The sequence below is a fragment of the Arachis hypogaea genome, chromosome 16, assembly GCF_003086295.3.
Source record: "Arachis hypogaea cultivar Tifrunner chromosome 16, arahy.Tifrunner.gnm2.J5K5, whole genome shotgun sequence".
In the NCBI taxonomy this organism is placed as follows: Eukaryota; Viridiplantae; Streptophyta; class Magnoliopsida; order Fabales; family Fabaceae; genus Arachis; species Arachis hypogaea.
Window position 1 is genome coordinate 104,057,126 of NC_092051.1, and position 56,661 is coordinate 104,113,786.

Here is a 56,661-nt window from a genome sequence, read left to right on the forward strand (position 1 = left end):
TTAAATCAGTTATTATTATATATTTCGGAATAAATATATATGTTATTTAATTTATTTTAATATATATTTTATATTTTAATATGTATTTCATTGTGTTTTTTAATTTTTTTTATGCATAGTATTGATGTTTCTAATAACAATGAGGAAGAATTAATTAATCCCACTTCAAGAATTATGAAGAGCAATTGTACATTAATACGGTCATCATTTTCACTTGCTGTAAGAATTTGATCACATATTGCTAGACAATTAAACAAAGTGAGGTTAATAGAAAGAGTGGAGAATGTTTACCAACTCAGGAAATTCTATTTTCACAAAAGAAACAAATTTTACAGAGTCCGCATCACTCGTCAGAAGAGCTATTTAGTTCTTCATTCTGATCTCTCCCATCACAATTCACAAACATCAAACATTTCTTCTATGAAAATAACACTTCCCTAGTAAAATGAGTAATAACTACTATCTAGCTACTAATTAAAAGATTGTGATTCTCTATACAAGGTGGAATGGCTTATTATTATTATTACGGTTGAAGTGAAACCTGGCTGAAGAACTTGACCTTACAGAGAAGACCCCATTCCAGATCTCAGTGAAAGCTCTAACTATAACACCATGGTGATAGGGTGAATTCAGCTGAAGAAAACAGTTGAGAAGCTCCCTCAGGTCTTCCTTCGAGTATATCTCGTTCTCAAGAATCATCTGAAGCATGGAGTGCCGGAAATCCAAGTAAGGGTCATCGGAGTCTTTCTCCACCGCCACGCCTTCTCCGCCCGCTCGTCCGAGACCTCCGACTCTCCGAGCTTCCTTTACGTTCTCTGATGAGTCAGAGAAGTGAGAGGAATCAATGTAGCAAGGGGAGAAGGTGGTGTTGGTTGGGGTGGTGGTGCTTGTGGCGGTGTCGTTCTCGTTATGATTCCAAGAAGAGAGGTTGAAAAGTTTGTGTTTTTGGAGAGTGGGGTTCTTGGGTTTTGGTTTAGGGTGGAATATTCGAGAGAGTTTTGGCCTTCTGCAACTGCTGCCACACCCTAGTTTCACTGAAACTGTGTTCAGGTGAAGCTTTTTTCTGGCGGAGGTGGACATTGCTCTGTGTTTTCTTCTGTGACTGATACACAGAAACAGAGGAACAAAGAAGGAGAAGAAGAGTCAAAGAGTGTATGTGTTTTCTTGATGGTTGCTTTGGAAAGAGGCTTTGTATTTATGGGGATGAGAAAGGAGTAAAGTACCATTACTAAGCTCTAATGAGGAAGGATCTTAATTAATTTTGCATGTGACCATTTGAGGCCCACATCAGTGTACATGATGTTTCTAAGCTTGTAACTATTCTATAAGCATCTATTTGGAACAACGGATAGAGTTGGATAACAATGTTAAAAAAATAAAATTATTTTATTTTTATATTTTTAGTTATTCTTACACTATTTTGTATTTTAAATTTAAATTATTTTAAATAAAATAATTTTAGATTTTGTATTTCTAACTTTACTATTGGAGTTGCTTATAACAATATATTGAATATGGAAACTAGTAGTGTTTATTTTTTCAGAACACGTATTAAGATTATGTTTTATTTAGTTTGGTTAAAACATAAGTTTCATACATTATTTTCAGACATATTTAATTATTCAAGTATAAGTATCAATTATGTTGTTTAAATTAAAAAAATGGGCCATTAATTAATTATTATAAAAGGATATATATATATATATATATATAAAAGAATATTTTCTTATATTATTGTTAAATTTTTTTATTGTTTTACTATAATAAATTTGATTATTATTCTTATAGTACAATATTTAATGATTCTAATAATTTATTGTTTTATTCAAAATATATGAAATAATATGTATAAATATATAATTAATGTGTGATTAATTTTTAGTATTTATGTCACATTCTCTTAAGTATTTGTTGAATGTGTGAATAATTATTTTATATCTTTAAGGAAAAGTATAGGTGAACAATAATTCTAGTGAACAATATGAACAATAGGGTTACAAATGTAAATTACTCATAAATTTAATTAATGATGTAATTAATTTAATTATAATAATAACTATTTTTTAAAATTTAAAATATTAGATTTTTAGTAGGAAATAGTTACATGTTTCTTATCCTTTCACACATTATCTCTTCCTTCTCTCCGTGGACCTTTTTCTCTTCTGCACTCTCAACTCAGCCTCAACCTTCCGTCCGACACCACCGCCATCACCACCGGCGACCACCGTCGCCTACCTGCTCTCTCTTCCCTCTCTTCTCTTTTTCTTCCCTCTTTCTCCATTTCTCCTCAATCCCCTTTACATTACCTCTGGTCTCTGTGCAAAGTCCAACCCCGCGCGATAAATTCCAGTGCAACCCAACAGCGGTTGAGCTCTGTGCCGCTGCAACACCGCCTCTACTACCCCTCTCTTTCCATTCTTCCCCTTTCTCCAACACAAGTTCCATGCTTCCTCCTACTCGTGTTCTTTCGTTTATTTATTTTAACTAATTTTTAATTCTGCTTTTAGTGTTTAGATTAGGCTTAGATTAATGGATTGATACTTTTTGGATTCCAAAATGTTTGATGGCTGATTTTTCTGGATTGATTGCTGCTTGAATTGAGTTTAAAATCCATGTTTACATATTGTGCACACCATATGCTCGATGAAATGCCTGAGTGAAATTTTTTGTTTAATTCTTATGTTTGTCCAGCATTTGTCTTAAATTTTGTTATTTTCAGGCATTATAATTTAAAATTGTGTAATGTTATGCTATTTTTAATGATGTTTAGATTGAGTTTTGACATGGCACTTGATTATTAGTTTTGTTTAAACACAAAATTGGTTTAAAATTTTAAATTTAGTCATTTGATTAGTGTAATTTAAGAAATGCATATCATGTTTAGTTAAGTGAATTGAATGAAACTACCAATTTAGGTATGTTTTAAACATTCCACATGGTTGCCATTAGATTATTTTAAATTCTCATCCTTATGCTTCCATGCCATGCATGCACAAACAAATTTGGTCACAACTCACTTTACATATAGAAATATATGCTCTAAGTGGAGATGCTGTTCATTTTGAATGCTCACTAAATGTGTTTTTTTTTTTGTTTTTGCATTCTTTTTTATTTTTTCACGCTATATAATATTGCTAGAAAATATATGTACAGTTATGCATAAGATACAATATAGTACTCAAAGGTCCCAAACTTCTAATTAGCAAGTCTATAATACATACAACAGTGATTACTATTATAAGAAAAATAAATTAATTAATAAACAAATAAGGAGAAGAAGAAACAAGAGGGGATTGACAAGGAAGGAATTGAAGAAACGAAAATGGAGAATGGGAATGTATCATTCACATCCAAGAAGAAATAACGAGTTTTTTGACTTTTCAAAGCATACAAATAGACTTGGTTTTAGATTGTGTAAGTGTGATTCAGATGTAGCAAATCCATGCATGCTCTATATAAATACTTAATATAAGCCTGACTAATTAGGTGAGATTTTTTATGAGTACACTTTTCATTGTTATTATTTCTTGTAAGTTATGTATAGTAATAAATTTTTAATGATATTTTTGGAAAAAGTATTAATAAAATCTTTTTAGTTGAAACTTGTTTAATAGTACGGTATCTAATTAGTTTGTATATGTTTGATTGTAGGTCAAAGAATGTACGGACATTACTGGAAGTGATGACACGGATCTTGTTGATGAGGTTTGGTCTCTAGTATATTGCTGTTTTTTCGTGAACTGCATATTTAAATCGACCATTAATCCTCATGTTCATTGAATGATGTATGTTTTGAACTGATTCGCAGTTACCGGATCATAGTTGCCTTGCTGAAGACGAAATAGCAAGAGTTGAGATGCGATTTGAGCATTTGAAGCTGGCTTAGGATTTTTATGCAACATATGCAAAGAAAGTCGGTTTCGATTGAATAGCGTAGCGGATGGTTATTTGGTACCCAGATGGTTATTTTGTAATAGTCTTGGTGTGGTGTGTATAATTAGTTACAAATATGTTAAACTGAATATTCGATTTAATAGGATAGCGGATGGTTATTTCTTTTATTACCCAGATGGTTATTTTGAATAATCTGGGTGTAGTGTGTGTGATCAGTTGCAAATATTTTAATATGGATGTTCGATTCAATAGAATAGCGAATGGTTATTTTTACTGATACCCAGATGGTTATTCGTAATAGTCTTGGTGTAGAGTATGTGGTCAGTTACAAGTAATAAAGGTTGGATATTCGATTCTATAGGCTAACAGATGGTTATCTCTATTGTCACCCAAATGGTTATTTAGAAGAGTCTTGGTGTAGTGTGTAAATACTAACAAATAGTAGAGGTTGGATGTTCGATTCCAGATGATAGCGGATGGTTATTTTTGTTGGTAACAGATGGTTATTCTTAACTAATAACTTTTACGCTTCGCTAATATCTTGAAACAAAATCAAAGTAGTTAGAGAACTAAAAATGTTATTCACCATGGAAATTTATCCTTTCTGTTGTAACAAAATTCCACCACGTAAACAATGTGAAAAAGGTATTTGTGGTCTTAAGACTAAGGTCCAATTTGGGTTAACAACTTAAATAAGCTCTTTTGAAAAAAGAGCTTAAAGTAGAAGGACTTTTATTAATAGCAATTTATAAATAAGTTATTTTGTGTTGATTTTTAGTTATAAAAGTACTTATTTTAAAGTTGTAGTGTTTGGATAAATAACTGAAAAAATACAATTTTTTTACACAAGAGAATGGATATTAAAATTCTAATTCATAATAATCTTGATGGCAATGCAAAAGAAATTATTGTATAATTAGTACTTGTTTTATTGTGCATAATATGGTAGGTGAAAATAAAAAATGAATATGAAATGTGTGTCAATGTATATTTTGTTGCTATTTTTTAGTTTTTTATTGTGACTTTTCATAATTTAAAAGTAAAAAAAAAAAAGTAGCTTCTTCTACTTCCCAAATGAGCTCTAGGTACATCTATTGCTTTCTCTGATTCTGGTTCTTCCTCACAGGTTCATCAATAGTCCGCTCGCATTATTTAGAAAAGAAAATTTCACACGCATAAAAAATATTATTTTTATATAACTATGTATTATTCTTAAAATTTTAATACGAGTCTGTCTTTACAACATCCATGATCGAAAATAATAAAGTCATAAATATGTAGACATCAAATATTATGCAACTATAGTATTTACAACAAATTTAACTTATATCTAGTTAAGCCACCACTAAAAGCCATCTCTTTTTTGCATCCATCGTTTCTTACAAAATTAAACATCCGTAATTTATAGAAATTAAAAGTCAATCACATGAACCAGAAACATATAAAGAAAAGAACTCTAAGATATGAAGCCCAAACTCCATCAAATTTCATTACGTTCGCTTTAATCCAAGCATCCATGAACCATGTGATATTACTATGTTTGCTGTAATTTCAAAAAAAATGAAAATCAAACGCAGAACACCCACAGTTGTGCGCAACATGAGTAACATGCAGATAATAAAAAATCAAGTAAAATAAGGTTCTTGAAAGTGTAGCAATCAAAATTGAACTCTGATTACGAACGTCACCAACACAAGTCATAATATAATCAGCTTGATTGACTCCAGATATTAGTAACAATAGAAATTGCTTCCTAAATGCTTTATATCATGTCACAAGTCTAAATTTCTAGTATAATTTTTTCCGCTGCAAATATTAATAAAATCAAAAGGACCAATTAACTTGCAAAGTCAAGGCAACGCACTATTTATTTCGATCTGCTGTGCCAGAAGAACTATTCATATTCTATATAACTATGAATTATTTTAAAATTTTTAGCACGAGTCTTTACAACATCCATGATCGAAAATAAAAAAATTCATAAATATGTAGACGTCAAACATTATGCAAGTATAGCATTGACAACCAATTTAACTTATTCTAGTTAAGCCACCACTAAAAGCCACCTCTTTTTTTTATCAATTATTTCTTACAGAATTGAACATCCCTAATTCTTTGAATTTAAAACTCAATCACATGAACCAGAAACATATAAAGAAAAGACTTCTAAAATATCAAGCCCAAACTCCATCAAATTTCATACAGTTTGCTTTAGTCCAACCATCCATTAACCATGTGATTTTACTATCTTTGCTATAATATCAAAAAAATATGAATATCACCGGCAGAACACCAACAGTGGTGCGCATTATGAGAACACAGGCAGATAACAAAAGAACAAGTAACACAAGGTCCCTGGAAGCGTGGCAGTCAAAATTGAACTTCTGATAACGAAAGTCACCAACACAAGTCATAATATAATCAGCTTTATAGGCTCTAGATATTAGTATCAATAGAAATTGCTTCCTAAATGCTTTATGTCATGTCACAATGCGCAACTTTAAACATTCATCTAGTATAATTTTTTGCGGCTCAAGTATTAATTAAATCAAAAGGACCAATTAACTTGCAAATTCAAGGCAATGCACTATTTATATTGACTTAGTGACTGTTTTTAAAGTCTAAAGCTGGTATATTTAAAATGTTCCGAAATATTGATTGCGATGGTAGTCAAATATCCTAATTAAGATGTAAATAGAGTCTTCACATGGTCAAACTCAATGCCAAAACTATTTTCATTTAGATCCTATCCAATCAAATGCATCAAATACAAGTAGACATGTGAGGAAAAAGTAAAATATACTTTCAACTAAAACTAGAAAAGTGTAAATTTATTCCAAATTATAATTACAACTTTTTTCTTAAATAAACAAACAGGATACCAATTCAAACCTATCTCTTCAAAATCAAACATACATAATCAGACAATTGAATAGTTATTCAAACGTGCCACCCTTTTAGGTTAGGTATTCGGAAGAAAAAATGTCTACATCCTAAACCAAATTTCAAATAGCTGTGCCAAAAAAAAACCATCCATTTATGTATAGAAATGACTTGACTTAGATTGACTAAACAACTCATAAAGCAACAAATTTTAAGCATGTGCTTCACACCAATTGCTGACTAACTAATACCCGGAGGCAAAACAAACCCAAATATAGTCAACCATTAAAAAACAAGTCACGAAAAACAGGGTCCTGAGCAATATGCACGGGTCAGTATTTTTTCCAGTTTTCTTATCTTAACAAACACTTGAAAAACTCAAACAGGCCCACCAAGTCCTACAAGCAGCAAAATCCTTCTATACAACTCATAACATGAAAATTACTGTGAACATCTATGCAACCCATAACATAAAAGAACGACTATTGGGAACTGACCTTCAATAGCGGCATGCAAACACACCCCACGGTTGCTTTGGTGTTGCCCGAGGAAGACTCCAAGCGGCGCGAACATGCAGTGACTTCAACCTCCGGAGATGGCCGTTAACAGACAACGTGGGTGGCGGCTGGCCGACTTCCACACGACGCCGATTCGGGAATTCGCCTGCTGCTGCTCTTCTTCACAATGGAGGTGGTCGATTCGGCGATGGGCAGAATGGACGACGGAAAGGAGCAGAGAAGAAGCACTGGATATGAGTTGGTCCGAATTTCTCAATGCCGTTTCAAATGGGGTAGGAGAAGGGTACTAGTTCCTGAATGGAATTTGAATTGAGGGGAAAGGGATAAGTTTTTACGGGCTGGTCAAAAGGGGAGGGGAAGAGTGGGTGGGAATGTGGGATGATTACGATGTTAATAATTAAGAGGATTAAAATTAGGATTTTGGGAAGAGGGTGTATAAGATAAACTGTGTTAATAAGTTAATTGGACTAGTTTTTAGGGTCGGTTGTTCATATTGTTCAATAAAATCATTGTCTCCCTAGCATTTCTCTATCTTTAAATATGATATATTAAATTTGTCTCTAGCTATAATAAGAAACCCCTTACCCCTGTTCTTTTTTTAAGTTACTTGCTTGAACTTTATTGAATATATTGATGGTGATCTGAAGTGATCTGAACGCAGGTTTTCTATTTTCGTGAATAAAGAAATGCTGATGGAGGCATCTGGAAATTGGCCACAGGATCACATGTGGATTGAGAATCAGAGCCATTTGATAAGGGTATTGCCAACGCCATGGATATTTAAGTTAGCCAGTTCGGTCGTTATTTGAGAGATTGGGATCAATTAATTAGAGAGAGAAAATGCGTACTTAAACACTATATTGTGTATGAGATTTGGGAGATCCATTTCAAAGGACCAAGGGAGAAGCTGACATGACATGACAGCAGGCAAGCAAGAATATACGAATTAAAATTTTATAACGCCGAGTTTTATATGAATCCCTTAAATTAATCGCTTCTTGGTTTAATGATTCCAAGGTGTGTATTATTTTAATTGATACTACTTAGCATTGCAAGATTGAAAAATGAATAGTCAATTGTGTATTCAACTTATTAGCCACTCGATTTTCGTTCACCGTGTAGGAATTAGGATTCTGAACTATATAGTATAGTATAATGATCACATACTTACAAGAGCATCGAATGGCATCTGACACGAATTTCCCAATTTCGTCTAAGATTAAAATATTAAACAGCTAAGAGTTAGAGACTCGTCATAATTATACAGACTACCTAAAATCGTAGACCACGGGTTCGGTCTATGCCATGAACTTGAACGATTTTTGCGACATGTTGTTGCCATTGTAATCCTGTCCAACTAGAAACAATAAAATCCAACAAATAATTAATACTAACCAATTCACCTTTTCTTTTTAAAATGAGAAGAAGATATATTTGTACATATGATCTAAATAAATTTATTATCTAAATAAATTTATCAAGTTTTAGAATTTAACTTATGTTTCGGGGTTGAAATATTTTTGTGATGGTCATTGAAAATAAATGGGTTCGTGGTCTGAAATTTTTTTTAACGTATGTAGTAGATAACACGTCATCCTAAGTAATTTTTAAGTATTTTATTTAATTTTTTTAATTTTTAATTAAATGTTTTATAATTTCTAATAGAATTTAACAAATAATCAAATATTTGAAGTTGAGACAGTGCTTTTATGTTTTTAGAAATTTTGGATTTAAAAAGTAGTAAAAATCAACGATTTTTCACAAAGAAAACACAAAGGAAATAGAAGCGTGGTCCAAAAGGCGTGGCTCAAGAAACAAAAGTGTGTCTAAAGGGAAGGAAACTGGAGCCCAAAACACATACAGTCATACTTGAGTTATAGAAGTCCAAATGAGGTGGTTTTAGTTACGTTAGAAATATAACGTCCAGAGCTTCAGAATGATATGCATACGTCTATAGTGAGCAATTAGTTTCAGCCACGTACTATGTAAGACTCAGAGCTTTTGAAAAAGGGCTATCATGAGCTAATTTCAAATTCAGTATTTCTGTAGCTTTAATTTCAGAAATTATCTTATTCAAGAAAATTAAAGCAAGTTTCGATTTATTGAATTTGAAATAAATTGAGATTATTATCCATTTTTACAATTATTGGATTATTTTCTATATTTAAGGTATAAAGTTGGTAGTTGTGAAATAATAAGGATTTCTATATGTTTTGGATTAAATAATTAATATTTTAAATATTAATACTGGTATTTTGGAAAATGAAGAAATTAAGTATATTATTTCTAATTATCTGATTTGAACATTTTATTGAAAATAATTTGTGAAAGTGATGAACAAATAGTATTTTCTATATATAATTAGTGTTGGATTTAATTGAGTTTCAATTACTATATTGCCCCTAACCCTAAGTTTCAAAAAGGAAACCCTAATCCTATGCCCAGCAGCCGCCACCCTTATTCTCCCCTTAGCAAACCTGCAACACGCATGCTTTCCCCCTTCTTTTCCAAATTCATACTCAGTAACAATAGAGAAAAAGAGAGGCAGAGAGCTACGGTAGGAGAGGAAATAAGCCATGCTGCGCTGCCGCCGCCATCGTCCTCACTGCGCCTCACCGTGAGCCGCGCTACTGTCGCCGGTCACCTCGCCGCCGTGTCCAGATCGCGTCCAGTCCTCGTCACCGCCGCTCATCCTCACCACCGCCGGCTGCGTTGTCCCCGCCAAGCCGCCGAACCTGCCTCGCTGCCGTGCCACCACGCCTCGCCATCGAATCAACCTGCTGCTACCACTGTCACGGAGAAGAGGCGTCGAAGAGGGGCAGAACTCGAGTCTCGTCGCCGCCGTCCATGGGGCCTCAAGCTGCGTCGCTGTCACCGACAAGAGGGGGAAGACGCGAGCTGGAGGAGCAAGATGAGTCCTTCTGCCTCCGTTATTCTGGTCTGCTGAGAAAGGAAAGATGCTACCTTTGTGCTTCACGGTCGCCGACGAGCACGGAGAAGAGGAGCTGTAACTGCGTCACTGCCGTTTGGAGGGCTATGCTTGGCCGCCGTTGTACCGTCCTGCTTCACCGTGGCTGAGCTCTACCACTCCCAGCCCTTTTTGGCCTGTGATGTTGTTGCGGGAATCGCTACAGGAAGAGGAGCAGGCTGAGTCACCGTGATTTGGGCCGCTGTGACTTTCGGGATCACCGAAGGAGCTCCGGGCTGAGTTTCTCCCACCAGAGACCCTGCTGCCGTTGCCAGAAAAGTTTGCCGGTAAGGGTTTTAATTTGTGGTTTCGGTCATTTTGGATTTTGAGAAGGTTTTGATGCTGCGCGATTTTTATAGTTGATCCATCGGAGATTTTGGCTGCCGCCGGAGCTGTTGCCGGGGCCGGTTCGAAGTCGCAGCTGCTTCGTGTTGTTATTCCGGTAAGAAATTATGTTTCGAGAAGCCTCGGGTTAGTTTTCTGTTGTGTTTGGTTAATAAACGAGTTTTGGTAACGTGGGGTCGAGTCCTGATTATTATATGTTGCGATTAGTGTTGCTTTGGTTATTGCGAAAGTGGCTGGGAGCTGAGGTTTTGGTTGCCGTCAGTTCGGGTTGAGGCAGAAAGGACTCTGAGACGTTTGGATTTTGGAATTTGCGTTTTGAGGTAGGGGCGCTTTCCGAAAATTATATTTTAAATTGGAATTATTATATATGGATACTGATGTGAGAAAATGTGTATTTGGTGATTGTATCGGCCTTATGTATTATTCGATTGTGTCGAAAGATTATGAATGTTTGTTTGGCTGAATTTGTTGTGCGGCTTTGTGAAATGGAATGTTTGAAGTTGATTCTTTAAAGAGTTGTAATTTGAGTTTAATCCGTTGGAAATTGATTTGAGTTGAGTTGACTCTCTTGATAATGTGAAAGATAGAATACTCTTTGAAATTCAGCCTGGTTTGCTTTAATTAGTTTGGTTTTGATAAATGATTGGTTGCTGAACCGTTTCTTTAAAGCTTTGGAAATGTGTTAAATCGGTTGATATTTATTCGATTTTGAAACGGTTTCCTTGAGATATGAAAATGAGATGATTGTTGGATTTAGCTTGCTTTTGAATTGATTTCTGGTTTTGAGCTGTTGAAAAGGAATGAGGAACGGTTTAGTTGGGACCCGAACCAGGTGGCAAAAGTCCAAGTTTTAGGGGAGGTGCTGTCAAAATTTCTACAAAATCCTAGTCTTGTTTGAAAAGTTATTTAAAAGGGGTTGGATTCGAGAAATTCTATTATTTGATTTATTAAGAGAATATTTATGTTTTCAAGCTTAACTTATTTAATGAACCTTATGCCTTGAGTTCGGCTTATTTAGAAACTGAATTATTTTTACCATTTGAATCACTGAAGGAAAGAATGATGCTCTAATATTGATTTCAATATAAAAAGGAGCTTTTAGTGATTTTAAAGGAAGCTAGACTTTTGATTGAGTAATAAAGTTTGAGGCATTTTGGAAGAGGTTAGAAAAATGGGTTCCAAAAAGAAATCTGAAAGTGGTTTGATTCAAATGAACCGGTTCCGTTTCAAATATGTTGATTTTTGGACCAGATGGGAACTTGTGATTTTGTATGGTTCGGTTTCATAATAAATTCAGTTTTATTTACTTGAGCCGAGAATCTATGATTTTAAGAGTTTCAATGAATTTTAAGGAATTGATATAGATTGACCTTCCCTAAAGACTTGAGACTCTACCGAGAAACTTTTGTTATAAAATTCCATTGTTGGATGGATGATTTTGAATACTTTGAAATAAATCCTTAACTTGCCATGGTTATGGAAGTTTTAGAAAGAGAAAGCCGAGAGTGGCTTTGTTTTAAAAAGGAAACTTACTTTGAGTAAAAGGGGCTTATGAGCCTGAGATGATTTGAGAAATGAGATCCTTAAAGCCAAGGCTGAAAAGAGTTGAAACTTGATTTCAAGGTGAATGGATTGAGAAAAGTGATTTATGGCTTAAATGCCGATGTATGAATTTGATGATGTTAAATGGTGGAAGTGCTATTTTGTTATGAGCCGGAATGGCTGTGTATGCTATTGAACTATGGCTGATTGCCGAATGAGTTGTGGGTCGTATGGCTGATTATGAATTATGAGTTTAAGCCGAAGGGCTGTATTTATTGATAAATTGGCTGGTTCTGGATTGAACCGTGAGCCGGATGGCTGAGATGAATGTTGTATGTGAATATGCTTGTGTTTTCTCTCTGGTTGTAAGGGTGACAGGGCACCGATACCCTCTAATGGTGACAGGGCGCAGATACCCTCTAATGGCGACAGGGCGCATATACCCTCTAATGGTGACAGGGCACATATTCCCTCTAATGATGTTAATACGCAACACAGAGACTGTGCCCGGGTTAGCTACCGGACACGTCGGGTTGGCTTGATAACCGACAGATGATATCATCAGCCACTAGGGACAGACATGCATCATATGCATCTATGTGACATTGTTTGGGTGTGCATATTGTACTTGATTTGCCTATGTGATTAACTGCTAATTGTTCTACTTGCTGTAACTGTTTGTTTGTGTTTGAACTTCCTATTTGTGTTTGCAACTGGGACTCTGTTGGATTGTGATGATTGGTTGTTGGTTGGATTTGTTTGGGCCTAGGGTCGTGGTTGAAATGAGATGGACCGATGGTTGGTTTCGGTTTTGTGTGTTTCCGGTTTGGAAATATATAAAAGGCTATTTTGGTTCAGTATAGATAAACCTTTTTGAAAGGCTTTTGATGTTTTTGAGAATTGAATGGTTCCTCTTTCAGAAAAGATTTTCGACTTCACTTTTATTGAAAACTGTTGTTTTTGAAAAGAGGTATAAGACGGTTATTAATCACTGGTACGGTTTATCTTCACGTATCCTATTACAGTAATTCCCAAAAACCCTCTACTGAGAACCCTTTCGAGGATGATGTTCTCACCCCCTACATTTTTCCCCTTTCAGGATATGGGCGCTGAAGTCTCGAAGAGTTTATTTAGTTGTTGTTGTGATGCTCTGTATTGCTTTAGATTATTTATTGTACCCTCGCCTTTATCTTGATATATTCTGTAAGAGGGTTAGGAATTGTATTGGGTAATGCTTGTAATATTATTTATATATATGTATATATATATATGGATGTACTCTTTATGAGTTTTGTAAGTTGCATGGTATCTATGGATGTATGTTATCGGATGAAAGTATTTTTTTGGGAGCGGTTTCGCGGTTTAAAGTTTTAAACAGGCTCATATTTTAGTACTAAATAGTATAAGTGTCGTCGTAATGTCCGAGCTATCAGAGTCGCGCAGCCGAAAGCGTGAGCTTTGGTAGTTAGGGTGTTACATTATGGTATCAGAGCAGTCCTTCCTGTAGAGCCTGAGGAATGGACCGACTATGCTTTAGTTGCATACTCTGAGTGTTTGTCATGTAATAGGTCTTGTCGAATGACGAGAATTAGAGCTTTATGCACATGACGGTCTACTGATTAACGCTGTTAGTCTCGCATTGCATAATTCTCGGTATTAAGTTTGGCTGGCTTAATACTAGTGAATTATGTATATGAAAGCACTGATGGGTTATCATAGATGAAATCCGAGTTTTGAGTAAAGCGAATCGCGGGTTTTGGAAAAGTTGGAAACTATTTCTCGAGGCTATTCAGTTGTGTGTCTTAAATTTTGTTCGAGTCGACCTGTTCTTTTATATCCTAACTTGAAGTTCTTGTTTGCTAGTCCTTTTTGAAAAGTAATTTGATTTTTCAACTCTATTCCTCTATCCATATGCATTCTTGTTTGACCTTAAGTGCATATGCTGGTTTAAGATCCTTGTTGCATCTATCTTCCTCTGTTTGAGTTCTTCTTGATTCAAGTATTCTTTGATATAGCCTTGAACTTGTCTTAATGTGCTGTGACTTTTAACTCCGGGTTTCGAGTTCATTCTTAGAGAACTTGTTGATTCAGTTTTCCTCTTATTTGGCAGTGATTACAACTAATTTTGAGATTTTTATAAAAATTGCTGTTGACTAGATATACACTTATCTATATGTGGAACTTTGAAGATTTCTTATACAGTTTAACAACTATTTATTTCTAATGCCTCAACTGTACTTTTTCTGGTTTATGGAACTGCATTTACTTTAAATTACAATTTGACTTTCTAGTAATTTTACTATAGTTCCAATGCACATCTTCAATTGATTATGTATTTGGGGTATTTTTCAAAATTCTGGAAAGAAAGGGGATTCTTCGCTTTTATTCCGGTTGATTTTTGTTGATAAACTTTACCTAAATTATTTTTAACTTGAGTTCGGTTTAGCATACTACATTGTTGATGCTATTGTGATTCTTTTAAAAATGTTGGACTCATGGCTTTCTTCTTATGAGCGGACTAAAGTCTCTTTTAAGCTTTTCATCTCTATGAATGTCATACGTGATTTTGTTTTTAATTATACATCTACCTTTTGGGAGCACTACAATCAATCTCAACTTTCCTTTCTCTGGTGAATCTCATTCTTATGAGTCAGTTTGAGTTGTTTAAAAAAATGGTGCATCGTTTATCCTCTCACTGTCTTTACAAGAGTTTTTGTCAAAGATTTATCCTTGAAAAATTACTAATGATTGATTTGTCTTTTCCTATGACTTTTGTATTCTTTTGAATCAATTGAAAGCTTGTTTGATGTTTCATGCCTAGTGGATCTTGTTTGAATTATCTTGGTTTAAGATCCTTTCTTGCATGGCTTGATTCCTTTTTAGTACATCTTAAACTCCTTGAATATCCTTCTGAGATGGTGATTTCAAGAACACTTTTGGAGCCTTGTTTTGAACTTTTTAAAGAAGTTTTGAATTCTCTTTAAGGCAGTTCTAAACTAAATTTATTTTTCAACTGCTTGATTGTAATGGAAACCATCGTTCAACTTTGACAAAGTTGTTTTAAAGTGGCATGCGCTATTTTAAATGAGGTTTTGGAAAGCTTCCTTTTTTAGTGGGAATCGGTTCGTTTGTAACGCACTACTTATTTCCTTTACCAAATTGTAAGCAAATTTTTACTTCGAAGTTTCTTTTCTAAAAAGAGTTTAACTTCCTCTTTCGTACTTGCTATAAATGTTCTACACGCTTGTTTTAATATGAAATTTTGAGAATTTTGAACAAGCATTTAATTACTTCCGAGTTTTTATGAACTGCTTTTGGTTAAGTTGTGCATCTAATTATCTTTCTAAAATATTTGAGGGAATATTTTAGCTCTTAGCCAAAGTTGTGTGCATTTGTTTTTGGAACTCTACAAAATCTACTTCAACATGAAATTGTATTGAAGTAAAGCCACATTTATGCTTTTGCTACTCTCTTGAAGAATGTTTGTTGCTTAACTTTTCTTCTAGACTGCAAAGTGGTTTTTCCGTAAGTTTCTGACTCTTTCATGAATAATGTATCCGAAAGTATTTGTAATCATGCTCTTGAGTTCTATGAGCTTTGTCTTGGGTTTGAAATATTCTCTTCTGTAAACCTCATGCTTCCTCGACTCAGCTTGAGTTTGTTCCAAACTGATGCGCTAGTTTTCTTCTTATTGATCCTATTGAACTTCTTTGATCCAAGGGTTATCCTTGAAGTTGTCAATTGATTTATTTCTAGCAAACTTCATTGCTTGAGCGTCTTTGTTTATCTGGGAATTGGATACATTCTCTTAAATCTATGAGCATTATCCTTGATATTGTTTCTCCGTTCTAAATCTTGTATCCTTCTGAGTAGACTCGAGGATTGTTTTGATATCACGTATGATCTGTAGATGTAGTAACGCGATGCGTTAGTTCCTTAAGACGTGATATGTCTATACGGAAGTTGAAGCGGTAGGTGTGCAACGTTATGAGTTGTGAGAGTTTTGTTCCTTACGAATGGGTTTGCGGTTGTTAGGCTTATGATTGGTCATGAGGTTGTAAAATGATTGGTGGAGTTGGGGAAATTGAAGTTCTGAAGTGGGAACAAGATTTGTCAGCGAACGTTATGCCGCTGTTTAAATACCAACATGCTTTGCAGCCTTTTACCACACTAATTACCACTTTGCTTTGTGGACGCCTATCTTGATTTGCACCCTATTTTGGCACCTCAAGTTTTTGTAAAGCCTTGAGATCATGTGACCTTGTGCATTGAGCCTATCTTGTAATGTTTGCCTTGCAATCACACTCCTACCTTTGTATCCTTATGCATACGACAATCCCAGTATTTGAAAACCGTATATATGTTGATATTTTGAGATATTTTTGCTTCTCCCTTAAATATGTTCCAGGGTGAACTGTTATGAAATTTTTTTCATTTTGTAACAATTTTCGAGGGCAAAAATTTTTATAAGGTGGGTAGAATGTAAGACTCAGAGCTTTTGAAAAAGGGCTATCATGAGCTAATTTCAAATTCAGTATTTCTGTAGCTTTAATTTCAGAAATTATCTTATTCAAGAAAATTAAAGCAAGTTTCGATTTATTGAATTTGAAATAAATTGAGATTATTATCCATTTTTACAATTATTGGATTATTTTCTATATTTAAGGTATAAAGTTGGTAGTTGTGAAATAATAAGGATTTCTATATGTTTTGGATTAAATAATTAATATTTTAAATATTAATACTGGTATTTTGAAAAATGAAGAAATTAAGTATATTATTTCTAATTATCTGATTTGAACATTTTATTAAAAATAATTTGTGAAAGTGATGAACAAATAGTATTTTCTATATATAATTAGTGTTGGATTTAATTGAGTTTCAATTACTATATTGCCTCTAACCCTAAGTTTCAAAAAGAAAACCCTAATCCTATGCCCAGCAGCCGCCACCCTTATTCTCCCCTCAGCAAACCTGCAACACGCATGCTTTCTCCCTTCTTTTCCAAATCCATACGCAGTAACAATAGAGAAAAAGAGAGGCAGAGAGCTACGGTAGGAGAGGAAATAAGCCATGCTGCGCTGCCGCCGCCATCGTCCTCACCGCGCCTCACCGTGAGCCGCTCTACTGTCGCCGGTCACCGCGCCGCCGTGTCCAGATCGCATCCAGTCCTCGTCACCGCCGCTCATCCTTACCACCGCCGGCTGTGTTGTCCCCGCCAAGCCGTCGAACCTGGTTCGCTGCCGCGCCACCACGCCTCGCCATCGAATCAACCCGCTGCTACCACTGTCACAGAAAAGAGGCGTCGAAGAGGGGCAGAACTCGAGTCTCGTCGCCGCCGTCCATGGGGCCTCGAGCTGCGTCGCTGTCACCGGCAAGAGGGGGAAGACGCGAGCTGGAGGAGCAAGATGAGTCCTTCTGACTCCGTTGTTCTGGTCCGCTGAGAAAGGAAAGATGCTACCTTTGTGCTTCACGGTCGCCGACGAGCACGGAGAAGAGGAGCTGTGACTGCGTCACTGCCGTTTGGAGGGCTATGCTTGGCCGCCGTTGTATCGCCCTGCTTCACCGTGGCTGAGCTCTGCCACTCCCAGCCCTTTTTGGCTTGTGATGTTGTTGCGGGAATCGCTACAGGAAGAGGAGCAGGCTGAGTCACCGTGATTTGGGCTGCTGTGACTTTTGGGATCACCGAAGGAGCTCCGGGCTGAGTTTCTCCCACCAGAGACCCTGCTGCCGTTGCCGGAAAAGTTTGCCGGTAAGGGTTTTAATTTGTGGTTTCAGTCATTTTGGATTTTGAGAAGGTTTTGATGCTGCGCAATTTTTATAGTTGATCCATCGAAGATTCTGGCTACCGCCTGAGCTGTTGCCGGGGCCGGTTCGAAGTCGCAGCTGCTTCGTGTTGTTATTCCGGTAAGAAATTATGTTTCGAGAAGCCTCGGGTTAGTTTTCTGTTGTGTTTGGTTAATAAATGAGTTTTAGTAACGTGGGGTCGAGTCCTGATTATTATATGTTGCGATTAGTGTTGCTTTGGTTATTGCGAAAGTGGCTGGGAGCTGAGGTTTTGGTTGCCGTCAGTTCGGGTTGAGGCGGAAAGGACTCTGAGACGTTTGTATTTTGGAATTTGCGTTTTGAGGTAGGGGCGCTTTCCGAAAATTATATTTTAAATTGGAATTTTTATATATGGATACTGATGTGAGAAAATGTGTATTTGGTGATTGTATCGGCCTTATGTATTATTCGATTGTGTCGAAAGATTATGAATGTTTGTTTGGCTGAATTTGTTGTGCGGCTTTGTGAAATGGAATGTTTGAAGTTGATTCTTTAAAGAGTTGTAATTTGAGTTTAATCCGTTGGGAATTGATTTGAGTTGAGTTGACTCTCTTGATAATGTGAAAGATAGAATACTCTTTGAAATTCAGCCTGGTTTGCTTTAATTAGTTTGGTTTTGATAAATGATTGGTTGCTGAACCGTTTCTTTAAAGCTTTGGAAATGTGTTAAATCGGTTGATATTGATTCGATTTTGAATCGGGTTCCTTGAGATATGAAAATGAGATGATTGTTGGATTTAGCTTGCTTTTGAATTGATTTCTGGTTTTGAGCTGTTGAAAAGGAATGAGGAACGGTTTAGTTGGGACCCGAACCGGGTGGCAAAAATCCAAGTTTTAGGGGAGGTGCTGTCAAAATTTCTACAAAATCCTAGTCATGTTTGAAAAGTTATTTAAAAGGGGTTGGATTTGAGAAATTCTATTATTTGATTTATTAAGAGAATATTTATGTTTTCAAGCTTAACTTATTTAATGAACCTCATGCCTTGAGTTCGGCTTATTTAGAAACTGAACTATTTTTACCGTTGTAATCACTGAAGGAAAGAATGATGCTCTAATATTGATTTTAATATAAAAAGGAGCTTTTAGTGATTTTAAAGGATGCTAGACTTTTGATTGAGTAATTAAGTTTGAGGCATTTTGGAAGAGGTTAGAAAAATGGGTTCCAAAAAGAAATCTGAAAGTGGTTTGATTCAAATGAACCGGTTCCGTTTCAAATGAGTTGATTTTTGGACCGGATGGGAACTTGTGATTTTGTATGGTTCGGTTTCATAATAAATTCAGTTTTATTTACTTGAGCCGAGAATCTATGATTTTAAGAGTTTCAATGAATTTTAAGGAATTGATATAGATTAACCTTCCCTAAAGACTTGAGACTCTACCGAGAAACTTTTGTTATAAAATTCTATTGTTGGATGGATGATTTTGAATACTTTGAAATAAATCCTTAACTTGCCATGGTTATGGAAGTTTTAGAAAGAGAAAGCCGAGAGTGGCTTTGTTTTAAAAAGGAAACTTACTTTGAGTAAAAGGGGCTTATGAGCCTGAGATAATTTGAGTAATGAGATCCTTAAAGCCAAGGCTGAAAAGAGTTGAAACTTGATTTCAAGGTGAATGGATTGAGAAAAGTGATTTATGGCTTAAATGCCGATGTATGAATTTGATGATGTTAAATGGTGGAAGTGCTATTTTGTTATGAGCCGGAATGGCTGTGTATGCTATTGAACTATGGCTGATTGCCGAATGAGTTGTGGGTCGTATGGCTGATTATGAATTATGAGTTTAAGCCGAAGGGCTGTATTTATTGATAAATTGGCTGGTTCTGGATTGAACCGTGAGCCGGATAGTTGAGATGAATGTTGTATGTGAATATGCTTGTGTTTTCTCTCTGGTTGTAAGGGTGACAGGGCACCGATACCCTCTAATGGCGACAGGGCGTAGATACCCTCTAATGGCGACAGGGCGCAGATACCCTCTAATGGTGACAGGGCACATATTCCCTCTAATGATGTTAATACGTAACACAGAGACTGTGCCTGGGTTAGCTGCCGGACATGTCGGGTTGGCTTGATAACCGACAGATGATATCATAAGCCACTAGGGACAGGCTTGCATCATATGCATCTATGTGACATTGTTTGGGTGTGCATATTGTACTTGGTTTGCCTATGTGATTAACTGCTAATTGTTCTACTTGCTGTAACTGTTTGTTTGTGTTTGAACTTCCTATTTGTGTTTGCAACTAGGACTCTATTGGATTGTGGTGATTGGTTGTTGGTTGGATTTGTTTGGGCCTAGGGCCGTGGTTGAAATGAGATGGACCGATGGTTGGTTTCGGTTTTATGTGTTTCCGGTTTGGAAAGATATAAAAGGCTATTTTGGTTCAGTATAGATAAACCTTTTTGAAAGGCTTTTGATGCTTTTGAGAATTGAATGGTTCCTCTTTCAGAAAAGATTTTCGACTTCACTTTTATTGAAAACTGTTGTTTTTGAAAAGAGGTATAAGACGGTTATTAATCACTGGTACGGTTTATCTTCACGTATCCTATTACAGTAATTCCCAAAAACCCTCTACTGAGAACCCTTTCGAGGATGATGTTCTCACCCCCCTACATTTTTGCCATTTCAGGATATGGGCGCTGAAGTCTCAAAGAGTTTATTTAGTTGTTGTTGTGATGCTCTGTATTGCTTTAGATTATTTATTGTACCCTCGCCTTTATCTTGATATATTCTGTAAGAGGGTTAGGAATTGTATTGGGTAATGCTTGTAATATTATTTATATATATGTATATATATATATGGATGTACTCTTTATGAGTTTTGTAAGTTGCATGGTATCTATGAATGTATGTTATCGGATGAAAGTATTTTTTTTTGGGAGCGGTTTCGCGGTTTAAAGTTTTAAACAGGCTCATATTTTAGTACTAAATAGTATAAGTGTCGTCGTAATGTCCGAGCTATCAGAGTCGCGCAGCCGAAAGCGTGAGCTTTGGTAGTTAGGGTTTTACATACTACCATCATCTTTGGGACACGAAAAAATAGCGCCCCGGACAAGTCAAAATGCAAGCCCAACATGTTCCAACTCTTAGGATGCAACAATTAAGATCCAACCTTAATTATCCACATCATCAAAAGCCTCAATCATATTTAGAAGTGTTGAAGATCTAGAAGATTAGTTATTAATTCTTTCTAGAAGCATAAGAAATTTGGTTGTTAGGATTTGATTTGAATTATCGTTTTTAAATTTGTATTAAAGTCAAAAGCTTATCTTTCTCTCCGAAAGATAAATAGTTATTTTATCTCTCCTAAAGACAAGATTAGTTTAGTTTTGAATTTGAATTCTATAATTTAGGCTATGAATAAGTGAGCATAGTTCAAAGAGGAGATCATCAAGTCTACGAACTACTTCTCTTCTTCTTGTTTTTCTTACTTTCTCATGGGTAACTAATTCTCTGTCAAGGGATTAGGAGCTCTGTTTATGTTTTTCATGGATAATTAATCTAGGTTTATTTTATTTCGATGTCTTGCATTGATTTATTTCATGATTGAGTTATTCGTTCTTCATTCATATTAGTGAATTGGAAGGTAAGCTAATTCTTTTTAGATTCTTGTATTATAATTGAAAATTTTGATATTTGAATCAAAGCTTGAAAACTCTTTCACATGACTATTTGAATTTGGCTAGAAATAGTGGTTCAATTAGTGTGCAACATTTGCATGATTTTAATCACTCTAATTTTGAATAAGTAACATATAATTCGGAACAACTTTTAAAAATCATGTTTTCTTTTAAGATTTAATTGGACATGACTAGCTTTAATACGTGACAAAGAAGAAAAAAGACAATCAAACATGGTTGAAAAACCAGAATTATCTAGAAGGTCTAAAAAATAACTGAGACTAGCTGCTAGATTAGCAGATTATGAAGTTGGCAATGACAATGATTCGTCCCATGAAGAATCATCAATTTTGCTCTATTTTCAGATTGTGAGCCAATGAACTTTGAAGAAGTCTCTAGGTGAAAATAATTGGAAAAAAGTAATGGATGAGAAGATTCATGTCATTGAAAAGAATGACACATAGGAGCTAACAGATTTTATCGAGAAATAAGAAGCCAATTAGAGTAAAGTGGGTGCACAAAACTAAGTACAAACTCAATTACTTTGAAGTATTTTCTCTTGTTGCTAGATTAGTATGATTATTTCACTCTCGATTTAAAATAAGTGAAAGATACATCAAATGGATATTAAGTCTGCATTTCTAAATGGCCCTTTAGAAGAAGTGTATATTGAGCAACCTACAGTATATGAAAATTTTGGAGAAGAAGATAAAGGTTATAGGTTGGACAAAGCTTTGTACGGGTTAAAACAAGCACCAATAACGTGGTACAACAAGATTGATTCTTATTTCATTAAGAATGATTTTAGAAAATGTCCATTTGAGCATGCGCATTATATCAAGTTTGTTAGATCTAGAGATATTTTGATCGTGTCTCTTTATGTTGATGATTTGATCTTTACCAACAACAATTTAAAGATCATCGCATAATTCAGGGAGGTTATGATAAAACACTTTGAAATGACAGATGTGGGCTTGATGTCTTATTTTCTTGGCATTGAAGTCGTTTAAAAAGATGATGGAATTTTTATTTCTCAGAAAAAAATATGCAAACAACATTTTAAAGAAATTTCAGAAGGAGCACTCAAAACCGATTCCTAATCTAGTCGAAGAGAACTTCAAGTTGCTAAGAAAAGATAAAGGAAGATCAGTAAAACCCACTTATTACAAAAAGCTTGATTGAAAGTATGAAATACTTAACTGTAACCAAATCAGATATTGTGTTTAGAGTCGAATTGCTTAGTAAATTTATGGAGGAGTCTTGTAACAACCATTTACAAATAGCAAAAAAGATTTTTCGATATATTAAAGGTATTTTAAATTATGGTATTTATTATGAAAATACTAATGAAGTAAATCTTGTTGGCTACACTAATAGTGATGGGACTAGAGATATAAAAACAAGAAAAAGTATTTTGAAATTTGCATTTCATCTTGGTTCTAATGCAATTTTATGGTCTTCAAAAAAAAAAAAGCAACTTGGGCTACACAAGTAATATGGCTAAGAAAAATTCTGGAATGATTAAACGAGAATAAAGTATTTTAACAATGATATTTTGTGATAACAAATTAGTTATTACACTTTACAAAAATTCAGTATTTCATGAAAATCGAAGCATATTGACATTTGGTTTCATAAAATTAGAAAGTTTGTGAATGAAAAAGTGGTGATTGAATCTTGTTCTACTGAAAAAGAAATAGCAAATATATTTACAAAATCGTTAGAGGCCGAACTATTTTACAAGTTAAAGATGTTTGAAATGGTTATTCCTACAAAACTTCATTTAAAAGAGACAATGTTAAAAAATTAAAGTATTACTGCCATATATATATACTACAAAAAAAAAAGGTCTATGGCCACGCTTTTTTCTTGCCACGTTTTAAAAGCGTGACCAAAAGTGGTCAATGGCCATACTTTTATGAGGGTGGCGATAGATTAGAAATTTGGCCACTTTTTTTCTTGCTACGCTTGAAAAGCGTGGCGAAAAGGATCTACGGCCACGCTTTTATAAGGGTGAGAATTGATTCGAGATTTGGCCACGCTTTTTTTTTCACGCTTAAAAAGCGTCACCATAGAAAGAAACAGACACGCTTTAAAGCGTGGCGATAGAATTTTATTATAGTGACATTTTAAAAGCGTGGCCATTTCCTACAACTCTTTTGGCACGCTTCCAAAGCGTGGCCAAAAAGGTTAAATTTTTTTTTTTCGAAAATGTTATCTTTCTCTTTCAACCCTAAAACTCTTCCAACCCTTTGTATTCACCCTAAAAATGAAAGCCTTCCAAAGAATCCTAAACTCTTCAATAGAACTTAGTACTCCACGACCCCAGCAATCCGGAGAACATCGCCGGCACTCCCTATTCCGGCACACTAACCTTACCCCTTTTTAATTCACAAACCCTAACCTAACACCCACCCCACCGCACCCCCTTTCCCCTCACAACAGCGTCGCAGCCCCATTCCCCCTTTTTCCCTCTCCAGCGCACACAACACAATACACACATGCACCACCTCACCCACACGGAAGAGGAGGGCTCGAGAAAGGAGACGCCGCCTTGTTGCCAGCTCCGTCGAAGACCAGCCCGCCATCGCTGTCAAGTAAAACCTGAGAGAGAGAGTGTGCGACAATGAGAGAGGAGGAGCCGTCACCAAACGCGTCGTTGCCGCTGGAGGAGCTTCGCTCTTCGCTGTCGCCGAGGAGGGGAAAGAGGAGCTGCTCCCGTCGCACCAGTCACCGTCGTGCTTGCTGGTTGCCGATGAGGGAGCCGCGAGAACCGTTGCCGTCGCGGAGTTAGGGGGACGCGTGAGAGGGAGCCGTCAGTGTGGTCGCCGTCGCCGCCGTTGAGTGAATCTTCGTGCTTTTTCAGTAAATTTTCAATCATCATTTAATAATTTATTTTGAATATTACAATAAATCTGTGTTTTTAATTGTTATTACTCTTTTCCAATTAATTTTAGAAAATAGAAGTTTTACGGATTCGACAAGGAAGGGAACTGTAACACCCTAATTAGCCTAAACTTTACCTCGCGTCGTAAAGCAAAGGTTAATCAGAGATTACGACAATTCTAAAGCTCATACGTATAATATATATAGAAAGAAAATTATGACAATTCTAGAAGCCCGATGAAAGATATAGCTCAAAAACAGGATTTGAAAAGCGCAAAACGTACTAACGAAGCTACTAGCTTAAGGCATAAGAAACATATAAGATACAACAAAATATAAGTATATAATATCATAGGAAACTAGCCTCGACTCGCGGAGTTTAAGCCGGCTAGCCATATACAGTTGTACAGAACCATACAGTGAAAACAACTTATACAAGTTTGTTCTCTCAGATACAAGCCTCTAGGCTAAACAAAATACAAAAGGAGAGATGTATAAACAAGATAGACCAAAAAGACTCCAAAAGAATCCAAGATCCTCCGCTTCTGTCACCATCCAAAGTAACTCACCGAGGTGGGTTGCGACCTGCATCTGAAAAATACAACAAAGATATGGTATGAGAATTGGAGGTTCTCAGTATGGTAACAGTGCCCAGTGATGTAGGATATAAGACCCCGGGACGCCAAAGGCAAACCTAAGCTCCATATTCATCACAAGATTCAAACTTAAGCATTCTAAAATAATTAAGCATAATGTAACAACATCAACTTAAATAAACCGCGTAATCTATCTTAGGAATTTCTATTATAACCAAACACCGCTGTCCCACAGCCTTCACCAACCTATCCTCCATGCGGTCCCATCGCCACCGCCTTCTGAACTTCCTCATTCCCAGTAGAAAACACAGATAATATACAATTCTAGTAAAACACAAGTATAAGCATATAAGGCAAATAATTCAAATAGCAATTAGGCATGTTATTCAATTAGGCATACAATTACAAGTCGGCAAAGCAAACAAACAGGTAGAAAATGCATATGATGAATGTCTGCCATACTGGCTGTGATATCACATTGTCGGTTCAACTGCCAACCGACACATCTCCATGGAGACATCGCCCATCGGATTTCTCATATGGGAACCCCCGAGATATAGTGCCCAGATCACTGTCCAGGTACCGGCGCCTGCACACCCTATAGATCCGAAGGGATGCGAGCGAGATACTCTTGCCTCAGACCTCACATCTCAACGTAAGTGGGATTAACCACCGTCCTTAGGTCGCCGCCGCTACCTCGACAGGCCACCGTCCCTGCCGGGCGCGTAGCGTCTCACAATCTCAGTAAAAATATTATTTCAGTGGTTTTCAGAAAACATTTTCAGTATACATGGGTGTGTGCGTGCGCATGCCCAGGAAATTTTAAAATGTGTGCGTACGCACAGGTGGAAAAACTTACAGAGTCTGTTCACTCGCACAACCCGTGCCAGCGCCCCAAACAGACTGGCCTTCCCAACGTATGCGTCCGCATAGACCTGTGCGTCCGCACAGGTTGAAATTCTTCCCTAGATATGCGCGCGCACAAGCTGTGCTAGCGCTGCAAACAGAACGCACTTCCCTGCCTGTGCGTGCGCACAGGTGTGTGCGTCCGCACAGATCAAAATTTTACAGGGTGTGCGTCCGCACGAGGGTGTGCGCTCGCACATATCAGAAATCCTGAAATTCTGCAACTTTGCAGAATTTTAGATTTTTAACACCAATTTTGAATGATCATAACTTTCTCTACAAAATTCCAAATTTCACAAACTTTATATCGATTGAAAGGGTTTTCAAAGATCTTTAATTCTAAATAATTTTCAATCAATTTCGAAAACCGACGCAAAAGTTATGATCGAACAAAGTTCACCAAAATCTAATTTTTACCCAAATTCACAATTTCCTCAATTCCTTTATAAAACACAAACAAACCGACTCAAACAATTCCAAACCATTAAAAACTCTATTTTTCATCAAAATTGACCTCTTGTGTCATAGTAATCAATCATACCACATTGTTTCCTCACATTTCATTATCCATACCTCAAATATCACATATACAACATATTCACCAATCTTCATTATATTACCATCAATTCTCATCATCAATATCATCCACAATTCAAATTAATATTCAATAATGCTCATTTATCCACATCCATCATATCTCACCTCATCATTTAACCATAATAACAACACCAATTTGTTATACTTCATCAACACAAACAATCATCATCAACATAAAATTTCCAAACCTATCCTACGGGTCACTAGCCTAAGTGTCCATGAATATTATATACTATATAGAGGAAACCGAAACCATACCTTGGCCGATTCTCTTTATGCACCAAAACCCAAAATTGATCACCAAAGAGCTTTCAACCAAAATCAAAGCTTTCACTTCCACTCCAATAAGCACAAATAAGTTCCAAAAGCTCCCAAAGCCACAATAATCAAACTATATACTTATAAATCACCTCAAATCAACCCAGGGTTCCAATTAAATATAAATTCATAAGGATTTAGTGGCTCTTACCTCTTCCAACAGATTTGGATGTCAAAACCCAAGGCTAAGCAAGGCTTAGAGCAAACCTAAACATCCAAAATCACAAAATCTCACTTAATCCCAAACCCTATGAACCGAAATTCTGGAGAGAAGAATAGAAAGAATTTCGTGGTTACCTCTCCAGTTTCTTGTATGGGTTTTGTAGAGCTCTTCACGAGGAACGCGTAGCCGCAAACAGTGCAGCGATCGGAGCTCTCTAGCTCAAGATATGAGCTTTGGAAGATTGAGATGAATAGTGTTATGAGTGTGTTGTGGCTGAAGTGAGTCATTAATGGCTCTATTTATATGTTGGGCTTGGGCCCAACTTGGGTCCGGTCCAACCCGTTAGCGTTTTTAGCCCGTTTGGCCCAACTTCAGGCCAAAACTTTAAAATTAATGTCCGGTTTTCCATTTCTAATATTTTTCTAAGGTTTTTTATGGTTTTCACTTTTTCTCGGGCGGTACCGGGCAGACATGAACCGGTTCAACTGCCAGTTCGCGATTTTTTACGGTTTTTTGCAGAAAGTACATTTTCTTACTCAAAAATACCTACTGAGTCCAAAAATCACCTTTAAATCTCCAATTTCTCTCTCTAACTTTTCAGAATCTAATTTGGGCAATATTAATTACTTGATTAACCGGTTGATTAATTGCGATTTTTACAGGAACCGGTGGAAGGAGAGAACCGCATGTACCGTCAAGTTCCCGAAGAACAAGATTACTAGCAAGGTTTGGCTTCTCACCTAAACAAAATTCATTTGTGCTTCTTTGTTTATGTTGCTTATTCTCTGATTCATTTGTGCTTCCCTAGTTCTCTAATTCTTCTGTCGTAAGTAGTTAGAGAAGTTTAAATGATAATTGTTTGAGCCTCATATAATAATGTCGAACATGGTTCTTTTGCTGTCATTATAGTAGTTAAATCTAAGAAGGTTAATTGGTTCATTTGTGCAGCTAACTTTTGTTCTTTTTTTTTTTGTGTTTATGCAGAACAAAATCATTGCTGAGGCCTGAGTGTGGTTCTTTAGCTGTAAGCACTCCAAATCATTGAAAAAGGTAATTCATGAATTCCATATTTTTTCATTTGAAAATCATACTAGAACAGTATAATCTGATATGAGAAGTTGTTAATGCTCTAGCTTGATTTATATTTATAAGAAATTATGAACTGATTGATTGAATAGCTTATCTGCTTTTGCTTTGCTGCTGCTACCTGACTCTGTGTTCCAATCTTAGCCTCAGGTGCCTTCTTCCCGTATTTGCAGAACTTCTCTCAAGAGCTTCAAAAGCTTGAGGAGTATCACATGAACCAGAAATCCATTGATTCAATGGTACCTATATATATAACTCTCTTATTAATGCTTTTACTTTGTTTAATTTTCTTCAGCTTGTAATCTTTCTTGGCCTGCTGACCGTCTCGTGATCCAAGTCCTAGATGATTCTACGGATCCCATGGTTAAGGTGCATATATTTTAATTATGCAGTGAGGGATTAATAAGTGAAATTAATTAATTTGTTTTGTTTGTGTTGATTTGTAGCAAATGGTGGAAATGGAATGTCAGAGATGGGCGAGCAAAGGGATAAACATAATGTACCTAATATGAGAGAACAGAACGGGGTACAAAGTGGGTGCACTCAAAGAAGGTCTAAAACGTAGCTACGTGAAGCACTGTGAGTACGTGTTATTTATTTATTTATTTTAGTTAAATAAGAGCAACTCACTTGTCAATTGTTTCAAAAAAAATTATTGTTCTTCTGGAATTTTTTTTATTATAGTTATTAGTTTTTTTAGTTAGAAGATATCACTTGTTAATCAACTTAGTCTTAGAAAAATGCATCCTTAATCTCTTGGACTGCTTTTCTGGACAATTGTTGGAAGCTTTTCTCGAGCTATTTTGCAGTATTATTAAATAATTATCATTTTATACTTCCACAATGGGTTGGTCTTGCTGGTAAATAACCTTCATTCAAAATACAAAGTTAAATCCAAGAGAAACATCTTTTGTTGCAAGATTACATGAGGCTCATGTTCTTCTTGCTGAAAGAACATTAGTCCTATAGACAATTTTAAATAAGCTGACCTTATGAATATATCACTTAGTCAAAAAAGTAATGCCATATAAATTACTCGCCTGTCTTGTATAGTTTCAGGGTTAATTCTTTTTTTTTCTCAACATTACAATGTGTGTAATTTGCGCAGGTTTGATTAATGCAAACTTAAACAGTTTCATAAACTTTGTTGTTTATGGATCTACTTCAAATGATGAGTTGTTGTCATGTGCTTTGAATATTCTCTTGCAGGATGGTGAGGTATGGACTTTCAGTGTAAGAGCCTTTAATTCAACTCTTCCGGAACACACCATCAATATGAACTACGATGGTTTTGCTGAAGGTTAATATTTCTGAATAAACTCTATATATTTACTTTCTTTTGAGGAATTGTGTTTCTGGTTTTATTTGTCAACTGCTGTTGAAGTTGTTAGTTTATTCCTTCTAAAAATATAATCTACCAGATGTTAGAGTGGGTGATGAACTTGTAGTTGATGGAGAAATGGTTAGGTTTGAGGTGATTGAAAAGATAGGCCCAGATGTCAAGTGCCTTTGTACAAATCCTGGGCTGTTGCTGCCAAGAGCCAATTTGACATTCTCGAGGAATGGCAGTCTAGTACGTGAAAGGAATGCCATGCTACCGACAATTTGGGTTTCTTTTTTTACCTTTGGTCTTTGGGTGACAAAATGATTTTATTGTTGATTGTGCTTTACTTCTCTTTGTCTTAGGAATAGCTGAAGAACTTGCAGGAGATCATTCAAGCAACATCTCGTCTTAATGCAAACTATGAAAAAGAGTCGTACAAAAGGTGTAATGTACTTCATAATAACTTGAGCCCGTGATCTTGAGGTCACACCTAAAGGGTTAATTATTTATTTTAGTTAAATAATTAAATAAATTTACAGTGGCATTGGAGTATTAGATAGCATTGTGTTTTGGAAATGCAATATTTGTAGAGTTGTTTCACTGTTTTTAAAGTACAACACATTTTTTCCTGGGATGGGAGAATTACATTTCAAAATTAATGAGAAATATATGCATGATTTTTTTAGTGATTTATTTATGAGTTGAATAATTATGTGCTTGATTTATGCTTGCTGATTTTAGATTATGTTTGTTGTCTTAATCCTTATAATCTGCCGCATTAATTTCTGGCTGCCACATGTGATAATGGTGTTTTAGATTGAAGTATTACTTGGGAGTTGGGAAGACTGCAAACTTTGATGAGCTGATGGCTGCTGCGCGAAGGTGGCGAAAATGGAGACGTCGAAGAAAACAATGTATGAGGGTTATGGAAATTACTCGTGAATTGGGTGACGACATTTTGTACTATTTAAAGAGTTTCATTTTTGTTGTTAGTTGGTAGAGGACAAGCATAGAATTCATTATATATAATGTGACTTACAATTTTAATCTCTTAAATTCCTTCTGTTCTTTCATCCATATAAAGAGTGCCTTAGTGTTTTCTTTTTCGATGGGACTAATATATGGAGATGATGCATTGATCATTTGATTATTTATATGCTTTTATGCTCAGGTTGAGAAATCAAAGTTTTGAACTCGAAATTTATTTTGTATTTGAGGATTAATGTATGAAACAATTAGGGCAAAAATTATGTCACTAATTACTGTTTAATTTGTCTTGTAATAAAAATTGCATATTATATTTATAGGTTTGGTAATAAAAAAGGACTGAAAATTTATATTGTGCAGCGATGAAGGTAAAATCAGAAAATGGGAATTTTTTTTTAATTCGATAAGGCTATTGCTACGCTTTTAAAGCGTGGCCGTATCTCTTGCTATTGCCACGCTTTTAAAGCGTGGCCATATCATGCTATCGCCATGCTTTTAAAGCGTGGCCATATCTCTCTATCGTCACGCTTTAAAAGCGTGGCTATATCTTTCACATATGGCCACGCTTTTAAGCGTGGCAATATATAAAAAGCGTGGTAAAAAAACGTGGCGATATGTAACCAAAAGCGTGGCGATAGAACAACTGCCATACTAACAGTTGTGACCCTTTTAAAAGCGTGGCGGTAGTTCAAAAAACGTGGCAAAAAATTATCGCCACGCTTTTTTCAGTTTTTCGCCAAACATGACAATAGAGATATTTTCTGGTTGTGATATATATATATATATATATACCAGAAACATCAAAAGATCACGCAAATCAATTGCTTATTCAAAAATTACTGCAACACAATAAGTAATTTGAAGCAAAATTTATCAAGTAACCACATTAGTTATTATTAAACCAAGTTGAAAAGTCAAAGAATGAAAGGAAAGAAAAATTCAAGTTTCCATCAGAGATAATTTTCTTATCAAATATTAATTGTACAAGCAAAAGAAAGTTCTACATACTTCACTACTTTATCGTCAAATACAACTAAGTTTGAGCGGTTAAAAATATTATTTTGTTTATAAACTTTGCCTATATAAAAGCATGTTATGTAATTTTAATGTGTTCTATAAAAGTTAAATGAACATGGTTTTAAGATTTGAGTGATACTCCTCTGATTTTGTTACGAGTGTTAGTAAATTTGAAAGATGATAAATATAATAAAATTATTTATATGAGTGATTAATTCTAAAATTAATTAATTGTAAATATAACATTGAAAATAGTAGTCAGTAAACTCATCATTTATAAATTCACAGTTAATGATGATATTAAGACAAATAATTTGAACTATATGATTCAAATGTCATAACGATGATATTACTCATCTCATTTTTAGAGTAATATTAGATAATTAATTTTTGGGTTAAATACGATTTTGGTCTCTATAATTTAAGTCATAATTATACCTTCAATATCAACATCTCCATTATACATTCACACACACAGAGAGAGAGAGAGAAGAGAGAGAGAGAGAGAGAGAGAGAGACTATCACCTCGCCGCACCTTGCCCTCACCGCGACACACCTGGCCCTCGCCTTCATGTGGAGGCGGTGGTGGTGGTTGAATGAAATAACCATTGAAGGAAACTACCAATCCCTTTCCCTTCTGCTAGTGCAACAACAATTGAAGCACCTCCATGTCCGATGCCTCCAGCTCAGTGCCAATCTCCCAATCCCAGTGACGGTAATTAACAGAGTGAACCGCTTTTTGTTTGCCGTGAGACACGAAGAGGGCGTCTTTACCTCCACCACTTTCAGGTGCTCATCATTCCGATCGGGATCCCTGCTGCTGCCCGCCTCCGCCATTCGCCAGTTGGGTTTAGGGCTGTTTCCTGCATGGCGTTGAGTCCCTGTCATGTCATCTGATGCTTGTCTCCCAACACTGCTCAAAGGTAGTTTTGATTGGTCCTCGATGAACATCCGCCGCCATGCTGTTGCCTCCTAGATTCTGCGACTAATACTGGGATTGTTTTAATCTTCTGGAAATAAAAAAGAGTAGTAGTTGTGGGTGGGGTGCCGATGGTGATGGAGTGGTAGCTAGTGGGCGGGGTGCTAGTAGTGGTGAGAAGAGAAAAAAAAAAAAAGTATTTTTGTCATTTAAAAAATTAGTCTGTCCAAAAAGATAATTTTAAAATTATTTTATCTAGAGATGATTTTGTATAAAAAAAATAAAAATAAAAAAATTTTTAACCTAAATTATAAGATCTAAAATCATATTTAATTTTTAATTTTTTTATTTAATATTAAATAATATTTTAAAATTTATTTAATTATTTTAAATTCTAAATTCTAAAACATAAACTCTTAATTTTATATTCTAAATATTATCAACTAATTAAAAGTTAATTGTCGGTAATTTTTTCAATTTTTATATTAGATGAAGCTAGTACCACATTAATTTAAGTGGCGCAAATACAATCTTGTTTCATATATTTCAGTGTCCGAGATGGCATCGAACAGAACCAAATCACGTACCCAACTTGCTACCTGAGGAACGAAGCCACGAAAGGGTAGTAATCGTTTGGAGTTTTGTTAATCAATTAACAAAGCAACATGAAATCCACATTGTGCACAAATGCTTTACGTACATCAGAGAGTTGAAAAGAATAAAGTACTTATCAGTGGTGGTGGTAATCTCTCTGAATCCAAGATCTTAACTCTAAAGAGCAGTGAAATGAGTTTGTAGTAATTGAAGATATTAGGATGTCGTTTAATTTACGTTTTTATTTTTTTTCCACTTTTATTGTTTTTTATTTTCTATATTTTGTGAAAAAAAATAAAAATAGAAAGTAAAAACAAAAAATAAAATTTTATTGTTTTCACTCTTTATAAAATCTAAAAATTAAAAAACACTAAAAATAAAAATACAAAACAAACACCCCCTAAAGTTTTTGGGACTTTTAGACAACCACATTATACATTAGTCACAGAGGATAATTACGGTCCAGTTTGTGTAAACAGTTTAATTAAGTTCTTTTTAAAAAAATAACTTAAACAATAAATAGCTATATTAAAAGTAGCTTATAAATAAGTTATTTTGTGTTTGATTTTTTAGTTCTAAAAGTATTTATTTTATAAAAATATGATAAAAAATAATAGTATTATAAAAGAAATCATTTTTTTTAACTTCTCTATAAGTTCCTAAATAGTTTCTTAAAAAACTGTAATTTGGTTTTGAAAATTATACCAATCATTAATACTACTACTTTTCATAAATTAAAAGCTAAAAAAAGTTACTTTTCAAACTCCCCAAATGGCCCTACATACAATTTTATTCAGATTTAGATTAAGCTTTCTCAATCACACTCGTGATTTTTCTGATCCTTGTCCTCACGGATCTTACATATGTCAGTCATGAAATTGTCTTCTTCATTATTATTAATTATTATATTATATAATTAATATCTTCTACCAAATAAGCCAGTTTTTCTTTTCTTTTTCTTATTGTCACACTTGATAATAAGAATTTCAATCGAATTAGACAACTTCCTACACAAAAACAGCAGCAATAGTAATTTATTTTTCAGTTTTTCTTTCTACAGAGTTTTGAGCATTTTTATTTTTAATTTTAGTTAATTGATAAGGTTCAAGGTGTTACAATAATTTTTCAAAAGAAAATAATTCTATAAATACAAGATTTAAGACAAAAGGAAACAAAAATTCACCAAGACTTTAAACAATGTTTGACAGATTCATACATGTCTTGCCTCCTTAAAAAATCTTTTACCTTGTAAAGAAAAATGAGTAAATGGTTAAATTAATTTTTAAAAGATTACTCATTTTTAAATTAATTTTTGAAAATTTTTTTTAATTAAATTTGTCCTTCAAAAATTTGAAATTAGTCATTTTAGTTCTTCCGTCACTTTCATTGCTAACGACGTTAAAATTTATTGATGTGACACGTTAAGTGACACCACAATACACACTTAGTAGTCCTAATTGGCGGCTAACATGATAAGTTTATGAAATTAGATCAAATTCGTTACTTCCATTGCTAACGACGTCAAAATTTGTTGATGTGACATGTTAAGTGACAGCACAACACACACCTAGTAATCCTAATTGGTGACTAACATGATAAATTTATAAAATTAGATCAAATCAACCCTAAATTGTAGGATTCCAATGTCTCAAGTTCTTCCCTCAATTAGGTTTTGATTTGATCTAATTTTATAAACTTATGCTAATAGTCAATTAAGACTCTTGTGTGTTATAGTATCACTTAACATGTAACATTAACAAATTTTGATATCATCAACAAAGAAAATGGCAGAATGACTAATGCGATTAATTTAAAATCTTTGAAGAACGAATTTGATTAAAAAAAATTTGGGAAATTAATTTGAAGAACGAGTGATCTTTCAAGAACAAATTTGACAATTTACTCAAAAAAATTCATTGGAAAAAACTGAAGAACAAAGATAAATAAATAAATAAAGATTACTCCTTATACACTTTAAGGACAGAGAAATTTAAAACCCACATTAAGTAAATCTTGTTATTCCTTTTGCCTTAAGTCTTCTGTTGCTCGGAATCTTTATCTCTAAACTCATGATAAACGTTAGGTGAATACTATGGTGTTTAAAAAGTAGTGCTTATTTATTAAAAAGAGTTAAAAAATAATATTTAATTTAAAAGATATAATAATAAATAATTTTTAAAAAATCAAAACTTACTACAAAAAGTAAGTTAGGCAAAATTTAGGCAAAATTTAGACACCAACTTATAGACACCATAGAATTGGCCTAAACGTTAATATCAAACTCTATTGATTTGTCAGTTACTCACAAAGTTAACTAGTATGGAGTGGAACCATCCAGTCATCCACCAAACTTACTGTATTCTCACTCTGATCTTAATAACATCCACATCATGATAGTAATGTGCTAAAAAGTAGTGGTTAGATAACATTGGCTGGAAAGTGGAAATCACGTAGTATTAGTTCCATGCCATTACTACCGATCAAAATTCAAATCAATGTGTTTAACAGGCTGTGCTACCCTAGAACCCTAGAACCTACCTAAGTTATGGAATCATGCAAGTTAGTTACATAAAGCTAATGGAATACAGAAATAAAGGAAGCTCTTTCAATTCGTTAACATAATGACAGGGTTGTTATTTAGTCATGGACGATCATATAACACTAACAGGAATATGATGGGTTTTTGCAACATGCAAAATTACAATATGACATGTGATATTGTTAAGGCAAATTCTATGGTGCCTATAACTTTGGTACTGAAATTGTCGAACTTATCATGTATGGTAAGTTTTAAATATTAAAAAATTATTTATTTTTATATTTTTTAATTTAAATATTAATTTTTATCTTCTTTTAGTAAGTTAGGCAAATATAGATATACACCATAGAATGTACCTATTGTTAAAACTACTCTATTGATTCTGTCATTACTCATTATATATAGTCTCACATTTCTGCCTTCTTCGTTGTAGCAGTAATTTTCATAAATAAATGTTTAAGGGCTGGTAATGGATAGAATAGGATGGGGTTTGGACTCTACCCTAACTCTACTCGCGGGTTGAGAATTTTTTAACCCTAACCCTACTCGCACCCTAAAGTTCTAAACCCTATCTTACCCATAGAAAAATAAAAAAATTTCAAGCAAATATAAAATTCAACCATTTCAAATTTTATACGTATTAATAAAATAAAAAATAAAAAATTAAATTCAAATTAAAATTAAAAATAATAAAATTTTTAAAAAATCTAACATAAAATTACAAATAATATGATTATCAACTAATTTAATGGTTATTTCAAGTTTTTATAAGAGAAAGATTGTATGTTCAACACTCACTTTTTTTTACTACATACATAACTTTTACATATATATTATATAATATATTAGGAATATACGAGTAAGGTAAGATAAGGTATACCCTAAACTCGTACCGTACCCTACCTACAAGTAAACCCGCACCGCACCGTACCCTACCTGAACGAGTTAGTCCGAATTGGGTACCTCGGATAGGGTATAAATTACCAGCCCTACATTTTTCTTTAGGTGGAACCTTTAATAATTTATTATATTTTATTTTTTGTGTCATTAAAATTCATTATTTTGGACAACAGGAAAAATCCTATCATGGAATGAAGTCTCCCTGGTGCTGCAAGTTTGCTGGTCTACATATGATTTTTCTGAAAGGCCAAAAGTTACATGGGCCGAGTTGGGCCTTTCTCAGACCAGCCCAACAGAACATTACACTGAAATTGTCTTCTCTTTTTTTTTTTTGGCGGCCGTTGATAGTCTGAACTCAGAAGTCTGCTCTTTTGGTCCTTCTCTATAACTAGTGGTTTTGAAATGGGTATTCGGAAGATAAAAATGATATGGAATTAACCTGAACCCTAAACCCTATAGTAATCATTAATCAATCTCCGTATAGGTGGATACCCGTTGATTCAATCAAACAATAATTAAGCCCCCACACACAACAGGGACATTGACTGAGCTTTCTTCAGTCAACATTCAAATTTATTCAGTTGTTCATTCCTTTCTGTATAGCCAACTTGAGAAATGAGAAGTGAGAACACACATAACATAAAGGAAAGAGCTTATTGCATAGTTAAAGAGGTCTGATTCTTTATTAGGTTCGCGACATGCTGAGCCACCCACAATGAGCCAGCCTCAGTGCAGGAGAATCCATGAGTATGGTTCTCTCGTTCAACAGCTACTGTAATACCTGGAACCTGCTTTGATATCTGCAACCGCAATAACACTGATCATGAGACAACACTTCCTTGTTATGAAAAATATTCTTGTGTAACTTGTGCACAAGAATCTGATTGGTAGAGGTTATCACTTTTATCTTTTGAATTGAATTCTTCACCGTTGTTTCAGTTAAGCATAAATATGATTGGTGAAAATAGTTCGTGCAATATTGGATCGTTCCATATAGCATCTCTCTATGATCATTTAACATTCTTGTGAAAGAACTATTTTCCATAATCTAATGTTCACATGGTATATTATATTTTAGTACTTGAATTAAAAAAGCAGCATTAAGAATCATTACTGCAATAATTACTTAAAAGCATAAAAGAGAAGATTAATTTGTTGCAAAAACTTCTCTTCCTGTAACAAGTATATGAAATACCATTAGAATGGTGCCAACTTCTCTCTTGAAAGGGAATTGAAATTCGAAATTGAAATGGAAGACCCCCTAATCACCAATTCATAATTTTCTGTATTTCAGTTTGGAACTCAAAAACTACAGTTCAGAAAAGGCTCTGAAAGAAAAGCTATTTCCCAAACCATGGTCTGTAGATCTTTGAAAGGAAATCGAAAGGCCTTGTAGTCAACTTTTGTGACAGCTTCTTGTTGGCTTTTTAGTTTCTTCTGTGCTAATAGCACTCTCTATTGATAACTTTTTAAGAAAATAAAATAAAATTTAAGCTAAAGACAGTTCCATCCTCCAAAACAACAAAGAGAATGGGGGGAAGAGAGCAAGTGAACCTAAAAAGCCATGCCATGCTCAATTCCAAGGGTTATCTGTTTTACTTTGTTATCTGTTTATCACAGTAATTTTGTTTAGAAAAAGACTAAATCATTCAAAATGAAATTAAGGACTGTGAAAAGTAAGTAATTAAGTATCATGTTTTATGGTAAATCATAAAAGTTTTCTTTGGGGGAGAAAAGGATCTTCTATTTCCATAGCCAGGGCCAAACATCAACCTTGGCTAAGGCTAATAGTTATATCACTGATCGTCCATCGACTACTGATTGGGGATTTTTGCATTTGAACCAATGCAATTATCATGAGTAAGACATCAACTAGATGAACTGACCACATGTCTAGGAACAGTTCAATGCAATTCACTTTCATTTGATAGTTTGATATGTTTTCTACAAGTTACCTCTTCAAGAACATGAAGTGGACCCCAGTGATCATCATCGCCAAATAAAAATGAAATTTGAGCCTTCCTTTCCCTTATAAATGTCCAATCCGGTCCTTCTGCAAACTAACATATAATGAGCCGGTAAGAATGGTTGTAAATTTAGTCTCAACCTAGTGTAATGCAAGAGAGTCTAGAATGTTATCGAGTGTTCCAAGTGTGTGCTTCATATCCGATCCTCCCAAACTCCTATTGGCTGTAACCCAAACATGAAGAAAAATTGTTCAGAGTTAAGAACCTCCTTGCACACTTCAATGATGAAGTTCGAGTGCATCAATGACTTTGAATATTGAGAATTTAGGGACTCCCCCCACCCCCTTTAGGTATTCTGAACAAATAAGGACTCCCTCCTAGTCAGTCTTCTTTTATTTAGATTGTCTTCAACTTTTCATGTATCAATAATTGCTTCCTTTTTTTTTTGTTTTCCGATAAATTTCTAATTGAAATTAAAATTTGAAAGTGAGAATGCAAATCAAATCAAATTTGTTTTCTAATTAAAATTTCTAATCTCTCTCTCTCTCTCTTATATATTGTTAGAAACAAGAGACTAAACTGGAGGAAGGATTTGTGTATTATTGAGTATAATTAAGTTGTCTATTTAAGTTGTTTGAAGTGATACAATATAGAAGGGTATTTATAGGGACTAAGAGAATCGTAATAATAAAGAAGTAATATTCTATAATAAATATTCAGATATACTAAATAATTCTAAGGGTTAAGTACTGAAATCGTCCCTAAGGTAAGGGGCGAAAATCAAAATCGTCCCCGACCTTTTTTTGTTATTAAAATCATCCTCAACGTTACAAAACGTTATAAAATCGTCCTTTTTACCAATTTTATTTTTTTTATTACCAAACTACCCCTCATTAAAAAAATTATAAAATAAAATAAATATAATTATAAAATAAAATAAATTAAAAAGAAAGGAAAGAGAAAAATGGCTTCAGGAAACAAAAAGAAAGAAAGAACGAAACGGTGAGAGGGCTTGAGGGAGAGAGTGACTGACGGAGAGCTGAGAAGGGAAGAAAGGGAGGTCGTGTCCAGCGCCGCCGCCGCCGTGCCCAGATGCCTTGCTTGTCATCGTCGCCATCAAAGGGAAGAGGGAGAGAGAGTGCCGTCGCCAATCAGAGTTGAGCCGAGAAGAGAGACAGCGCGAGAGAGGGAGTGAGCCACCGAGGGGAGCGTCACCACCGCCAGGGCCGCCGTTGAGGGGGGCTGGGGGGAGGAGGAGGGAAGGGAAGCCGCACCGCCGCCCCGTCGCACCGCCGCCCCGTCGCACCGCCGCACCGCCGCTCCGTCGCACCGCCGCACCGCCGCACCGCCGTTCTTCTTCTTCTTCTTCTTCTTCTTATTCTTTAAATTGGATTTTTGTTGTAGAATTTCTGAATTTTTAGTGAAATTTTTGAGTTTTAATTGTTACTGCAATTTTGAGTTCTTGTTCCCAATTTTGCGTTGTTCTCTTTCTCTCTTGTTTTTTTTTTTTTTTTTGAAGAACATATGAGTTCTTTTTTAAATTTTTTAATTTATGTTGTTGTCAATTTTGGATCTGAAATTATAGTTGATGATTGCTGAATTGTTTAATTTAAAATTTTTGTTGATTTGTTTTTGATTGTTACTGTTGGTGTTGCTGGATTGTTGGTGGTGATGGTGTAGCGATGGATTTTTGTTGATTTGTTTTTGATTGTTGCTGTTGGTGTTGCTGGATTGTTGGTGTTGATTTGTTTTTGATTGTTGCTGTTGGTGTTGCTGGATTGTTGGTGGTGATGGTGTAGCGATGGATTTTTTTTGATTTGTTTTTTATTGTTGCTGTTGGTGTTGCTAGATTGTTGGTATTGATTTGTTTTTGATTGTTGCTGGATTGTTGGTGGTGATGGTGCAGCGATGGTGATGTAGATGGTGATGGTGATGGTGATGATAATGCAGAGGATAGTGGTGAAGGTGGAGAGACTTTTTAATTTTTGTTTAAGGGTAAAATTGTCCGAAAAATTTTATTTATGGACAAAAGGACGATTTTATAATGTTTTATAACGTTGGGGATGATTTTAATAACAAAAAAAGGTCGGGGACGATTTTGATTTTCACCCCAGACCTTAGGGACGATTTCAGTACTTAACCCTAATTCTAACTAATCCTAATTGATCCTAATTATATTCTAACATCCCCCTCAAACTCAAGTGACAACTTGAGTTTGAAACTTATTTAAAACAACGAAATAAAGAGGGAAAAAAATGCATAAACTGATAAAACGGATGCAGACGGGACTGCCGGAAGGAAGCGCAGATGGAACTGCCGCTTGTCTGAAGGAAGCGCAGACGGAACTGCTGCTTGTTTGAAAGAAGCGCAGCCGGAACTGCCGTTTGTCTGAAGGAAGCGCAGACGGAACTGCCGCTATCTGAAGGAAGTGCAGACGGAACTGTCGGAAAGAAACGCAGACAAAACTACCACAAGGAAACACAGACGAAACGCAGACGGAACTGCCACGAGAAAACGCAGACGGAACTGGCACGAGAGAACACAAACAGAACTACCACAAGAGAACGCAGATGGAACTGCCACGAGAGAACGCAGATGAAACTGCCACGAGAGAACGCAGACGGAACTGCCAAAAGAGAGCGAAAACTATATGATTTTTTCATGAGAATAGGTAAGCAGCGGATGACAATGGTATTTGATCATTCAACTCAAAAAAAACATAAGACAGATAGAACAGGCTAATCGGTGAGGTGAAAAAGTATCAAAGGAGTGACAAAAGGAAAGAAAAAATGGCATAGAAAAAAAAAAGAGTAAAAACTACGGTGATTTCACCGCAAGGAAAACAACCTATCATCTTCAAGGAGGATACCATAGCTCTGATACCATGTTAGAAACAAGAGACTAAACTGGAGGAAGGCTTTGTGTATTATTGAGTATAATTAAGTTGTCTATTTAAGTTGTTTGAAGTGATACAATATAGAAGGGTATTTATAGGGACTAAGAGAATCGTAATAATAAAGGCGTAATATTCTATAATAAATATTCAGATATACTAAATAATTCTAAAATAATTCTAATTGATCCTAATTATATCTAACATATATCATTATGAATGACTAATTATAAATTTAACAATAAAAATATACAATATAACATTCTCTAATTGCAATTAAAATTAAATTAAAATTGAAATCGAAATATTGAAATTGAAATATAGCTATATTATATTACTAATTTAACAATCAAAATGTATCACATGATACTCTTAATAAAATTATGAAATATTTTCCTCCAAAATTATTAAATTTCCTTCCGTCATTTTCTTATCTACCTCTCTCCCCTTCTTTATTTCTCTCTACTCTTTCCACTTTATATATATAACTTATAATTTATATTTTAGGGTTAAGTACGATTTTGGTCTTTAAGATATAGACCGAATATTTTTTTTCGTTCTCAACCTATTTTTGCATACAAAATCGTCCATAAGGTTTAATTTGGTTTTAAAATCGTCCTTCAGACCAAAATACCCTTCTCCTTCTTCACCAAAATACCCGGTTCTTCTTCTCTATCAAAGCAACATCTCTTCTTTTTTTTTTCTTCATCATCATCAGTAGCGCAATCAGAAGAATACAAGAAATCAAAGAACAATGAAATCAAAAGAACAATAAAATCAGAAGCGCAATAACAATGAATTCAAAGAAATAGAATCAGAATCAGAAGCACAGCAACAATGAAAACAGAATCAAAATAAGAAGCAGGAGAAATAGAAGCCATCAACCCAACCTCCGGCCGCCGCTGCCCTCATTGCGCCGGTTCTACCCTCATTCTTCCTCCCCTTCTTTTCTTCTTCCTCTTCCTCCCAACAGCCACCCACCGTCGCCGTTCTTCGAAGGCCAGAAAACGTCATAGCGCCGCCACATCTTTCTCGCTGTACATCACCCATCGCCGAGGTAACCTCCATCTCCGCGGTTTCACCTCTCTCTTCCCCTCTCTGCGAACCCAAAACCTCCGAACCCTAGCGCCGTCGTCGAAACCCAGGCCGCCGCGAGGTCTCCCTCCTTCATCCCTCCCCAACCTAGCCGTTTCCCCATGCTCGCCATCAGTTCCCTCACTAAACAGAGACCACCGAATAATAAAATTGTGAAAGAAAAATAAAAGAATTTGTGAAAGAAAAAGATGAAGAAATTTTATTGATTGTTGATTGATTGAATTGTAAACTATGAAGGTAAAACTAAGTATATATAGAGTATTGGTCTATGAAAGATAAAAGTAGATAAAGATAAGATAGAGATAAAGATAAAGATAACTATAAGATAAGATAAAGACTAAATTATAATTTAATTTGTGTATTCTGTTGAACTGAATTTGTGGGCCGTGAGACGTCTTTATTGTTGTCATGGGCTAAGGTGGAAGAGTGGTTTAATACGCCCCCGCAAACTGGAGGATGAAAGATGTCAAGAACACTAAGCTTATTCAGATTAAGATGGAAGGGTTGAGGAGACAAAGGCTTGGTGAAGATGTCAGCTAGTTGCCCAGAGGAGGGAATTGGGAGAAGTTTCATCACTCCAACTTGAGCTTTTTGTCGAACCAAGTGACAATCAACCTCTAAATGTTTGGTCCGTTCATGAAAAACCGGGTTAGCAGCAATATGAAGAGCACTCTGATTATCACAATATAAAACTGGTGGGCGGATAGGAGAGATGCGTAAAAATTGTAACACATTTAGTATCCATTGAAGTTCACAAGTTGTGTTGGCAAGTGCACGATATTCTGCTTCCGTGGATGAGCGGGCAACGGTAGTTTGTTTCTTGGTCTTCCAAGAGATTAAAGAACTGCCTAAGAAGAAACAATAACCTGTTAAAGATCGCCGAGTGTCAGGACATCCGGCCCAATCAGAGTCACTGAAGCCGAGAAGCTGAATTTCTGATTCCCTTGGAAAGAAAATTCCTTTGCCAGGACTAGTTTTCAGATATCGTAAATCAATCGTCCCCAAATTGTTGCTCTGTAGAGTGCAAGAAGAAGATGAAAAAGTGAGTTCACATATGAGTGCTGAAGTAATTTTTGAAACAGAGATAATATTAAAGTTGAAGTGAGGTAAATAAAGAACATCATGAAAAACCAAAGATGGTGAAAATTGAACGATGCCTTTATAAGAAACAGTAGTTCGAGAACCATTTGGTAAATGAACAATAATAGGAGAAATTTGTGTGTAAGAAATAAACCAAGACAAATTTGATGCAATATGATCTGTGGCACCAGAATCAATGATCCAAGTATTCAAGAATGAATCTCGATTTGAAGAATTGTTAACAGTAGAAAAGGTATTAAAAGAACAAAGATAATGAGTAGCTGGACTTGGCAAAAGCTCAAGTTGGTTTGAAGGACGAGCTTCTTCATTGAAAGGAAGTGCCATGAAAGAAAAGTGTTGGGCTGACGAAAGGTCGAAAAGAGGTTCCGAATGAAGTTGCTGGTGTGCCCTTTCTCCTTGATTCATGGATGTCAGCAGAGCTCAAGAGGAGCTCTGATACCATAATAAAATTGTGAAAGAAAAATAAAAGAATTTGTGAAAGAAAAAGATAAAGAAATTTTATTGATTGTTGATTGATTGAATTGTAAACTATGAAGGTAAAACTAAGTATATATAGAGTATTGGTCTATGAAAGATAAAAGTAGATAAAGATAAGATAGAGATAAAGATAAAGATAACTATAAGATAAGATAAAGACTAAATTATAATTTAATTTGTGTATTCTGTTGGACTGAATTTGTGGGCCGTGAGACGTCTTTATTGTTGTCATGGGCTAAGGTGGAAGAGTGGTTTAATACCGAAGGCGGCCTCTTTTCTCCACAAGCTCGCTGCCGCCGCCGATCCGCCACCGCCGGCCCCATTGTCCCAATCACCAGCGAGCTACCCATTCTTCTTCTTCTTCCCCTCTCTCCTCTCTTCCACCGTGAAAAATGTCGCGACCTCTGTTTCTATTCTTGCAGCTACCAGCGTTGGCGACCACCACAACCTCTCTCTCTCTCTTTCTCTAAACCCCAGAACTCTCTTTATCTTTTTTTTTAATAATTTTTTGGTTAGGGGTAATTTGGTAATAAAATTTAAAATTAAGTAAGAAGTACAATTTTAAAACCAAGTTAAACCTTAGGGACGATTTTGTATGCAAAAAAGGTTAAGGATGAAAAATTTTTTTGACCTATACCTTAGGTACCAAAATCATACTTAACCCTATAATAATAATAATAATAATAATAATATTATTATTATTATCATTATCATTATCATTATCATTATTTTTTTTTTTAGTTTTTTTTATTTAGTTTTAAATTTTCACTACTTATCTTTTAATCTATATTTTCACTTCTCTTCCTTCAAATATTTATTACATATAATTTGAAGAGAATAATAATATTGTGATTAATAATTAGAATCAAGATTCAATTGTTTCAAAAAAAAAATTAATTTTGAGTTAATTTTATAATTATCAATATAAATTTTTTTATACTAATATCTAATTATATATATATGAGAGAGAGAGAATATTATTTTTAAATAACAAACATAAAAATTAATTATTTTTATTTGTGCAACAGACCAAACACCTAATCAAATGGTAAAGTATACACATTAAATTCTTTTAAGTCTTAGATAATGAATGTTAACATTAATTATTAGTAAAAAATGAAACTCTTTCACATGAAAATAATAATTTAAAAACTTATTATTTGATTTTTTTTTAACGGAGACCCTAATCTTCTTAGTCGTCAGGGACTTTTGTCTCCTACGACCTTTCTTGTAAAAGTAATTTGATTCTATAAATCTTTTGTGTCATAATCTATAATATTAGGATAAAAATCCGATGTAGTTTTAAAAGATTTATATTCCTGTAATGTTATTATGACCAAAAACACTAATAATGACTAATACTAATCAATAAGATCATGAGAATATAGCATAATGTCAAACGAAATTGTCAAGTTGCTATAATTACAAAAGGGAAACAATTTAATCATAAACTTAAAGAAGTGGAAAGATACGGAATAAATAAAGGGAAGTGTACCTTTCTGAATTCAGTCATGGCCATGTAGAAGACATTCCGCATTACATGATACTGTCAGTTGTTCAAATCAGAAAGCGTTAACATAAAAAAAAAGGAAAAGTCTAGGAGGCCAGCAACTTTGTTAAATTCTGGCCAGCATGTAACCAGCAAAGAAAAATGAGCCATTGGATGAAATTTCACACCAATCTCACACCATTAAAATCATCATTGATGGCTATTTGATGGCTACAAATAACAAAAGTTGCTGACCGCCTAGCATTCCTCCATAAAAAATATGTAGATACAAAGCCACTCTAGGAAAGCTATATCTCAACGGGCTAATTGCACTTTATTCCTTGCATTTTAATAATGTGTGAACACCATATGCTTGTCAAGACCCAAAAAAACATAAACACAAATTATCTCTTTAGAGAATTTCAAAATTCAAATATAAACAAAAAATTTAAAGTAGAAAGAGATTAAAATCAAATTTCGCATTGCATACAAAATGAAAATCATTATATTATAGGGTTAGAACTAACATAAATAGGCATAACTAGTCATCCACAAATAACTTAATTCTCTTGGTTGAATGTTACATATATAACATTTTCCCAATTTCTCCTTATTGTCCTAGTATCTTTTTTTTTTCTTTAATAAAAGATAAAACTAAAGGGGGAAAAAAGAGAAAACAAAGCATTCATTCTTTTGTTATCTTATCCTCTTATTTTTCCTTTTCCTTTCCCTTTCCCTTTCCCTTTTTCATTTTTTTTCTTTTATTTTACTGTTCTTGTCTTTTATATTTTTGCAACAATGTCCAAACTGCAAATCAACCCCCTAAATTTTCCCAAATATGTAAGAGTATGATGCCCTTGAACTTTGGGTTACAAGTCACATCCAAAACTTTCTTAAATGGATACCCTAAGTTCTGTTGAATATGTTATTTTAGTTAATAATTGATTTTTTTTTAAAAAGAAAAAGTGTTCAATTTAGAAAAGAAAGTTCAATGGCTCAAATTTCATTTTTTTAAAACATAGGAACTGAAGTGCAAATAGCCTAAAAGTCAAGATTCAGGAGGGTCAAGTGTAATAGATCCTAAATCGGTATCAATTGAAGTTGGTATTTTGCATTAGTATTCCAAAAATAACTAGAGGTCTTAATAATGTGAAACACAAATCAATAAATAAGATTTTTACAAGCATAATGTAATCAGCACTGAAACATCTTTTGTCAATCTCTTTCAGCAGTTAAACTAACCTGTGATAAATGAGAGCAGGTAGCATCAACTGCATCAGTTGACCATGACTTTGCCACGGAATTTCTGATTATAAACCTCAAAGCCCGGACGGGCAACAATCCTAATGATGCTATCACGTAACAAAGAGCAATTGATAGAATTTGGGATCTGAAATGCAGAGTACCGGTAGTCATTTCAAATACTTCAGATTTTTGAAAGGAAGAATCATTTACTAGCTTTGGAGCTAAATATTTAGCAATCAAATAAAAGCGATAAAAACAGTTTTATTTCTAACTTGAATCCCTCAGAAGTTTGAAATAGAGAGTGAACCATGAGAAAAATATTGATATATAAACCGACAAGACTAGTTCATGTCGAAGGGCGACTTTGGGAGGGTTGCTTACTCTGAAATCTTTCCAATAACCAACTGTGTTTTTGACTCTGGGTTCATTGTCAAAAATGGATAAAGTCCAACACAATATTTCACCTATTGAGCCGAGAAGAATGCAAGCATACAAGTTATTAAGATTAGAAGTGATGGATAGGCGCCATGATGTGTGTTCATTAAATATGCCAGAGTTCATATCACCTTCCCTGGAAACCTCTTGAATATTTCAATGGCTATGTAAGAACCAATAGAGTGCCCGACCTGGTGAGAAAATTCTAAATTAGCTACCAGAATTTCATTTCAGTAAGCATGGTTAAACTTCACTGTATGCAGCACAACTTTTTGATAACACAACTTTCCACTGGAAGAATGTAATTAAACCCTCTTAAAATTTCTTCACTAGTTTCCCAAATCAACACCTATATATGTTCGGAAATCAAAGATAGGAATGTTTGCAAATTGCAAGCAACTTTGGCTAAGAACAAGATTCAATTTATATATTAATGAATATGATCTACCTAAGTTGTTCTTTTTTAGTGGATAAATCTGCTGAGACACAGACACACAAGTATTGAACCTTCTCTAAGGGGAAAGGAGATTCATTAATGTGATGTGCAATTTTTCATTAGTGTGACCTCATTGTACAGAATGCCAATTATCACCAGCTTCCTAAGGTGTTAAGTATCACATTCAATAAACAATAATTGATCATGTCAAAATGACAAAAGACAAGAATGCTACAGGTCAGACATTAAAGACCCACCAGTACTATAGGAATCTCATTCTTTTGCAATTCCTCTCTGATGAAATCAACCTACAAAAAGCACAGGAAAAATTAAGACTGCAATTACAGAAATCGATAAAAGAAATGGAGAATAAAGAGTGTCAAATTCAATTTCTCTAAATCGAGAATAAAGAATGACAATCAATTAAAAGCAAGGAAATCAAAGAAATGGATAAAAAATGTAACCGAAAAATCAAATACTCTGACATGTGACCCCATTGCCCCAACATGCCCTTATGCCAAAGGCATCACATCACTAACTAGCAACTGAAATTGCACTACTGCAACAAATCATTTTTCAATCTATTGTACACCAAAACCAGTCAATAATCTATGAAGACCAAAATGCCAAAGCATTAACTACCTTATGATTGATTTGTTCTTCTAAGGAGAACAACCGTCCATGCTCCCAATTCTAGCAATAAAACTGCTTATAATAAGCATACTAATGTAGCCCGAGAAAATCAAAGAAAACGGAAATGCATGTACCTTTCTCGTGTGAGAGATGTGGCCAATAGCTAATAAACCACAGAGAAACACAACTAGTAAGTACATAATTGTTGATCAGAGTTTCATGAATACTTCAGTTTTACTCACTTATGTACCATATGTGCATTGTATAGTATTCGATACTCGTATTTATATTTGTTCAACATAAACCATAAAGAGAGAAGTGTCATTACTTGCCTGTGATAGAGGCATTTCCCTCAAGCTGGTCATATAGAAACTCCACAAAGTCTTTGTAGAATAAAATAACACCTGCAGTAACACAACAAACCAAAAAGTTAGACGAATATTTTTTTTTTTTAAAAAAAAAAGAAAAAAAAGGGAAAACATAAGCAAACAAACAATGGAAGCCATACCTGGGTTCCCAGGCAGAAGCAGAACATGCATAATTGGAGCAACAGCGTGAATCTCCAATATTTCAGATTTGTAACTAAAATATATATATATATTATAACACATCACCACATGAATTATAAAATAACTCAATTAATTAAAAAAATTATTATCATAACAGGTAAGAAATTCACATACCCTGAGACATTGCATAATCGAAAATTAGCAGACTTAGTAGACTTGGGAAGCAAATGAGCGTCTACATCCATTCCCTTATTCAAACACTTTCCACTAAACCTTGCCCTGCAACCCAAAAAAAAATTGCAATAATAACTGAATTGGATTGAAAAATGAACAATTGAATGAAGAAATGGTCGAAATTCATATGGTGTCAAATTTGAAGGTAATGACATATTGACATGAAACGTGAATTAGGTAAAAAGAGAAATGCACAATTGCGAAGGAGGTGTAACTTGTAAGGGATTGAGTTGATGAAGAAGTTAGTTAAGGAATAGAGATTAGAGAGAATGAGTGGGTATAAAAGGAGGAGCATAGTAGAGAAGATCGTAGCAACCTGCTGGAAGAGTAAGCAGGAGACAGCGGGAAGAGAGAGAATGTACGGACAGTCCAAAAAGCAAGACGGGTAACCATTTCATTGCGAGCTTCAGTCTCTCGCTATTTTAACATTTTTAAACTAATCAAATTATTTAAATGATGAGTATTTAATATTTATCCATTTTAGTCTTCAAAGAATTTTGTGTCAGACATTTTAATCCTTAAATAAAATTAATTATTCGATTGGTCTCTAATAATTAATTTCGTCGGTCACTTAAGTCCTTAGCTCCGTCAACTCTAAGGTAGCGTTTGTTTTGAGGTATTGAAACAGAGACTGAGAGACTGAGACTCAGTATTGTGTTTGTTAGTTCAGAGACTGGTACTAAAATTTCTGTCTCTGTCTCTAAAATTTCAATATTTCAGTACCTCTAAAAAGTAGGGACACAGAGGACTAAAATTTTTAGAGATAGAGACTGAAACTTTAATAACATTTTATACTTAAAATACTTTCATTTCAATTAATTAATTCCAATTTTACCCTTTGTGCAAATTAAATTAGAGTTTCATTCTTGTTTCAATTTCTGTCTCCCATTTTGCACCAAACAAAATACTAAAATTTATTTCAATTCCTGTGTCTTAGTCTCTGTCTCTCAGTCTCAGTCTTTCCGTCTCTGTCTTTCCACCAAACGCTACCTAACGGAAGACAAAATGGTCCCTGACAACTCTAACAGATGACAAAATGATCCATGATCCTTTTGTTCAAAAATGACACAGTTCTTTCTCAATTTTCATTATATCTCGCATAATCCTAACATTTATACTCTCTTTCTTCTCCTTCACAACCATCTTTTTCATCTTTTTCTTCCTCCTTTTCAGCTCCAAGATCAAGCCATCGTGCAACTGCCACGCGTGTCCCACCCACCTCAACATGTCATGAACCACACACTTCTTAAATCTCTGGGACTGGTACACCCATCTCCTCCGCACTTCACCCACCAGAAACATCCACCCCCACATCCTCGATAATAGCATCACCTCCAACCCCGACAACGTCCACCACATCTTCAAGACCAAGTTTCACAACTACTCTAAGGACACGCCTTTCTCTATTCTCTGGCAAACAATATAGATTGTTGGACATTAGAATATCATGAGAAGATTCTCCTTTGACATCATATGCAAATTCTCATTTGGAATGGATCCTAAATGCTTCATTCCTTCTTTTCCGGAGTCCAAGTTGGTAGACAGCTTTGACCTTGCATCCAAATTATCAGTGTAAGACCCAGAATATTTGAAAAGTCTTATTATGATCAAGTCTCAAATCCTACAGTTATTTATAGCCTTAATTTCAGGGATTATTTTATTAAAGATAATTAAGGCAAGTTTTGATTTATTGGATTTGAGATAAGTTATGATTATTATCCAATTTTATAATTATTGGATTATTTTCTATATTTAAAGTATAAGGTTGATAGTTATGAAATAATAAGGATTTTATATGATTTGGATTAGATAAATAATATTTTAAATATTATTACTGCTATTTTGGAAAATGAAGAAATTAAGTATACTATTTCTAATTTTTAGATTTGGGCATTTTATTGAAAATAATTTGTGAAATTGGTGAGCAAATAGTATTTTCTATATATAATTAGTGTTGGATTTAATTTGGGTTTCAATTACTATATTATTCCCAATTTTAAGTGAAATTACCAATTACCCCTAACCCTAAAACCCTAACCCATGACCCGGTAACCCATTGTTTTCCCCATGCCCCAGCTGCAACCGAAACCCCCTTCTTCCTAACTCAGCAGTAGCGTTTCTTTTCCATGATGGAAAAGGAAAACAGAAACAGAAAAGAAGATGAGGGGGAATCAGAAGCACAACACCCACGGCGCACGATGTCCGAAGGAGAAGAAGAGGAAAGGAGAAAGGAGGCCGCGCCGGCGCGTCGGGCTTCATCACTGCCGTCGCGTCGCCGTCACTGGCCCTACGAGTGGCCATCCGCACTGCTGCCGCCATTCCGCGACAAGAGGATGTTTGCAGAGGGTAGCGTCGGAGAGAGGGAGAGGCTGAGTGTGGGGCTTTCGCCGTCCTCCTCGTCGCGGACTAGCTCGCCGCCGCCGCTGTGATGCTCGCGCCGTCGTCCTCCTCACCGTGGAATCTGAGTCCTCGTCATCCACGGAGGGCCGAAGAGAGAAGCTCGAATAGGAGAGAGAGAGAGATCGGCGGAAGGGGGATCTTGTTCTGCAGTAGTGCCTCCGCCATCGCGGGTCCTCCGCTGCCCTTCCACCATCGCCGAAGTCCTCCATCACCGTGGCTTGCTGTTCGAAGCTGCTGCCTCGCCACTACTGGAGCTCTGCCCCGATCCGGTTTGAAGGAGAGAACGCCATTGAGTGGGGGAAACGCCTCTGTCACGCTCCTCAGTCACTGGTGGTGGAGCCGCGTCGCCGTCACCCCTGGGTTGCTGTTCCTACCACCGCTGCTAAAACCACCGCTGCTAAAACCACCGCCGAGGCTTTTGCCGTTTCTGCTGCCGGAGAATGCAGCTTAGCCACCGGAAAACCACTGCCGGTAAGGGTCCTTGCATTTGGTCTTCATTCCTTTCTATTCATGGGTCTTTATTGTCATGACGTTGTTGTGCAGTCGCGGTTGTCGGAGTCTTATATTGCCGCTGCCGCTTGAGGCGGCTGACGGAGCCGCTACCAGGTTGATATGGAGCTGCGGCTGTTTTGTTAATTCAGTGAGTATTTTACGTTTCAAAACCTCCGCGTTAATGTCTTGTTATGTATATTAAGGTCTTGCGGTATTATGGTTTTAGGAGGTAGAATTCGGTTTGTTTATGCCGCTTGTAGCTGTTTCTGCTTTCGAGAGGGAGCAAGCAGGGCCGAGGTTCTAATTGTTGGTGATTTCGGGCTGAGTAAAAAGGAATCAGTTAACAAGTTTGGGTTATGGCTTGCGTTTTGAGGTAGGAGCGCTTTCCGAAAACTACAGTTTATTATTGGAATTATTACATATGGATACTGATGTGAGATATGGTGTTATTAGTGATTGTATCTGCCTTATTGATTATTTGATTGACTCGAATGATTATGGATGTTGGCTTGTGAAATGTAATGTTTGAAGTTGATTCTTTAAATATTTGAAATGAGTTTAATCCGTTGAGGATTGGTTTGAATTGAGTCAATTATTTTGATGATGTGAAAGATAGAATGCTCTTGAAATTCAGCCTGAGTTGCTTTAATTGCTCTGGTTTTGATAAATGATTTATTGCTGAACCGATTCTTTAAAGCTTTATAAATGAGTTAAATCGGTTGATATTGAGTTGATCTCGAAATGGTTTTCTTGAAATATGCCACTGAGGCGACTGTTGGATTTAGCTTGCTTTGAATTGATTTCTGGTTTTGAGCTGTTGAAAAGGAATGAGAAATGGTTTAGTTGGGACCCAAACCGGGTGGCAAAAGTCCAAGTTTTAGGGGAGGTGCTGCCGAAATTTCTATAAAATCCGAGTCTTTATTGAAATGTTGTCTGGAAAATGATGAGTTAAAGACTTCTACTATTTTATTTGAATTATCAAGAAAAGGATGATTCATGTTTTCGAAATGAGTTAGTAAAGAGGAAATTGTGATTTTGTCTTGCTTCTTAAGAAAGGCATTGTATCTCTTTTAGGAGAAAGTTATTTAGATAAAACTTGTGTTTTAAAGCTATTTGAATGTGAAAAGGGTTTATGCCTTTGAATTTGACTTGGGGGTTTCAATTAAAGAAGTTTCAATGACTTTGAAAGAACCTGAATGTCTATTGACAAGTTTCATTTTGAAATGTTTTGAGAAAGGTTTAAGTACTCTTTGAATTCTGAATTCTTGCAAGACTAAAACAATTTTGAACAGTTGAAACATTTTAGAATTTATCATGGGGGTTGAAGTCGGTTTTGCTTAAGTAAAGGAAACGGCTTTAAAAGAAGTAAATGATTACGTGACTCGGTTTGGCTTAGATCCTATTTGCTTACTCAAATCAGAAAACCAATGTTTTAATGATTTTAAATGAATTTGGCGAAATGAGTTATGTTATTCTCCCCTAAAGACTTGGGACTCTGCCGAGAAACTTTTGTTATGAAATCCCATTGTTGTATGGGTGATTTTGAATACTTTGAAATAAATCCTTAACTTGCCATGGTCTTGGAAGTTTTGGAAAGAGAATGCCGAGAGTGGCTTTGTTTTAAAAAGGGAACTCACTTTGAGTAAATTTGGCTTATGAGCCTGAGATGATTTGAGAAACGAGATTTCTAAAGCCAAGGCTGAAAAGAGTTGAAACTTGATTTCAAAGTGAAGCGATTTGAGAAAAAGTGATTTATGGCTTAAATGCCGGTTTTATGAATTTGATGATGTTGGATGGAGGAAGTGCTGTTTTGTTATGGGCCGGAATGGCTGTGTATGATTATGAATATTGGCTGGTTCTGGATTGAACCGTGAGCCGGAATGGCTGTGTATGATATTGATTTATGGCTGATTGCCGAATGAGTTATGGGCCGTATGGCTGACTATGAATTATGAATTTAAGCCGGATGGCTAAGATGGATGTTGATCCATGGTTGGGACTGAATGAATATATGCTTGAGATACCTGGGTAGTAGCAAGGGTTGTGGTTCGTCCCACTTGCTCCAGGTCAGAGATTGTAATGCCTGGGTAGTAGCGGTAGTAGTGGTGATTCCACTCGCTCCAGGTTGAGCTTTTAAACACCCGCCTGGGTAGTAGCCGCAGTAGTGGTTGTTCCATTGGCTCTGGGTTGAGCGGGTAGTAGCAATGGGGTTGTACCTCAAACCTACTTGCTCCGCGAGGGGTGTTTCTGTCTATGGTTAGCTACCAGGACGTGTCGGGTTGGCTATATAACCGACATATAATATCATCAGCCACTAGGGACAGGCATGCATCATATGCATTTGTGTGACATTGGTTGGGTGTGCATATTATACTTGGTTTGCCTATGTGATTAATTGCTAACTGTTCTACTTGTAATAACTGTTTGTTTGTTCTTGAACTTCCTATCTGTGCTTGCATCTGGGACTCTGTTGGATTGTGGTGATTGGTTGTTGGTTGGATTGTTTGGGCCTAGGGCCATGGTTGGAAAGAGATGAACTGATGGTTGATTTCGGTTTTGTGTTTCTGGTTTGGAATAAAATTATGAAAGGCTATTTTGGTTCTGCATAGATAAACCGTTTTGAAAGGCTTTTGAGTTTTTGAGAATTGAACGGTTCTTCTTTCCGAAAAGATTTCCGACTTTACTTTCATTATAAACCGTTGTTTTTGAAAAGAGGCGTAAGACGGTTATGAATCACTGGTACGGTTTATCTTCATGTATCCTATTACAGTAATTCCCAAAAACCCTCTACTGAGAACGCTTTCGAGGATGATGTTCTCACCCCCTCTACATTTTTCCCCTTTCAGGATATGGGCGCAGAAGTCACGAAGAGTTTATTTAATTGTTGTTGTGATGCTCTATATTGTTTTAGTTATGGTTTATTGTACCCTCGCCTTTATCTTGATATAATCTGTAAGAGGGATAGGAATTGTATTGGTTAATGTCTGTAATATTATTTATATATATGTATGTGTATATATATGGATGTACTCTTTATGAGTTTCTGTAAGTTGTATGGTATGTATGGACGTACGTTGTATGTTATCGAACAAAAGTACTTTTTGGGAGCGGTATTGTGGTTTAAAGTTTCAAACAGGCTCATATTTTAGTATTAAATAGTATAAGTGTCGTCGTAATGTCCGAGCTATCAGAGTCGCACAGCCGGAAGTGTGAGCTTTGGTAGTTAGGGTGTTACATTATGGTATTAGAGCAGTTCTTCCTGTAGAGCCTGAGGAATGGACTGACTATGCTTCAATTGCATACTCTGAGTGTTTGTCATGTATTAGGTCTTGTCGAATGACGAGAATTAGAGCTTTATGCACATGACGATCTATTGATTTAACGCTGTTAGTCTTGCATTGCATAATTCCTGATATTAAGTTTGGCCGGCTTAATACTAGTGAATTATGTATATGAAAGCACTGATGGGTTATCATAGATGAAATACGAGTTGAGTAAAGCGAATCACGGGCTTTGGGAATGTTAAAAACCATTTCTCGAGGCTATTCAGTTGTGTGTCTTGAATTTTATTCGAGTCGATCTGTTCTTTTATACCCTAACCTGAAGTTCTTGTTTGCTAATCCTTTCGAAAAGTAATTTGATGTTCCACTCTATTTCTCTATTCATATGCATTCTTGTTTGATCTTAATTGCATATGCTTGTTTGGAATCCTTGTTGCATCTATTTTCCTCTGTTTGAGTTCTTCTTGATTCAAGTATTCTTTGATATAGCCTTGAACTTGTCTTAATGTGTTGTGACTTTTAACTTCGGGTTCTGAGTCCATTCTTTGAGAAATTGTTGATTCAGTTTTTCTCTTACTTGACAGTGATCACAGCCAATTTTGAGATTTTATAAATTGCTGTTGATTAGATATATACTTTTCTATATATGAGACTTTGGAATTATTTATACAGTTTAGCAACTCTCTATTTTAATACCTTGCCTGTGTTTTTACCGGTTCACAGAATTGCACTTACTTTAAAAGTAAATTGACTTTCTAGCAATTTTACTATAGTTCCAATGCACATCTTCAATTGATTATGTATTTGGAGTATTTTTCAAAATTCTGGAAAGAAAGGGGATTTTTCGCTTTTATCCCGGTTGAGTTTCATTTGGTAAACTTCACTTAATTTGTTTTGATTTGAGTTTGGTTTATCATACTACATGGTTTATGCCATTGTTATTCTTTTGAAAATGCTGGACTCATAGCTTTCTTCCTATGAACAGGCTAAATTCTCTATTTAACCTTTCATCCCTATGAATGTCATACTTTACTTTATTTTTGACTAATCTTTTGCATTTTGTGAACATTACCATTGATCTTGGTTTGTCCTCTCTTGTGGATCTCATCCTTATGTGGGTCAGTTTGATTCGTTTCAAATTAGTGCATCGCTTATTCTCTCATTATCTCTACAAGAGTTTTTAGTCAAAGAATTTTCATTGAGAAATTACAAATGATTGAGTTGTCTTTTTCTATGACTTTTGTATTCTTTTGGATCAATTTAAAACTTGTTTGATGTTTCATGTCTAGTGGATCTTGTTTGAACTACTTTAAATTAAGATCCTTTCTTGCAAGGCTTGACCCCTTTTAGTACATCTTAAACTTCTTGAATGTTCTTCTGAGATAGTGATTTCAAGTATACTTTTGGAATCTTGTTTTGAATTTTATAAAGCAAATTGAATTCTCTTTGAAGAAGTTCCAAATCGAACTTATTTTTCAGTTGCTTGGTTATGATTGAAACCATTGTTCAAATTTTGGCAAAATTGTTTTAAGGTTGGCATGCACTATTT

At 35.3% G+C, this 56,661-nt stretch overlaps 2 protein-coding genes across 18 annotated transcripts; both read right to left on the reverse strand.

Annotated features, from left to right (window-relative positions):
- Positions 1-284: 284 nt before the first annotated feature.
- Positions 285-1,278, reverse strand: LOC112754581 (transcription repressor OFP6). The gene has a single exon (XM_025802256.3). It carries the CDS (start codon positions 1,078-1,080, stop codon positions 493-495), a length of 588 nt encoding a protein of 195 aa, XP_025658041.1. The 5' UTR covers positions 1,081-1,278; the 3' UTR covers positions 285-492.
- A 35,581-nt stretch (positions 1,279-36,859) lies between these two features.
- LOC112754582 (uncharacterized) lies at positions 36,860-49,381 on the reverse strand. Of its 17 annotated transcripts, none has more exons than XM_072220906.1 (14): positions 49,256-49,381; positions 48,880-48,984; positions 48,705-48,778; positions 48,529-48,600; positions 48,331-48,359; positions 48,206-48,256; positions 47,821-47,871; positions 47,259-47,318; positions 47,074-47,156; positions 46,690-46,837; positions 45,454-45,504; positions 43,247-43,394; positions 38,381-38,485; positions 36,860-37,225 (listed from the first exon to the last, which is right to left on the reverse strand). In XM_072220906.1, exons 1-13 carry the CDS (start codon positions 49,330-49,332, stop codon positions 38,415-38,417), a joined length of 1,020 nt encoding a protein of 339 aa, XP_072077007.1. In that variant the 5' UTR covers positions 49,333-49,381; the 3' UTR covers positions 36,860-37,225; positions 38,381-38,414. The 17 variants fall into 17 exon arrangements, 13 of the variants coding, with proteins under 13 accessions (XP_072077007.1, XP_025658042.1, XP_025658047.1 ...); XM_025802257.3 differs by having other exon boundaries at positions 38,381-38,478; positions 49,155-49,284; XM_025802262.3 differs by having other exon boundaries at positions 49,155-49,284.
- Positions 49,382-56,661: the final 7,280 nt, after the last annotated feature.

Excerpts from the sequence above, each read along its gene's own strand:
- LOC112754581 (XM_025802256.3), bottom strand. The coding sequence starts at position 1,080 with ATGTCCACCTCCGCCAGAAAAAAGCTTCACCTGAACACAGTTTCAGTG.
- LOC112754582 (XM_072220903.1), bottom strand. The coding sequence starts at position 49,234 with ATGCTCCTCCTTTTATACCCACTCATTCTCTCTAATCTCTATTCCTTA. Across the intron at positions 48,257-48,330 it reads ACATCTCTCACACGAGAAAG|AATTGGGAGCATGGACGGTT; the intron begins GTACATGCATTT and ends TTTTATTGCTAG. Across the intron at positions 47,157-47,258 it reads TCAAGAGGTTTCCAGGGAAG|GTGAAATATTGTGTTGGACT; the intron begins GTGATATGAACT and ends TCGGCTCAATAG.